At 38.6% G+C, this 65,710-nt stretch overlaps 7 protein-coding genes across 11 annotated transcripts in view; 3 read left to right on the forward strand and 4 right to left on the reverse strand.

The window, feature by feature from the left end:
- The first annotated feature begins 367 nt into the window (after nt 1-367).
- LOC132845622 (protein APCDD1-like) lies at nt 368-5,732 on the forward strand. The gene is made up of 5 exons (XM_060869760.1): nt 368-431; nt 1,187-1,364; nt 1,514-2,033; nt 4,710-5,031; nt 5,301-5,732. The coding sequence occupies exons 1-5, from the start codon at nt 368-370 to the stop codon at nt 5,729-5,731; spliced, it is 1,515 nt and encodes a 504-aa protein (XP_060725743.1). The 3' UTR covers nt 5,732.
- A 390-nt stretch (nt 5,733-6,122) lies between these two features.
- Nucleotides 6,123-13,909, reverse strand: LOC132845627 (vesicle-associated membrane protein-associated protein A-like). Its single transcript, XM_060869769.1, has 6 exons — nt 13,728-13,909; nt 10,376-10,528; nt 9,608-9,711; nt 9,203-9,283; nt 7,286-7,459; nt 6,123-7,096 (listed from the first exon to the last, which is right to left on the reverse strand). The coding sequence occupies exons 1-6, from the start codon at nt 13,783-13,785 to the stop codon at nt 6,935-6,937; spliced, it is 732 nt and encodes a 243-aa protein (XP_060725752.1). The 5' UTR covers nt 13,786-13,909; the 3' UTR covers nt 6,123-6,934.
- Nucleotides 13,910-16,617: 2,708 nt separating this feature from the next.
- ppp4r1 (protein phosphatase 4, regulatory subunit 1) lies at nt 16,618-30,015 on the forward strand. Of its 4 annotated transcripts, none has more exons than XM_060869751.1 (20): nt 16,618-16,818; nt 17,046-17,102; nt 18,170-18,305; nt 18,537-18,643; nt 19,305-19,447; nt 19,660-19,806; nt 19,893-20,000; nt 20,147-20,212; nt 20,986-21,144; nt 21,403-21,533; nt 22,202-22,896; nt 24,918-25,060; nt 25,225-25,317; nt 25,550-25,735; nt 26,225-26,386; nt 26,542-26,642; nt 26,731-26,851; nt 27,057-27,185; nt 27,764-27,905; nt 28,892-30,015. In XM_060869751.1, the coding sequence occupies exons 1-20, from the start codon at nt 16,812-16,814 to the stop codon at nt 29,053-29,055; spliced, it is 2,997 nt and encodes a 998-aa protein (XP_060725734.1). In that variant the 5' UTR covers nt 16,618-16,811; the 3' UTR covers nt 29,056-30,015. The 4 variants fall into 4 exon arrangements, with proteins under 4 accessions (XP_060725734.1, XP_060725736.1, XP_060725737.1 ...); XM_060869753.1 differs by having other exon boundaries at nt 18,221-18,305; XM_060869754.1 differs by having other exon boundaries at nt 17,046-17,090; nt 18,221-18,305.
- Nucleotides 30,016-30,930: 915 nt separating this feature from the next.
- Nucleotides 30,931-36,744, reverse strand: LOC132845628 (twisted gastrulation protein homolog 1-A-like). Its single transcript, XM_060869770.1, has 5 exons — nt 36,559-36,744; nt 35,657-35,805; nt 33,243-33,342; nt 32,708-32,971; nt 30,931-32,111 (listed from the first exon to the last, which is right to left on the reverse strand). The coding sequence occupies exons 2-5, from the start codon at nt 35,798-35,800 to the stop codon at nt 31,930-31,932; spliced, it is 690 nt and encodes a 229-aa protein (XP_060725753.1). The 5' UTR covers nt 35,801-35,805; nt 36,559-36,744; the 3' UTR covers nt 30,931-31,929.
- A 3,231-nt stretch (nt 36,745-39,975) lies between these two features.
- ssr1 (signal sequence receptor, alpha) lies at nt 39,976-45,733 on the reverse strand. Of its 2 annotated transcripts, XM_060869766.1 has the most exons (9): nt 45,579-45,733; nt 44,243-44,373; nt 44,047-44,146; nt 43,660-43,922; nt 42,958-43,034; nt 42,762-42,840; nt 41,874-41,967; nt 41,575-41,589; nt 39,976-41,161 (listed from the first exon to the last, which is right to left on the reverse strand). In XM_060869766.1, the coding sequence occupies exons 1-9, from the start codon at nt 45,646-45,648 to the stop codon at nt 41,094-41,096; spliced, it is 897 nt and encodes a 298-aa protein (XP_060725749.1). In that variant the 5' UTR covers nt 45,649-45,733; the 3' UTR covers nt 39,976-41,093. The 2 variants fall into 2 exon arrangements, with proteins under 2 accessions (XP_060725749.1, XP_060725750.1); XM_060869767.1 differs by lacking the exon at nt 41,575-41,589.
- A 2,811-nt stretch (nt 45,734-48,544) lies between these two features.
- On the forward strand, nt 48,545-53,508 carry LOC132845625 (zinc finger protein 701-like). Its single transcript, XM_060869765.1, has 6 exons — nt 48,545-49,215; nt 50,148-50,186; nt 50,314-50,358; nt 51,975-52,033; nt 52,316-52,397; nt 52,554-53,508. Exons 1-6 carry the CDS (start codon nt 48,942-48,944, stop codon nt 53,339-53,341), a joined length of 1,287 nt encoding a protein of 428 aa, XP_060725748.1. The 5' UTR covers nt 48,545-48,941; the 3' UTR covers nt 53,342-53,508.
- Nucleotides 53,509-55,409: 1,901 nt separating this feature from the next.
- prune (prune exopolyphosphatase) overlaps nt 55,410-65,710 on the reverse strand; it is a 10,505-nt gene continuing 204 nt past the window's right edge. The window contains exons 1-8 of the mRNA XM_060869761.1: nt 65,530-65,710; nt 62,793-62,900; nt 61,787-61,980; nt 60,408-60,592; nt 59,717-59,875; nt 59,449-59,543; nt 58,977-59,135; nt 55,410-58,325 (exon numbers count right to left, since the gene is read on the reverse strand). The exon at nt 65,530-65,710 is cut by the window's right edge and continues 204 nt beyond it. Of these exons, the coding sequence (XP_060725744.1) occupies nt 57,930-58,325; nt 58,977-59,135; nt 59,449-59,543; nt 59,717-59,875; nt 60,408-60,592; nt 61,787-61,980; nt 62,793-62,900; nt 65,530-65,568 (1,335 nt within the window). The 5' untranslated portion in view covers nt 65,569-65,710 and the 3' untranslated portion in view covers nt 55,410-57,929. The remainder of the gene's footprint in view (nt 58,326-58,976; nt 59,136-59,448; nt 59,544-59,716; nt 59,876-60,407; nt 60,593-61,786; nt 61,981-62,792; nt 62,901-65,529) is intronic.

Consider the following 65,710-nt stretch of genomic DNA (forward strand, 5'->3'; position numbering starts at 1 on the left):
CTGTGATACCACTTGCTCCGCGCGCGCGTTAGATTTAAATAGGCTGTAGATCCAAGGACGCATCCTCTGCTGCTGCTTCTGCGGGTTATAGCCACTCAAACCTGGAGATTTTATTTCTCCACAAGGACTAAACTACATTTCTGGAATGTGTATACGATGCACAGAACGTTTGTTGTCCCGTATGTGGACCCGGGGTTTAATTTAAGCTGTTTTCTTGGTCATTACGCTTGATGGAAGTGCGGATGCTTAGTTATAAGTTGCTTACACTGGAAAAAGATATTTTCATTCATTAGAAACTTTGGGAGCTTGTTTGTCTTTATTTATTTATTTATTTATTTATTTATTACTCGGAGAAGAAGTTGTAAGGATGTTTTTTTGCTACACGACGAGCACGACCATCCTCCTCCTCCTCCTCTTCCTCCTGAGTGCTGGTGAGTATATAACTATATAACCCAATAACTGTAGTTAAAGCAGCTCTCATTAAACTTATACATCTATAATTAGGTCACAATAATTCCAGTTCATTTGCATTAGATTTAACACGATAAGCGATTACAGACTGTGTGGAAAATCCATCGTGGTGTCACCGAGCTTTGTGTAATTTGTACCTTAATTATAGACCAGAAAATGAGTTTTGGTTAATTCATTAATTCACGCGCGTCAAGGTTTAATTCAGCCATGTAATTAAGGGCAAACTGCCAAGAATGCGTGTGTTATAGAGCTACATTGCATAGGGTTGGATGTAGTGGATGTTTTGCCCCATTGGTGCTGAGAGCTACCTTTGTGTCTGAAATGACACAAAATACACCATTCATATAAGCTGCAAAGTGTGTGATGTGTGTTTTGCATCCTCTGGGCTGCCTGACTTTGGATTTTGCAGCACATTGGAATTCAGGAGTGTGCTTGCGTGCTATTTTACATGATGCTTTCAGAAATGGTACAGTTTTTGTAAGTCGAACTTACACTCTTTATACTGGGCACAGTTTGGTTTCAGGATTAAAAGATAAAAATCCTTTCTGCAATCCAGTGCACATATATATAAGTACATGTATATGTATATTATCTCACTATATAATCATCTCAGCCAGAAATTTGGTGTTACCTAATCGATGGCACTTTGGTGTGAAATGTGTAGCTGAAATGATTTCCTGATGTTGCACATCACCACCCTATCTCATGGCTGCAGGTTGGTGTGAAAATTTGCCTCATAAGTTGGTGAAGTTCACACCAGTACAGCTGGACAAGACTTACGGGAAGCTCTACAAACATAATCAATGCCACTACATGCTCAAACACCTTCAAGACGGAGAGCAGATCAGTGTGCAAATGCCTCCTGATATTGCTGGACGCTGGGTATCTGAAAGGTATAATCTCTGCTTCCGTCAAATCACTATGTATTTTATAGAAATCTTGTCATGGTAATCTTATTTATAACTGCCCAGGACTCACTATGATGTTTGGGAATGTTTGATCTTGTGGTCTGACTAACACCTTTGCTTCATTTCTTTTAAAGCTGTGAAGTGAGATCCGGACCAGAGTTCCTCACTCGATCTTACCACTTCTTCTCAAACCACACCTTCCAGGCCCTTCAGTTCTATTACAGGGACAACCACTGCACAAAGCCAAGCTACACACTCCTCATCGAAGGCAGTCTGCACCCCCGTCAAGCATCGTGGCTTGTCCGTGGAGGCACAGAGTCAGAGTACCAGCTGAGGCGAGTACTACTGGTTAGCCACAGCCTGCCAGTGGCCAAAGATCTCCAGGTAAAACTGGAGATGTCCTGTGGTCTGACAGAGAACCTGGAGCCAGAACTGATCTATGAGTTGTGGGTAGAGGGCTCTGATCGTGACTGCACCCACGGCTTAGACTTCAGCATGCAGGAGCTGCAGCTGTTACGCGTAGAGAGGCGCTTTCGGCCCAGCGAGACAGATAGACAAGCGGAGGAGTTGTTTGTGGGTGATGTGCACACAGAGCACACACAGAGGCGAAACTACAGGCCCATAGGCTATCAGCCCCCCCTGCAGAACGTCAAGGTTAGTGCTTCACCTCAGCTTTAGTGCTTGTATAAGGGACCTAAAATATCACCTTGCTTTTTCCTGAAACTGGATCTTAGTCATTTATTTCACTCATTCCTACATCAACCATTGTGAAAACTGGACACTATAATAGATAAAAATGCGCACTCACCAAACACATTATTGGGAACACCAATACATCTAATCAGTTAATCATGCATCAGTGCCATTCAAGGAATCATGCAGATACAGGTCAAGAGATTCAGTTAATGTTCACATCAAACACAGGAATGGAGAAAAAGTGTGAGCGCTTTGATTTTGATTGTGACATGGATGTTGATTGAGGCATGGAGAGATCATGTGTCTTCTGATCTTTTGGGAATTTCACACATAACAGTCAACAATATCAATTACAAAGAATAAACTGAAAAACAAAAAAACACTGAGTGAGTAACAGCTCTGTGGGTGGACAAATATTGATGGTGAGGATGACCGGACAGGTTTGAGCTGCCAGGAAAGATATAGTAACTCGAATAATCATTTTTTACATCACCACGCATGCAAAGTGCTCTTCTGAATTACTATAGACTTCCTTGAAGCGCAGTCCAGTCTGATCATTCTCCTCTTATCTCTCTGAGTTTTTCTGATCAACAAGGTGTTTCAGCTTGCATACTCTCTTCTTACAGGATGCTTTTTTCCGACTATTCTGTGCAAATTCTAAAGACTGTCGTGTGTGTAGTTTTCAGATTAGCAGCCCACCTGGTAAAAACATCCATGCCACCATCAAAGTGTCAGATATCACAATTTTTCACCATTACAATGTTCTGTTTGAATAAAGAAAAACATACCCCCTTATTATGTAAAAATCAAAAGATTTGTTTTTGGGATAGGAGAGTCATTTTTGTGAATGTTTTCTACTGTGTGCCTTATCAATATGTGCCTTATCAATATGTGTAAAAAAGCTTAATTTTCTGTCCTGGAAATTGAAGTTAACTAAAAGCTCTTCCGAATTTAGCATTGCCAAATTCTTCACTTTTTTCTTCATACTTAATCCTATAAACCCCAAAAATATTTCCATAACAATATCATATAAAAACAAACATACAGATGATTAACATCACATAGCAGCAGGTTGGCATTGAGTCTTTTTTTTTTAACAACAAGAAACGGGTTGTGGAGTTGCATAGCAAAACAGACACTGATTCATTCTGACATTTTCACAACGCATGCTTTTTGTGTTCAACTAAGTATCACTACTAAGTAATAAATGGCTAAATGAAAATGAGTAACAGCATAATAAACCATATATTACAAAGGTCCCTTTGCCTATGAATATTAATAGGCTTCTTGGAGTAAGAAAGATGTTGGCAGTCATGGCATTGCCCTGTAGACCTCTGTCACATTGTGTGTGCAGTCGGAAGCAAAAGTACACACAAAACTTAAAAATAGATGAAATGTTTCACTAAAGCATGTTTAATTTATGAAGAACAGTGTATTTTAAGGTACAAGTCTACTATACACTTGCTGTCAAATTTGACATATTATGATTCATTCGTATCAGTAAGGTTGCCCTCATCTTCCTGTGTGTGCTTTAGGTAGTTGTTTTGCCCTTCCTTGTATACGCCGAGTGCATTATGTATTCATTGGTTTTCACTTTCTCCAGTCATGCAGTTTTGCTCTAGTATTACCATGATCTGACGTAAACCACTCCACTATTTCAAACAAGACTGATACAGAACAAATATCAGCATTTCCCCTGCCGTTTTAGTGTGATTTCAGCTGGTGTCAGAGCGTACCCAGGCTGCTGATCCACTTCTATCCCCTGTCTGCTTCAAAGGGAATGAGGAAATAGAGCTGCAAAGGGCATCATTCTGGATTCCAGCTCTGACTTGGTGCGTGCCTAAGGCACTGTGGCAGGGCTAAGGGAAAACTGCAGCCAGACTTAAGAGGTGGAACAGGAGCTTTCTACTGGATTAATGCATTTCATGTGGGCACTCTCACCCATATACTCATACACACTGCTCTTCGTTCTGACGGCACAAAAAGGCGTTATGAAAGATGCAGTGTAGATGTAGTTAATGAATTCTAGTTTGAATCTGAATAATTTATTAAGTACGTGTTGAGTCATGGCAGCCGAGCAGTAGGAACTGATCAGAAGGCAACGTCTTGTTCCAATAAATATTCTAGGTGTATTTTAGCCTTATCAAGTGAGGGGCAGATTTAACACAAGATGGTGGATTGTAGTTCCATAAATTATGCTTACTGTACTAATCACTTTAATGTATAATTGGACCATGAACAAGAATTCATCCATGGCATTGAAACCGGCAAACTGAAAAACACAGTTAATGTTAAGTATTTAGAAGGAGGACATGTATATGTCCTATACTAGACTCTAAATGATACTGATATAATAAAATCTCAATAGGCCAGAGCACATTATTTAACCCAGTCTCAGAAAGCATGATGAAAGACCTTTGTTTTATTCTGATTATTCTATTGTTGGTAAACCCATGACTTATAAAAACTAATTACCTTATTGCCTGAGAAATATGGCAGGGTTTCTTTTCCCCCATCAGTTGAAGTGATGTTCCAATGTGCCAGACTGGCAGATTCTGTAAGCCAAATAGGAGTTAGACCTCAAAACCTTTGTATTACCATTTTCCTACCTGGTGTTTTTTATTTCTTTTTCAGACTTATGACAACAGCTGTATCGCCTGCCAGATCATCTCTGTAGGAGATTTACATCATCCACCAGTTCTGCCATCTCGGACTGACCACCCCCTGCGTCTCTACGGAAACTGGGTCAGTAAACGGTGTGAGGTTCGCCCAGGGGTGCTCTTCCTCACACGTCATTTTGTCTTCCACAAGGATAGCAACATTTGGGAGGGCCATTATTACCACTACTCGGACCCAGTCTGCAGGCATCCCACATTCAGCATCTCTGCTAAAGGACACTACAGCCCAGGCATTCCCTCCACTAAAGTCATAGGAGGCACTGAATACACATTCACAGGTATACTAAGCCCATTTATAGCTCCCCAAACCATAATTATTAAGTAGTAGGGGGTGCTAATGAGCAAAAGTGACTCAAGTTATGGCTTTTTTACTGCTTAATTGTTCAATTCTTCTTCTTTTATGTGTAAAGCTGCCTAGTAATTGTCTGGAGTATTGAACATGGACATAAATGTATAACATGAACAAACATTTTGCCTGTATGCACATCACCATAGATTGCTGAATACATGGATTAATTCATTGATTTTAATTGTCGCTTCTTTTTAGTGACCCAGATGAAGGTTACGCCAATGGACGTGGCCACTACTTCTCTCCTGAATGTCTTCAGTGGTGATGAATGTGGAAAACACGGCTCCTGGAAGCTGGGAGTCCAACAGGATGTTACTCCAACATCAGGCTGTGCTGCCCTAGGCATACGTCTGCCTCACACTGAATATGAACTTTTCTACATGGGACAAGATTCAGCTGGACACCATCTCCTCTTTAATGGACAGAGACCTACAAATGGCTCAAGTCCTGACCAGCCTTCCAGACGTGCCACATCCTACCAGCCGCCATTGATCCACTGCAGCTCTGGACAGAAAGGTGTTGGAAAGGAGGGAAACCATCATTTCAGGCTTAGTAATAGATGGAACACACAGCCCCAGTACCTGGTATATACCCTCATTTGGGTCACACTTTTCTTTTCAGTTATATAAGATCAGCACACTCCATTTCTGCTTATCACAGGAAAAAACTGAAGTGTATAGAAACTGTTCTATATTCAGATCACAGCTTCTTTAAACCATGGGATTAATTGTTAACTAGATGTCAAATACGATGGTGGAACTGCTTCAGCAGCCTTTGTTTTTAGGTGTTGTGGAAAGAATATTTGTGTTACTTTTACCATCTCGTGGACTGTACATTTTTAAATAGCTAAAAATCACCATCAAATATTTATGAAGCTGATAAAGAAGAAAGCAAGCATGTTAATGACAAAGTTATAGTAAAAGATTGTCATCCACTGCATGCGTTGTATCAAAGTGATCGAGTTTCTGTTGCAGTAAAAATGTACAATAGTGTATAGAGAGACAAATAACACACTGAAACAAGAATGTTAGATATTTTTATTTAATTTTAATTTCTCTTATTTCCCAGTGGCTCAATGTTAAATACCATATACAGTCAGAGTGGTCATGTTTCAGTTAACAGTTGCCTCACAAACGAGTATATAATTTGCATAAAATAAATGCTAAGACTTAATGTAAGAGTAAGATGTGTCTGTCAGGTGACTGAGAGAAAATAACGTATATGGAAGGAGGCACAGTCTCTCAGCTGAATTCTTCACATTCAAGAAAATAAAATTGTTGTAAATCTGAAGCTCAGTTTCACTGTGAAGAGGCCAACCAGCAACATCGTTTTCTTTTTTTCCTTTTCAGTTTTAAATTTTCATAAAGGATTAGAATGACATGTACAAGACACTTAAAACATTCCAACACTTATTAAACCACATAAAGAAAGCAAGGACAATTAATTTTATTTATTCATCGATTTGTTTTCATTATCATAAAGGTCTCTACACAGTGCCAGCAATTTGACTGCAACTGATGGTTAATAAATGTATAGTTAAACCTGTCCCTTTGAAGGAAAAAGAAATACCCCTCACCACAAAAAAAAAAAAACAAACATGGGAGAAAAAAAAAGTTGAGACTTTGTTCTTCTCTTTTCTGAGAGTGTATGTGTACTAACCGTGTGAGATTGCAAAAAGGCAAGGCCTGTTTGAATGATTCTGTACACAGACGCATTTTCCCCGCCGCCTTAGGCCAGACTAGCACTGATGCGACGCTGAACGACAAGAACACACGCTTTGCCCCTCAGACCCAGAAGACACTGGAAGGAGCTGGGCAGAACAAGCATTTATCCTACAACACAAACTTCCCCAAGAAGAATCCAATGAAGATAGCTGCAATAACAACAAGCAGTGAGGGGAGCGATTTGGAACTGGTTTCCTTCCTCACCATGGCTGCCGTGTTTGAGACCATGTTTTCTGAGCGCTGGACCTTCCTCATCCGCAGACCTTCATCCTAATAAATAATAAAGGAGAGTCAACTTCTAAACCCAAAGGCTGGAGAGAAACAATTTCAGCTGCTGTTAACCACATGAATAGATGTTTGTGTAACAAGAGTCTGTTTGTAGTTTCCACTGTTCGTTTAATAAATGTTTTATTCTATATAGTGCATAACGTCTTTCTGTTCAGTTCTTCATTTCTGTACCTTAAGTTGTCGGTTCTCATCTCCCAGTTTGCTCACTTCTGATTGCAGCCTCTTGCACTCCTCCATCAGCTTTCTCATCTCTGTGTCATCCATGCTGCTGGGCTTGGCTGCTGATGTGCTGTCTGCCTTGGAGGAGTTAAGGACGGGGGCAGCTTTGGTTGGGTCTACGTCATTCTGTTTAGGACAGACACAAAGAGCTTTATACATACAAATAATTGTGAATAAAGAGCAAGTGTAACAGCTAATGAATAAAGCTAATATAACAAAAATGTCTGTTCCATGGCTGTTAATATGAGCAGATTATCCTTCACAACCTGATCTGTTGATGCTTTGGGAAAAACTGAAAAGGAGATTATTCTAACAATGATACACGTTACTTTGCATTACTTACCATAAGCAAAATGTATATATGCTTATTATATAGATTTGAACACGTTGTTTATAGATGGAAAACAAAACCCTTATTTATCTTTATACTACTACTGGCCTATGGTGCTTCTCTGTCATTTTTATTAATTTCAATGTATTGAAAATACATTCCATATAATTATCCATTTGTTACCAAGTATAGCACGGTTATATCAAACTTTTAAAGTCTAATCATTTGATGATTTGATTTGTTGTTTCAGCCTCAAAAATATTATACTTCACCAACTTGTGAACATTCTTTGTTTGCAATTTCTGCTCAGGAAATGTTGACTTGGCTCCCTTTCACAAACCTGACTGTCTCCCAACCTGATCTTTGGACTGGCCTGACAGTGGAAAAGTCAAACACTTCCTGATGATCATTTAGGTTACAGCTGCCTGCAGGTGTGCAGTAATCTCTGTGAGTTGGGGCTGTGAGGCTGCCTACACAGCTCTACTGGGGGTTCTGAGCCCAGCTACAAGGCCACATGTATTGGGGGTTCTGAGCCCAGCTACAAGGCCACACGTACCTGACTTTAAAGGACAGAGTACAGCAATACAGCTGCAACATGCAGAACAACTACAAACATGGTCTTGTCTCATAGGTGGTTTAACATTTTGCTCACTTCACATGAGTCAGATCTGTGTAACATTTTTGTTAATTGTGTATGATGAACTCAACTGCATAAAGAATATTATACTATTCTCCTAGTACAAAATTAGGCTATGCACAGAAACAGGTACCAGCAGAAGAGTCCTACAGGAATTTTTGCATTTAATAAGTGCAGGGACTTTTACAGGAACAGGATGGTCAGAGATGTGGTCTCAAACACAGACACTGAATATTCCAATACATCCCCATAGTAAAATCAAACGTAAAAAAAAAGTTTGAAGGCTAAAAAAAAATATTAGTGAAGTGGCATACGGCCCCCCGGTGACCCATACTCAGAATTGTTCTCTACGTTTAACCCATCCAAACTGCACACACACAGCAGTGAACACACACACACCATGAACACACACACACCCAAAGCAGTGGGCAGCCATTTATGCTGCAGCACCCGGGGAGCAGTTGGGGGAGATTCAGTCGTGGCCGGCCCGAGATTCGAACCTACTACCTTGGGGTTAGGAGTCAGACTCTCTAACCTTTAGGCCACGACGATATGAACCAACCATATATCAAAACTCTGACCCTTCATATAATATATTAAACTATGAAAATATTGTATGAACTAACTCTCATACAATATTTGTAACTTGTAAATATGTCCCAACCAGAGCTGTAGCATTTAACAGGCTTATACTGACATCTAGTATGTAATGTCAGATTTGAGACTGAGATTATAAATATATTTGTCTCACTTCCTTACTGGTTACAATATATTAGGGTTTAGCATTAAGTCAGGACAGCTGAAAGCTTCGCAATTCTCTCTGCTCATTCGGTATTCTAAATGTCATCTTTCTGCTGATTACTCAAGCTGTTAAAGAAAGACTGAGAATGGCACTACTAACCATTTTATCATTTTCTGAAGGAAGCTCAAAAACACATCTGAGCTTAGAGTCCATAAGATCGTCTGGCTTTGCATCCTTCCACTGTGAGACGGGAAAGAAAAGATGACACGTTAATCACGTTTGCTTAGTGTATCGTTATCTACAAATGTACTGATCCTTATAAAACATTTTTCTACACTATTTTAATATAACTGTTAGAAGCATATTAGTATTTAAAGCAGTGATCCTTTGTAATTGCAGGTTATTTCCTACAGGTCTGCAAGACTCCAGACCTAAAATAAATAGTGTAAGCTTATACTGCCCTCTTCTGGGGAACATTTTGAATGCATCAGTTTAGAAACGACAACAGAATTTTATAAAAAAAATAAAAAAAAACGCTGAAGGGGAAAAAAAAAAAATGCTTACCACTGCTTCCAGGTCGGTTATGTTGAGTGGTGCATAAACGCTCTGCACCATGAATTTATGTTTACTTTTTTCATTTGGGTCATAGTCAAAAGGCTGCAGCATTACTGGAGTAAAAAAAAAAAACATTCATGAACAAGACAGTCCAAATAATTTATTCATGATATAATCACACAACAACTGATTGGAACTGAAAAACAAAACCCTTGTTTATTAATAATGACACAAAAATCAAGACTGTTTTGTTATGCATCCATTCATCTTTTGGTATATCTGTACACATCAGTCTGAGGGACATAATTTAACCAGCATTATTTACATATCTGTAAAATCACAAACATCAGCTGAAATAATATGTTCTATGCCCCATTTAAGCCTGCTGAAAATATTATTCTGTAAACATTGATGCAATCAGTAAACACCTAAGAGTGGGCAGAAGAGAGGAGTTAAACTATAATACAGGTTAAATGATAAAAGATCATTAAAAACAAATATGTAAATTGATCAGTTTGACTCCTGCAAACATTCACACATGTCTTTACTAGAAGATAAAAAATGAAATCTTAAGAATAATTACTGGATTTGATCTATTTTCTCTGTTATATATACAATGATGTGCAATGAGACTTTTCTTTAAATTGTACCAAAGACTTGTGTGTTTCTAAAACATTGATTAATACCATGGTGGTTTTAGACTGTAGTTATACCTTGAAAACTCCAAACCATAACACCCTGTAGTGTCTAGAAGATGAGAGTCTGTACATGTCTCACCAGATATAATGACTGAGGAACCAGGATCAATGGAGCCACTGTTAGGCCGCACGCAGTAGCGACGTGGAGCAGTTGTCTTCACTTTGAAGCACACTTTCTTGTCAGATGGATTTCGGAGCTTGAGGTTGGTAGTCACGACATCTGTGAATGGGCCTGTGAGTGAAAACATTTTATGTAAAATATGAGTGACTTGAAAGTTCAAACTCTAAGGGTTTTATTGATTAAATAATACACAATACATATCACAATATATCGCAATGTTTATAAAGTTTCATCATTGTAAGCATACTATGATGTGTTCAGATGTCATTAAACAAATGAAATACATTAAGAAGGAAAACAACATATCCTTAATGTACTTGCTTCCCCCAATATCAAACTTTATTTTATTTCCAATACTTATTTTCTAAGCCTCACATAAAGCATTTAGGCATAATGGGTATTTCTCTCTAGCTCAATTTTCTTAGGTTCATTATCATTAGTGTCTTGGCCGACGATATTTCTAAAGCGCATCAGAGAGAATAGCAGGGACATGATTAGGACTTGATCTTAGGAGGCAACCAGGTTTAGAGAAATGTTTCTCAGAGCCAGTCCTGAGGACACGCTGCCCTACAATGTTTCAAATTTCCTCATGACACACCTACCCCAGATCATTTGTCAAGGATTTGTTAATTAGTTAATACACTGAATTAGGTATGTTAGGGGAAACTTGAAACCATACAGAACAGTGGGTTTAAAACCACACCCTATCACATGAATCACAAGTAGTTGTACACTATTCTAAGGTGCATATACTCCTGAGCTGCAGTTTTCAAACACATGCTTAAAGGAACTTTTGTTTTAAGAACTTTTATTCTTTCTGTTACCTACATGTACGCTACATCCTGTGGTCATTTAGCATGAAACTTGTATGCACATATTCATACGCAGTAATTGACGCAACACGTCCGTGTGATGCAATACCAGTGAACAAAGTGGAGGCAGTCTGTTATTACATAACCAAACAATTGTCTCAAATTGCATACACTGTACTATTTTACACTGTTATTGAGTATGTTCACAAACAGTTTTACTATTACTGTTTGTGAATTTTATACTATTCTGTTGTGAAAGTCATCTTAGGGTTTTCAGTTTGAGACTTAGACTATGACAAGAATAACTCTGAAGGAAAATGCACACAAACTAAAAATTACAGTTTGACGTGTAAACCAGGGAGACGGGGATTTCTGATGTGCCAAAAAATTAAGTGTAAGGATATGAGCGACCCTGACAAGGGCCGAACTGTGATGGCAAAATGACTGGATGAGATCATCTCCAAAACAGAAGGTCTTGAGTGGTGTTCCTGGTATGCAGTGGTTGGTTAAAAAACTATTTCAAAGTAAGGACAACCATTAAGCTGATGACAGGATCATGGTGCTCACTGATGTGCATGGAGAGCAAGGGCTCTGCATCTGGTCCAAACCCACAGAAGATCTACTGTAGCACAAATTGCTGTTAAAGTTAATGCTGGTTATCACAGAAAGGTGTCAGAACACACAGTGTAACTGAATAGTCACAGATCGATCAGACAGAACATAATGAGCCTTGTCCAAAACCAAAAACACCTACAACGAGAATGCGAGCCCATGGAGCAATAACCTGGTCTGAAGAATCATGGTTTCTTTTACATTGTGTGAAAAACCAAGTGTGCGTGGATCGCTTACTTGGGTAACAGATGGCACCACGATGCACTATGGCAAGAAGAAAATATTTTTGCAGGTACCACCTACCTAAATATTGTTGCAGACCAAGTTAACCCTGAGTCAGAGCTGTACTGGCAGCAGAAGAGGGAACTACACAATATTAGTCAGGTGGATTTTAATAGTACAGCTCACTGTTATAATAAAATGTGTTTTAAAGTGTTTCATTAACATGTCTGCTCTTTTATAACTCCTTTGGTATTCTACATTTAAAAACTAGGTTTGTACCAACTGATTATTTTCCCCTCCTTTTCTTAGTGGAAGTATTTAATTCTCATTATTGACCAGAGATCCCTAAACCTACAGTGGCCTTGTTTGTGTCCTGTTGACAAAACCTTACCAACATTATATACTGTAATAAATTGCTTATCGTGAAATACTGTGATATGATATTTTAGCCATATCACCCTAAATAAATTTGTGCTAATACAGGCATGTACTGGAACACTACAGCTAACTGTAATTCAGTCAGTCTAATTTATCCAGTCCATTTTAACATGTACACCAAATTGCAGCTACAGACACTAAGCTGTGGCCTGTGTACATCGGGACAACCACAAACCAGATATTATAATTTGTTGGAATTGAAAACAAAAACATGAAGAACGTACTGAGTGTTTACCTTTGAATTTCAGGTCAGACGGCGGTTCAAGAATACTTGCTCTAGTTATATAGGACTTATCTACATTGCTGTATATACTCAAAGACCTTGGCTACTTATTGTACACATTGTGTGTTAATGATCATCTAGTCCTGGACTGTTGTTGGTTAGTAGACTATTCTCCATGTACCCCAGCAACACACATCTCCATCCGACCACCAGGTCAGTCAGTGCAGTGAAGCGTCCATCATCTAAATTACATCTGGTGGCCAATATTCATACATGGACCTTGTGAAGGAGCAATGACACACTGTACATGGCTGCAGTTCACCTATATTGTAGGTGCAGCTGACAAACTGGGCAAAGTGTCACCTGGCACAGGCAAAGTGAATCAGCACTGTTGTACAGCTTGTGAATGAAAACTTTACAGCTAACTAGTGACTTTAGAGTCTCCTGGATTCCTTATTTATTTATTTGTTTTGCGATTTTGATCATATAGTTAGCCAGCTAGCGAATCTAGAGTAAAAATCCACGGAGATCAGTGCTAGCATAACGTTAGCTAGGAAATGAGCCACTAGGTTTAATGACATTTAGATGAGACTTAAATATAGCACAAGAGTTAACTTAGCTAGTCTAAATCCACCACAGGGCGGCAACTGAACGAACAGAAATCACTTTAAAAACAAACCGTTAAAGTTAAAACTATTATTATTATTATTATTATTATGATTATTATTATTATTATTATTATTATTTTAGAGGCCTAGAATCCTCGTCCCTTCATTCAAAATGGCGGCAGGAAAAACGAGGTATAAACGGGCTTTAGCTACATTTATCCGCTGGTTTGACGCTGGAAAGCTGTTAGTTAGCTTGTTAGCTAGCTAGCCGTCTTTAGCTAACGTCTCGTACCTGAATTAGCTTAGCTTAGCTAACTAGCTAGCTAGCTAGCTCCGTAATCTGCTGACAAGCTGCCTGACTCCATCTAGACAAGAAGAACGTACTGAGTGTTTACCTTTGAATTTCAGGTCAGACGGCGGTTCAAGAATTAATACTTGCTCTAGTTTAGACATGTTGTCTAAGCAGTGATGATTTCCCGCAGCTAAAAAAAAAAAGCCGGCGTGGCTATAGGTTAGCTAGTTTATCTGTATATTCACCACCACTGAATCTCACTGAGTCACACAGGAGCAGGGAGCGCGCACACGGCCACGGGCACGACACCGGCGGCGCGCCTTGCGATGCGGGTGCCCGTGACACATGAGAATCAGAATCAGAATCAGGTTTATTGGCCAAATGTGTTGACACACACAATGAATTTGGTTCCAGCTGTTTGTGACTCTGAAAAGTACAGACATAAATAACACTATACTATACAAACTATACAAGACAATGCAGATGATGAGATACAATATAGACAGAAGGAGTATTAAATATGAATATAGAATATGACTGATCAGTTATGTACATAAAGTGTGGGAGTGCAAATAACAATATTGTGCAATATTATGCTTTTTGTACAATATACATCAGCAGTAGTGTGTAATATACAGATGATTTGATGACTGATAATGCAGTACTTATGATAAGAAGCAGTGAATATAATTATGGTGAGTTGTTGATCAGGGTGATTGCCTGGGGTAATAAACTGTTCCTGTGTCTGGCAGTTTTAGTAAGCAAAGTTCTGTAGCACCTGCCAGAAGGGAGGAGCTGAAAGAGGTTGTGTCCAAGGTGCGAAGGGTCGGTGGTGATTTTTCCTGCCTGGTTTCAGGTTCTTCTGTCATACAAGTCCTGGAGAGTGGGCAGGGGGGTGCCAATTATTTTTTCTGCTGTTTTTACTGTGCATTGCAGTCTGTTTCTGTCCTGTTTTGTTGCTGCACCAAACCAGATGATGGATGTGCACAGATTCTATGACTGCAGTGTAGAACAGCATCAACAGCTCCGGTGGCAGACCTTACTTCCATAATTGACGTAGAAAGTACATTCTCTGCTGGGCCTTTTTGATGATGGCGTTTATGTTGCACTCCCATTTCAGGTCTTGGGAAATGGTAGTGCCCTGAAACTTGAAGGTCTCCTCAGATGACACCGGGCTATTGGATATTGTGAGGGGGGGTAGTGTTGAGGGGTCTTTCCTAAAGTCCATCTCCACAGTTTTGAGGGTGTTTAGCTCCAGACTGTTCTGACTGCGCCATAGCACCAGCCGCTTCACCTCCTGATGCAGACTCATCGCCATCTTGGATGAGACAGATGAGTGTAGTATCATCTGCAAATTTCAGGAGTTTAACAGTTTGGTCACTTGTAGTGCAGTCATTAGTGTAGAGGGAAAATAGAAGTGGGGAGAGGACACATCCCTGTGGAGCGCTAGTGCTGATTGTCCGAATGCTGTAGGTGACACCTCCCATATTTCACATATTTCTCTTAAAAGTTTTTTTTTTCTCTCTCTCTCTATTCTAGCAGGAGAATCTGTTTAATAGAAATCCTATTTGGACTTCTTCTTGAAAATTAAAAATGTAATAAATGACGGAGATTTTATTCATAGGTATTTTTCATGTGCACTAGAATAAACATTTCTGGAAATATATTTCTCCCAGCACACATTATATAGTTCAGGATATTACACATTTTCTTCAAGCAATTAAAGATTACAGTATGACGTATCAAACATGGCTAATGAATATAATTTTCTTACGATTTATTTGTTTTATTTATTTTATTTTATCTTATTTATTTATTTGTTTGTTTGTTTGTTTCCTCTTCATTATTAGTTCAATATTCATGCCTCCTTATTCCCAGGTGTTGGATATCAGACTTTATTCACCTTGTTCTTACTCTGTTTATCTAATAGTCTACGCTGGAACATTAATGATGGCATGTACATAACTTGCAAATTCATATTACATTTAATATATTCAACTACACTTTTCATATAACTTTTACAAATTATTTTTTACACATACACATGTTTGTATTTTTCATATTTCTTCATAAATGTTTCAGATTACTAATTCAAATGCAGAGTTTTTGATGCTGGATTTTCAGCTTGAATCTTACACATCATTGTAGTGGTCCACCTGCATTCCTTCATTTGGATTATTGATGGTACTTTTTGTATTTGTCAGTTAATATCTTTGATCAGTGGAATAGTCAAGCACTTTACACATTAACCAATGATTCCTAAATGTATTCTAAAAATCTTAAACGTATATGTATATATGAAAATATAAGTAACTTCATGCAAATATACACAAACAAACACAAATACAACAACAAAAAATAAGTCATTCATACAAATACTTAGTATTGTTTAATTTAACAATGTTTACTTTGGAAAAATGTCCAGGGTGTGGTCTTGTTCTCCATGTCCTTGGGGATAGGTTCTAGGTTCCCTGTGACCCTGTGTGGTATAAATGGTAGAGAAAATATATATTTTATATATAAAGAATTAAAGGAATATAATATAATATAAGCAATATTTTTGACATTTATATATAAATATATTTTAAAACAGCATTATAATATGTGTATATATATATATAAAGAAAAAAGAATAAATAATGAAAATAAATAAAAACAAACAAACAAACAAATAAATAAATGAATAAATGAATGAATGAATAAAGAAATAAATATACTTATTTATACGTGGTATATATAAAAATCTAGTAGTATAGGGTAAAATATTTCAAATTAAATACATGAATTTATTTATAGAATAATAAACAAATTCATGTGAAATAAGACACAGAAATTTTACATTTAATAATGCACTTTTTTTTTTAAAGATCTGGTCCTGCTCTCTGTTGAAAGTGCAAATTTGGAAAACACTGATACACACACACACACTCACACACGTTTCCGCACACGTGATCAAGCATGGGTGGACGTGTTTGCGCGTGCGTGAAGCACATCACGCGGGGCAGACAGATACGCGCATGCGTCGTGCAGCTCGGCGAAGTTACGGGTAGCGACAGGGCTCAGTTCGATCCCAGCGCCGTGCTCCGTTCCGTCCTGCTGCATAGTTTAGCTTTAGCTTAGCTTCCCCCCCTCCGGTTGTTGTCGCCTCTTCGGCACAGACCACTTTTAAATGTAGGACCAGGACAAGATGGCGGGTATGTTAGAAGTCCACTTGAGTTATAGCACAAAACTAAAAGGGTGTCGCTTTAAACCTAGTTTTTCCTCTTTTGTCTCAGATCACGTTAACGTTAGCGAGCTCATTGTCTGTTAATATATTTGAAAGAAAACACATGCTAGCCCGGCTAATCTGAGCTAGCTAGCCGAGTTTAGGTGTAGCTCGGTGCTAATCACGACTAAACTCGTTTTCATGTGTTTGTCACAGATATTTCGCTGCTTCAGGAAGATTCTCAAGAGGAAATAGACGGATGTAAGTATTATGGTGTGTACACACACACACACACACACACACACACACACACACACTGTCATTCGGCAGTATCCGAGCTGAACGTTACCCAATGCTAAGCTAAGCTAATTAACTATGCTAGTTAGCTAGTAGCTACACCGGGCAAACTTTGCTACAGTAACGTTTAGTTCTCAGCGACGCTGGATTTTAAGCCCAGTGTTTCACATACAGCTGAAGCACACGTTCAAACGAAAGTCTGGTCATTTTTTAAATAAATACATAAATATTTTGTTTTGTTACAAACGTTCAAGTCATTTCAGCTTCCTTGAAACAGAACCGGATGAATCTTTACTGTGTAAAGCAGTGTAGATGGTTTCAGTCATGTAGCTTGTTTTAGTAGCTAATCATGTTTTGTACTGGTTCTTATATTTATGTTTGTTGCTTTAAAGCCTGTTTTCTCTGATTTGGATTTCTTTTTAACACACTTAACACCAAGCCTGGTTATTTTGTTGGTGAGTTCATTCAGGTGTCTCTGAGTTAGGCTTTCCAGAACCAAAATCACTATAAACTGAGATCACAGGAACATTCCTGGTTTCTACATATAACCCAGTTAGATGTCAGTGAATAATATGCAGTCATATCTACATATCTGACAAACATCATGCTCGACCTGTCTGCTATATCAGATCTTTCTATCTAACAATTCATGTGGTGGTTACTGAGGAGGTATTCAGTTTGGTGTGTGTGTGAAAGCGTAGGTTAAAAATTGCTTTCATGAAAATTAACACTGCAGCTCGTTTCCTGTTGGGAAAAAAAAAGTTTAAAAATGTATGTACATGGAGCCCTGTCTCACGCCTGCACTGCTGACTTCGGTGCTTGTTGGTGATTTGCCTATTATCTGGACTGCTATCATATTTGCACAATGTACCCAAAAAAGAACTAAAAACAATCAAGAAACACATCTTGCCTTTCAGTATTTTTGCTAAACCTGTTGGTGTGCGCATTCTGGTTACTTTTCTTTAATGGGTAACGGTCTTCATTACTGCTAGTGTGCGCTTGGTGGTGGTTTCTGCTCATAATATTTCCAATGTCTCTAATAGTCGGTGTGGATGACTACAGCTCAGAGTCTGACGTCATTATTATACCTTCAGCCTTGGATTTTGTATCACAAGATGAGATGCTGACACCCCTGGGGAGGCTGGATAAATACGTCACAAGCGAAAACATATTTAACAGGTACTTAAATGTAGACTTTATTGGATTTTGAATTTTATTGGCTATCATCCAGTCTTTTGTTGTCTTTACAATAATGAGGGTCGTTTGAGTGACAACAGTTAGACGTATCTTTATTATTTTAATGTCTCGCATACCTAAGGAAATCTGTAATTTATGTCTGTGAATTTTGACATTTTATATTCCAGAGAATCTTGCTGTAACACACAGGTCTCATTAGTATTTTATTCACAGACAGATGGTGGCTCGCAGTTTGCTGGATACGCTAAAAGCGGTTAGCGAGGATGAGAGGGATTGTATTGCAGTCCTCGAGAGAGTCAGCAGACTTGCGGAGGACTCTGGTAAACCACAGTTTTGTGTCTCATCAATTTTTTGCATTTCAGCATTTACCATGAACTCTGATTCCTAAAAGTATGTGTTCTTTCCTGGAAATGTTGAATTTATTTTTAGCATATCTTATACCATTGCTATGTCTCAGGTTAAGTGTTACAAAGAAATCTGCTCCCTTTAGCACCCGTTAATGTTTGATGAGACTGGTGTGACTTAATGTTTGTGCCAGGCTGTTGCCTTACAAAGTAAAATCTAAAGGCTTATCATTATTGTGAATTTGCACACCTGACTAGGTTTCTAACCCTTACCTCTGATGTGCCTTAATGTCTTGTGTGCCCTTGCTATACAGTGCAGGGAAAGGTAATCAAGCTGCTAATTATTTCAAGGTTCCTGGTTAAGAAAAAAGACCCTCTGTGTAATGAATGTCATGCTCATGTTTTTTGTAAATATCCTTATTAAACACATCCAAAGCTGAATGAAGATGAAAATTATTTCACTGCAAAGTTATCATTTGCCAAATGGGAAGATGCCTCACTGGCATTCACCTTAGGCTGAATATTTTAACATTGTGTTTCTGAAACATGACGCACTTTATCGTTTTGGTCACTTGATTAGTGATCATGTTTTTAATCATGGTTGTTTTAATATAACAGGCTGTCGATGTCTTTTTAGAGCCTACAGTTCGAGCCGAGCTTATGGAACAAATTCCTCATATTGCCATTTTCTGCCAAGAAAACAGACCTTCCATTCCCTTCGCATTTTCAAAGTTTTTGCTGCCCATTGTAGTGAGATATTTAGCTGACCAGAACAACCTGGTAAGTGTTGGTTTTTAAACCCGCATCTTTTTTTATATTTGTTAATATGTACTTTTGTAGAGTTAGTCTGTAGTGTGTCTCATAAAACCAGGCTGAAAGGAACATTTGGACTTCAGAATGCTGGATGACACCATTGCAGCAGTAAATAAATGCTGAGCTCTATCTCATTGAGATCTCATTATCTGAGTTCCCTTTTGCTTCATTCGCAACAGGTTAGGAAGACAAGCCAGGCAGCCCTTCTGATGCTTCTGGAGCAGGAGCTGATCGAGCGGGCAGACATTGAAAATCTTGTCTGTCCTGTCCTTGTTGATCTCACCGCCCCAGACAGCAATGATGATGTCAAGACTGAGGCTATGGCAGTGAGTTTTTGAATGGACAACTTTGATATTCTGAACTGTTTAAGTGTATTTAGCATTTTCCTTTTAACACTAATCTTTAAAAACAGATCATTTGCAAAATGGCACCCATGGTGGGGAAGGATATTACAGAGCGTCTCTTCCTTCCCCGCTTCTGTGAGATGTGCTGTGACTGCAGGATGTTCCATGTACGCAAGGTGGGCAGCTCTGTTTGGACCTTTCATAAATATGACTGCAGAGAAGAACAGTCTTGAAGAGAGATGTCTTGATTTGCTGTATAATTCAGGTTGTGGTAATATAAGTACATCATGACTTGATATTTCACCTTTTCTTCACTTGATAGGTTTGTGCAGCAAATTTTGGAGATATATGTACTGTTGTTGGGGGAGAAACAACAGAAGAGTTACTGGTATGGATGTCTTATTTGTGTTCAAGTTTTTAAAATGATTACATTGCTAAGCTTTACTCAAAGCTGCCTGTAATCCAGGCTCACTTTGGCTAGAAAGGTGCAGCAATGAAACATGAAAAGTCTACAATACATATAAAAACCAGTTGCTTTCTCAGTGTAGATTTCCATGTTCTGCCTGCATGGATTTCCCCATAATATGCTGGTAGCTTTATTGGCTACTGTAAATTGCCCCTAGATGTGAATAAGTATGTGAGTCCCCTACAGTGTTTAAAATTGGCCTTGCACTCAGGACCAGGGTCTGGTTCCACTGTCACCCAGACCAGCTATTTCTTATGGCTGCACTTTTCTATTAAAGGGTGATTTTTACAGCATGTGTTACAGTACTATTACACTGTACTGTACACTGTTGCATATTGGTCAACAAAGATAAGGCTTACTCTTTTAACTCATTTTCTGTGACCATTGGCTGAATTATGAGGAAGTTTTTTTTTGTTCCCTGGTTTGTACTTGCCTGTACAGGCCAAACCTGTATGCTCTGCCCATCCCATGTTGTCTGTTTTACCTGTCTGGGTGTTAACTGTAATTGTAATAACTTTTTTCTCAGTCCATTCACTTGTAGTTTTGCAATTATACACTATAAATATAAACAGATGAGATTTTTAGATTTTAATTAAAATGCCTATGTTATGTTTAGCCTGTATAGGGAAAGATTTTCCTTTCCAGAAGTGGCCTAATTGTTTTTCCTTTCATTGCTGCATTGTCTTCCTGTGCAGCTGCCACGGTTTTTCCAGCTCTGCTCAGATAATGTATGGGGAGTTCGGAAGGCCTGTGCAGAGTGCTTCATGTCAGTGTCCTCGGCAACGTCTCAGGAAGTACGCAGGACCAAACTCTCATCTCTTTTCATCAACCTCATAAGTGACCCCTCCCGCTGGGTGCGTGACTTCCCTCTTCCCTGGGCAACTACTCTAAAGATGTTTGTTTGTGTAGATAAATGGGATTTATTTCTTCCCTGGAATCTGTTCCAGGATCAGTATTTAGAGACGTGAAATACAGGGTTATTTTCTGTGTTACATTTTCTATAAACATTTGATATCGGATATAACTTTCTATGATTTTGGAACTATTGAATTTTTTTTTGGTGTCTTCTGCTGTAGTAAGTAGCTGTTTGCTGCATGTTGTGTGTTCAACAGGTGCGCCAGGCAGCGTTCCAGTCTTTGGGGCAGTTCATCTCTACATTTGCCAGTCCAAGCACTAATGTGGGCCAGTACTTCAAAGAGGGCACAGAGGAGGCTGACTGGAGAGGGCAGCAGTTGAAAAATCCGTAAGAATTATGTTTATGACACGATTTTGCCCACGTTTTACTATTGATATATAAATGTTTTATTTTGCTCACAGAGTAACTTCTTCATGAAGTGCAAACACCTGAAGGTGCAAAAGTCCAGAGTATTTTCTAATCTGTATTGATTGATAATCTGAAAGACTATAATACTAGTTTGTACAAGTCACACCTTTAACTGGAACCTTTAAGTGCATACAAAAAAAAAAAAACAGAATGGAGGAAATGAATAAAGACTGACACTATATGGTAGAAGGTTTTTTAAATAATTTCCACCCTTTAGATCCCTATGGGAATTTGTGCACGTTTAGTGAAAAGCGCATTAGTGAGGTCAGACAATGATGATGCAGCGAGGTGGTCACCGGAGCTGACGTCAGGGCTCTGTGCAGGCTACTTGGGTTCTTCCACTCATTGGCAAAAACAAGCCGTCATGAACTACTTCATGGTTTTGTGCACAGGTGCAATCTGGAGCACGTTTTGCCCTTTAGCACAATTTAAAGGAAATCATAATACACCATACAAACTTTTCCTATGCTATCGTGTGCTTCCAACTTTGTAGCAATAGATTGTGGAAGGCCCAGTTTGGGCATGATGGTCAGGTGTATAAAGTCTGTTTTGTATTTTTAATTTTTTCCCCCAATACCATTATTCAGGGCTGGTGAGAGATCTGCAAGAACCAACACACCTGCTACAGGCGAAAGTGCTCAGAACCTCCCATGTGAAAAAAAAGCTGCCACCTCACAGCCTGAATGTATTTTCCAGAATCCACCATGCACTCAAGTGCATTGTGAGGGCCAGCTATGTCAGGCAGAACGGGAAAGTGTGGATATAGCTGTGGAGGGCGGAGGGGAGCAGGCAGCCGAAGCTTTACTTCTGGAGGAGTCCTTTTGCAATGTTGACGCAGATAGGCCCAATCCAAAGTGCCTTTCTGAGCTAGGCGATCTAGACCAAGATCAATCGGTCAGGGAACCTCTGTGCTCACCAATCACAAGTCTCACAGCACAGGACAGCCCCTCAAACACCTCAGAAGGCCTTGTGATGGAAAATCCTACACACCCAAACCCAAACACCTCCAGTTTAGAGTTTGCCTCCGGTGCACTACTAAGCCATGTGATAGAGAAACTGGAGATACCAGAGCAGGAGCTCTTTAACTCATTCCACTACTGGAGGACACCTATCCCACAGATAGACCTTGACCTGGAGCTGTTGGAGGAGAAGGGCAACTGTGACGACAAGGTTACTGCTTCCAGTTTCTCTACCCAGGTTTCAACAAATGTTCTGGACAGGAAGCAGCTGGAGGAACTCATTGAAAATCTGGAGCCCCACATTGATGACCCTGATGTCAAAGGTGAGGAGGGCTGCCTTTCTGTCTTTTTATTATTTTTTCTGAATGCAAAGACACCCCGATATTTTTTAGTATATTCCAAAAAATTATATTCAAATCAAGATTTACTCTGGTTTATCTTCAAGTTTTGGAACAGATATATCTGATTAACTTGATCCAGCAAACACCTTTAAATAACTTTTGTGTATTTTCTGATCTTTGATGGTTGTCTTTGTACAATAATGTAATAAAAATGTGTTTGGAAAAATGATGGACACATCAATTTATTAAAAAGTGGTAATAAGCTCAAGTATGTCCAAAAAATATTTTTTGTATTACATCATTTGCATTGAACATCTAAATGTATGAGTAAACCTACAAAGATGTATCTTGTATATTTACGGCTAGCCATGCTCACAGCAAGGTTGAAGTTTTTTTGGTGATTTTGGTGAAACTGATTACGGTATATCACAATTTGTTAAAGCTATGCTTGTATCACAGAATAAATGCAGAATTTCATTCATTAGAAAGGCCTTTAAATTTTCAATCAAGGGAAAACTCCTGGCATTCTTGGGCAGTTCTTTGTTTTTTGGCAGTTACATATTTCTCTGTCTTTAATTGTTTATCTTCTGACCTGTTGTATATTGTTAATATAATTATTTCTGATTGCTGTATTTGAGGTAATAAGATTCTTAATCGGTTTGACTGGTTAGATTGTTTTTAAAAGCTGCCTCAAGCACTGAAGTTGTAGAGGAGGCCAAACTTCTATTCTTGTGCTACTGCTGAAAGGAAATGAGCTTAGGGAAACTGAACAAACACTGAATAGAAACGGATGTGTTAACAAAAGCATGACGAAACACCACAATGCTTTAACTTTGAGCAATGTAATGTCGGTTTCTTCATCATAAAATCCAGTGTTATTTACAAGCTTGTTGGTTTGTGATGCCTGTCTTAATTACATTATTAATGTAACTAAGACACTGCTTAAACCCTGCTCCTAAACATTGTCATGTTTGTGTGTGGTGAATACATGCTGTTGCTGATGCTTAGACGCTTATAATGCTTCTATGTGATTTTGCTTAGTCCCAAAAATAGAGTAGGTCCTACTTTTCTGCTTTCTCATATATCAGTAGCGCACAGCTTGCGGCTGAGTCTTAACTATTGTTTAATTTATTGCAAATATTCATAGTCTATCCTGTGTGTGACATGTCTGAGATAAGTCTGTACAAACTGTGCTGTTACTGTAATATTACATACTTTGTTTGTCCTTAAATGTCTAACATGTACATTTCACGAGGGTATGATGGGTTTTGTTCACCATGTTTGCAAGTTAGCACAGTTCTAACAGAATTGTTATAAAAAAATTAATGCGCTTTATAATTTTTTAAAAATATACTTAAATTCTGATGGCAAGACTTGCTGCTTTAAACAGGATTCTTGGCTGACTAAAGGGTTGCTAGTGTCTAGAAAGGTTCTAATAGGAGCCATTAATGATGGGGAAAATGTTCGGACTAATATTTTATTAGAAATTTGGTTTCATTTTTCTAATGTACATTAATTTGGTATGACTTTGTACAGACCATTCTGATATGCTGACTTGTGCCACAGCTGCATTATTTTAGATATTTCTAAATATACAAGTATTTTATCACACTGTTGTGTAGATGTTTCCGTCAGAAGATGAAAAGGTAGTTTTGCACAGTACAAAGTGCATTGCATACCAAGTGTGTTAATAGTAGGTTACTGTGCGCTCACATAGCAAACTCATGTTCAGGCCTGCATTCACATTGTCGGCCAACAAGAGTGCATAACAGGCTGTTAGATTTATCTGCTTGACTTTCTGTAATCAGCCTAGTCCGCCTTGCTGTTTCATATAAAATTACTTTTTTACCTCTTTGGCAGATGAAAATGGAGTAACACTTCATAAGCACATGGTTCACATGAATTAACATGGTTTTGTGATTTTTTTTTTTTTTTCTTCAATGTATTTCAACAGATTATTTGTGTAAATAAAATTAAGCATCATTTTTGTTTGTGTATAACAGCACAAGTGGATGTGTTGACTGCTGCTCTGAAAGCCACTTCGTTGGACACTCATGTTGAGGAGGCATTCCTGGAACCACGGCAGGCTCATGATAACCCTTTCAGCTCTTGTCATGTCCCTCTCATTGACTCTTCTGATGTAGAGGTTCAAACATTTTTATTTGAAAATCAGTTTTCAAATCTTAAAATATTTAAACCAATTTAAGCTACTTGGATCACGTCTTTTGCATATATTTATACTCTGTTTGCAAGTACTCTCTGACGATTGCTAGGAGTAGTAAATCTCTAAACATGAAGTGTCTGTTTCAGAGTCGAGAATCCACCCTACCTGTGAGTCATGGAGATGATTCAGAGTTAAGTGATAGCAGCAGTCCAGAAGAGGAGAAAAAATCCAAGCAACAGGTAAAACCCATTTGCCCATTTTCTGTGACTTGCTGTGTTGAAAACCAATAAATCTGATTGTTAAGCATGTTTACAGTTAAATAATATTGTTCCAACTTTATTATGATAGTTACGTTGCACACTTTTGAGTGCAAATTTTTTAAACTCTACTGCTTATTATCCTGAATAGGAAAAAAATCACATGCAAGTTTAAACATGTTTTTTTCTCCTTTGTCTTTGTGTTATATCGTAGGATGTAGTCCCTCAGGCACTGTTGGATCAGTATCTCTCTATGACAGACCCATCCCGGGCCCAGACGGTGGATATGGAGATTGCTAAACATTGTGCGTACAGCCTACCTGGTGTGGCACTTACACTGGGTCGCCAGAATTGGCATTGCCTCAGAGACACCTTCGAGACCCTAGCCTCTGACATGCAGGTACTGTAAGACTGCACCTCAGAATATAATACTTCAACACCCTTACCACTAACTAATTCTTTTGCATTTCTTGCTGTCCCCTTTTCACTGAGACTGTGGTTATCTATGCTTATTACTGCATCCCACGCTAGATTTGGATATTAGGTCTCCAAAAAAATCAAATATAACAAAATCTAATGCTGAAATCAACAAAGACTTAAAGTTTTTATCACTTTGCTGGCATACTGTAGACTAGTATTGATCAATAATGTAAAGTTCAATAATGACTTGATGGGTTTTTAGTGCTATATTACTCTTATCTTTTTTTTTATATTTTTTATTGCTACATTATATTTTTAGTGCTGTATTACTCTTATCTAGTCTTATCCTTTCTTCCTCCACCTTGTTTTACTATACTCTTTTTCCTTATTCTCACCTCTGTTCACCTGCACTTATTTGTCAGTATCTTTATCTTTTGACAGTCTCTTTCTTTCTCTTGTCCTCTAATAGTGGAAGGTACGGCGGACACTGGCTTTCTCCATTCATGAATTAGCCCTGATTTTGGGTGATCAGCTAACTGCTGAAGATCTGGTGCCTATCTTTAATGGCTTTCTTAAGGACCTAGACGAAGTGCGTATAGGAGTCCTTCGACATCTCTACGATTTCCTTAAGGTCAGTCAAATTTTCTGATGTCCACATGTTTATCTTTGTGTCCTTACTGTTTCTGTAACTATCTCTGCATTTCACTCAATTTCTATTTTAAAGATGCTGTAATTTACAGAGGTGAAAGAGAAACTTGACCTGTTTCTGTCCTTTTCCTCTTTTAGTTGCTGCATCAAGATACAAGGAGGAAGTATCTCTACCAGTTGCAGGAGTTCCTGGTCACAGACAATAGTCGGAACTGGAGATTCAGATCAGAACTTGCAGAGTATGACCACCTAATGTGATGCTCATTAGAACCTGTTACCTATCTGCCATTTTACTATACATTTCTTTTTGTTTGTTTTCTCTAAAAGGCAGTTGGTCCTGCTTTTGGAGCTGTATAGTGGGCAGGATGTGTATGACTATCTAAGGCCTTTGGCATTCTGCCTCTGCATAGATAGAGTCTCCTCTGTCCGGTGGACTTCCTACAGACTGGTATGCATAGCTATATACACAAGCTGTTTCCTTTGTGAGGGCTCTTTGGGTTTTTAGCCCCTCTCTTATGTAGATAATGTAGCATTCTACACCGATGTCTCTCTTGGTTGTCCTGTCTTTGAGTGTGTGAGTCTGTGGCTGTTGCTTGCAAATTAACTTTTAGTATGTTTTAATATGAGGTGTGCTTTTGTTTTTCTCTGTTCAGGTTAGTGAGATTATCAGGAAACTCTCAACATGTCCAGCACTGTTGGTTGACTTCCTTGGCGAATTGGTGGATAAATTCTGCCACTCTCCAAAATGGTCTGGACGGCAAGCGTTTGCTTTTGTGTGTCAGGTAAGGACAAATCTTCCCATTGCCGCACAGTATTCTTAAATGGTCTTAGTGTTGAAGCCCCTGAATAGTTAATTCAGCCAGTTCAGTGTTTAAAGTGCTTTCTGCCTCATTGCATTGAAATCATTCAGTTCACTGGCTGATGCTGTTTTGGCAGTGCAACCGATGCAGCCGTGGACTTAGCCTAAGTGTTTTTAGGTTTGGATTATGATGTTTTTTGTGATTTAAAAGTAGAGTTGTTATTGTATATTTAATAGACATTAAGATGCACATTATTGTATGTGTACACTCTAAAATCAACTGCTTAAAGCCAGCGCCATGTTGCCATATGGTCAGTAGCCCTATTTTTTTTTACTATGGCCAGTGTAGTATAGGGAGTGTAGCGTTTCCTGGCTGCCACCTGCTTACTCTGCAGCATATTGGAGCTGATTGTTTAGAACCTTAATCTAGGCTATACTGCATCAAAATGTGTTCATTCTCTTATGGCTTCTTTCCCTTTCTGTTTGTTTTTGTGATGTTCCCATTAATTTCCATCTATTGTGTCACTTATTTTCTTTAATACACATGCTGTCTTTCCCTAGCTTGCTATAGAGGAAGACTGTGTGTCATTGGATCAGTTTTCAGAGCACCTGCTGGCTCCTTTGCTGCAGCTGGCATCTGACCCTGTGCCCAACGTTCGTGTGCTGCTGGCCAAAACTCTGCGCCAGAGCCTGATGGAGCGAGGTCAGTACCAGACTATTGACTTGCTTTTTAGGGGAGTGTATGTCAGAGTCAAAGAGTCAAGAAGCTTTTATTGTCATTTCAACCATATATAGCTGTTGCAGTACACAGTGAAATAAGACAACGTTTCTCCAGGATCAAGGTGCTATATAAAACAAAGACAGTGCTAAGGACTTAGTAAGTAGTCCTAGATACATAAAGTGCATCTGTGCAACCTGGTGCAAACAGTGAGAGACAAAAGACCGTGCAAACAAAAAATACAAGACAATATGTTCAGACAATATTGCATGTGCTGAAATACTGGAATGAACACATTATTATAGCAGCAGTTACATGAGATATTGTAAAGTATTGTGCAAAACAGCAATCGACTGAAATGTGTGAGAGCATGTGCAAAGAGCAAAAACAGTGTGCAAAACAGCAGGTAAACAGTTTGATGGATATATAATGGAAGTGTGTGTATTTGGTTTAGGTCTGTGCAGACCATACAGTTGATGTGCATGTATGTTGTGCTCAGTACAGTTCAGTTATTAAGGAGTCTGATGGCTTGTGAAAAGACACTATTACACAGTCTGCTCGTGAGGGCCCGAATGCTTCGGTACCTTTTTCCAGATGCCAGGAGGGTGAAGAGTGTGTGTGGGGTCATCCATAATGCTGTTGGCTTTGCGGATGCAGCATGTGGTGTAAATGTCCATGATAGAGGGAAGAGAGACTCCAATGATCCTCTCAGCTGTCCTTACTATCCACTGCAGGGTCTTTTGCGATCCGATCTGTGTTTTGGCTGTGTTGTACAGCTGAAATTAAACATACTAATGGTTGTTCTGGGTACAAATAAAAGTTTCTCTTGGTCTAACTTAAAAATGAATGTCTAGGAGTAGATGTAATGACGAAGTCCCCTTACTTGTATGCCAAGAAATCTGTTTAAATTTCACATTTTGTTATGAATGGTATGATAAGGGATGTTTTACTGTTTGTGTTGCATCCTATAGAATATTTCATACACTCCGCCAACTCCCACCAGGAGGCACTGGAGCAGACACTGGTAGCTCTGCAGATGGACTTGGACAAAGATGTCAAATACTTTGCCAGCGTACACCCAGGAAGCACACGCATTAACGAGGACGCCATGAGCACCACTTCCTCCACCTACTGAGCAGGCACATACTCCACCCCTAGCTTGGATAATGGTTTAGGGGCCTGGACTCTCCTCTACCATGGGCACAAGAACTACAATATTTGCTTGGGGGTCGCTTCAACCAACTGTCCTTCCCTTAGAGCAACTCACTACAACAAAGAGTTTTGGTGATTTATTATTTTAATTTTATTTTTTTTGCCACAGAAGCCTTACAAGTGTCTTCCTTACAACCAGAGAATACTTGAATTTCTGGAGTCAAAACATCAAGAAACTACAGTATCAAATCAGCATATCTCAGATCCAGGGAGTGGGTGATTGCTATTCTTTCACTCATCATCATCGTCGTCATCATCTCCTTTGCTCTCTTATTGATGGACCTTCATCATTTTTCTCTTCAGCATTACAGGAACGTTCAGCTTCAATCAACACATTAGCAGGACAGACTGTAGCGCCAATGTTTCCCTTATTTTATCTCATTTCTCCATTTTGATACTGTACTGTGTGAGTGACTCATATGCTGCAGATATATTCAACATGGAGTGAGTATAACCGCCTCAGCTTTTCCACACATCGTTGTCTGGGAGCCGTTTAAAGCCGGACACTCTTTTCTTCTCAAGGGCTTGAGCCAATATTGTTTTAAAGTTGAGTTGAGCACATTGTTGTGCCTGAGGACATGGGCTTCCCCTGGGACACAGGGATTCATGTCCTATTGGAAAAGGAACTATTGTATTTTTAAACCAAAATCACAGCGGTCCATTTTGCAGAGTATGTAGAAATTCAATATTGAAACAGTGTGGATGTTGCACATCACTCTGGGGTATTTTAACAAGAAAAAAGTGCTTCACTATGATCCATGCATCACATGTACTGTACATATCCTTATCAGTTGTTTTTTTTTCCATTTTGAACAGTGATCATGAATAGAATTGTTATATGTTCTCCTAACCTATCAAAAATAAAATTTCAGATGCAGTTGCACTTAGTCTGATTTCATTTTCACCTTTGTTGATATCATGCAGCATTTGGATTAGTGATCAAAAGTAAATAAAATTGTATAGATCATAGTGTCATTTGTTCATCTTTATGTGCACAATAGAATTCGTTTGGTAAAGAAAACCATTCAAAGAACATTAACGCTGAAACCGGATTTACATGGTTGCCAAGTGTAGTATGTGGACTGTAGAGGGCAGTAAAGATACCAGTCAGATTTAACCTTTACCTCCTGTTATATTTAAGTTATGCATTATGTAAGTTCTCATACTGTTTTAATGTGTGCACCATTTTGTTGACTTATTTCCCATTAGTAGTCTGAACGTTGTTGAAAACATTATTGGGTAAGCATAATTGATCATGGAGTTCTTTAACAGTCAACGTGTTTAAACAGTCTTCATTACAGCCCAAACAATGACTTGTAAGCGAAAGTGTTAACGTCTGCTGACCTAATGGTGATTAGCAGGTAGGTGATCATACTGACTCCTTAGTGCTTCTAAGCTGGCTGGCAAACAAAGCTTGAGGACGATGCCATGTGTAGCTCCTACCTAGTTTCAGTGCCAAGACTGAGTGGTCATGTGACTGCACTAGTTGCGTCTCGATCTCTTCCCAGGAGAGAAAGACTCCTTTGTACTGATCTAAATGTGATGCTGCTGCTCCTCCCTCTGCAACTCTATCACCCACCACACAGGCCCAACTGTCTGCTATCTGACCCAGAATCCATGATCAATCATACAAAGCTGATGTGAAAGTGCTCATATCCCCTCCTCTCCTCTATTCAGTGGAAGCCGGGGTAACAGATTAGTGCACCTGCCTACTGAATACACCCTTACATAGAAAAAAAAAACAAACAATGGCAAGAATGCAGGATTGAGATGAGTGCTCAAAATGTACTGAAAACAATTAGATTTAAATACTAATTTTATTATTGTATAGATTTTTTTTTATACAGATTACAAGCACATACAGTAATGTCAACTTAGGTTGTGAGCTTTGCAATTGGACCTATGGTACTATGACAATTAGTGTTAATAAAACAGATTTAAACCAACAATGTGTTGAGCATGTTTCGTGTTTCTCTCAAGAACACCATAACCAGAAGCAGGTTTCTCAGCTTTTAATGAGGATTACTGCAAAACAGAATATGAACATGCAGGTTTTGTAGGACTCTGAAGCAACACTACTGAAACACATAGAACATAACTATAATGAATACCAGATATATGACTTACACATACAAGCTCTGGTCCATTAAGGCCATAACCAGAGTGCTGATCTAAGGACACGTTTTCTCTTTGCTTTCTCATCATATCTGTGGTAAAAGCTTCTAAGAAATGTCACTCAGACATGGACGCTTTCTGTATATAGCTCCAGTCCCTTCATCTATGCTGAACAAGAATTATTCAAAGAATATATCAACAAACCTTCGCTATAAATGTCAATCTATCAGCAGTTTAAAAATACTATGTGATGCTGTATGACTGCCTACTATTATAGTCAATATTATATGGCTTTTTCTGACCCCCCCCTCCTCCTCCCATGTAGTACCTTAATATCAATCAGTTGCATCTAATTAATAAGCATGATTAAAGTTAGTAAAGGTTAATATGCTACATAAAGCAATAATGTGGCAGAGAACACACTTTTGAATACAATTTGATGAACAATTAATTATGCAATGATTTATATAAAAATACAAGACAAAATCCATATCTTTTTTTTCCTGGGAAACCTGGGGTAAAAAGTTTAAAAGGTTAATACAAAGAGACAAGGGCTTGTAATCTACATGATTGTCAGCTCGTTTTCCCAATCCCAGGTCAGTGTCTCCTGAGACTATGGTCCTGTTATTGTGCCCTCTGGTGGCAGGAGTATGAGCATCCGCAACGTTCAAAGGCTAGTGGTTCAGAAGAGACAATTCATGCACTTCACTGCTCTGCTGCCGTAGTCAATACACTCGGGCCCAATACACTCACAGCAGGCGTTGTGAAACCAACGGTACTTCGAGCCTCCCATCGACTCACAGTACTGCTTACACTGACGAATCGAAACACAGTCATCAAAGTACACTACCGTGCACATGTTTTCTAGAGAGATGGAGAGAAAGGTTATAAAAAGTAAGAACTTTTACAAGGTGCACAATTCCCAATTTATATATTTTTATAAAATGTAGCACACTGTATGATACATTTATTTGCAAGAACCACTGAATGTTCAATCCTTAAAAGGAAAATTATTTTCTAAAGCCTCAACATAAGCTGTAATATCCTCCTGAACATTAACAAATCCTCCCTGCTTGTGGTCTGATTAAGTAATCAGAAAACAAAGTTAGGGCTGAAAGTTCACTACAAAGCGATTTGATTCACAACAAATTAAAATCAGAAAAGCAGCATGCTGCAGAGTCGTTGGAGCATTTTTAACGTGAGCGACTTAATCAAGATGGCATTTCAAGCTGGGGTGAATTTCCAGTCTACACAATATGTAAAATAATTGTTAGATATGAAATCACAGGAAGGCCATTAGTTCCAACTATAAAAATACTTTTTTTTTTAAACATTATATGCATACAAAAGTTATTATAAGGTATTTGTTTTCTCAATCTGGGGGATGAGGCTAATATTTACACTGTTAACTTTTACAGAATGCATACAAACGCGTGTTACTGGGTGATACCATGCCTTACCTTGAGTGTTATCATAACTAGAATGAATACTGTTGCCAGGCAACGAAACATTTTGATGCTGATCTTCCATAGTCTCCAAGAAGGAGACCAAGCTCTCATGGTATGATAGCTCCTCTGCCACTGGAAAGGAGACCACCATCATGTTGATGGGGGCTTCACCCTCAGTGAGCGCTCTGAACAGAGAGGGAATGGGCCTGTAGAGATCCTCCACTGTGCTCTTTGAGGTGGCTGGTGTGTCACTGTAGTTCCTAGGGTTGCACATGCCTGAGAGGGAGTTTGTTAAATTAAACACAGCTGTTATCAAAACAGATCCTTAAACAGGAAAACAGAAGACTATGAACAGCATTCAGGAAAAATTCAAGCTGTATATATCAGGTTACAGCACACTACAGAAAGGACACAGCAAATCATGCATCCATCAAGTGCACTGAATACAAAGAGAAGCGTTGATTGACAGCAAGTTAAAAAATCTGCACATTGTTGTCTTTTTTGACTGCACTGTAACATGGACTAGAAGTCAAACGTTTACACTCACCCACACAGTCACAGCACTCCTCCCACAGCGTGCCCAGACACAGCATACACTCTTTACAGCATGAACAGTTCCCATCTGATGGTCTGCACTGGCACAGCTCCTGAAAAATATTATTAAATAAGTATAGCTGCTGAAAAGAAAGATAGAAAGAAAAACAGCATCAAGCTTGATTTCAAATCTCCGTTTACATTTCACAACATATATACAGTGATTAAACAGAGAGAAAGCTATTTCTTAAGCCTAATTTTAAGATAAACGAAAGTACAATTGACAGATGATTTATAAAAAGGTTCTGATATATGATTCACACCCTTTTGATAAATATGGAAACAAACACATTCAGGGAAGATTTTCAGTTCATGTATACCAGACTTTTGAATGTAAACATCTTTATTTTTTACAGAAACCTGCTTTTCAAAACAAACTTTAGTTCATTTCTACCTTTACATCATTATAGGTTTTGAAAACCAGTCAATATTTATTAAAACAAAAGATGTTTTAAAAAAAAGATTCTTTTTAAAAGTTTCGATCCTTGCAAGCATAAGTATTCTTTTCCTAGTGAAATGCATGTCTCTGAAGGAGTCTAAGTATATTGTGGTTTTCTGAAGCACACTGTGCAACCTCAGGATACCAAAACAGCAGGAGAGGCTGAGAGCAGAGGTCACATTCCAGATGTGCAAAAATAAGCAGCCTAATCTCCACCACAGGCAACTCAGAACCTGATCACGATAGCCGTGTTACCACCGTATCACGTCACACCATGATAATACGGCTATTTTACGTCTAAAACAAAATCACAAGTACAGATTCTTCACCTGCAAAGACTTCAAAACTGAAGAAGGGAATCAGGAAAAGAAAAAAAAGGAAATAGTTCCATTCTTGTAGCTCTGAGCCATGTCAATTAACACAAAAACTATTTGGGTTATACCATATTAAATGCCAAAGTCAAGAGGACAACTCTTAAATAGTTTTTATACATATGTATTTTGTAGGTTTATCTGTTCCGCTAACCTACACTTAGGACCATACAGCCTGCTCAACCACAACCTTAAATCCACAAACATGCAAACTGAATGTCAATGATTATGATAAAACTTTATTAATCCCTTAATGGGAAATCACTTGTACAGCATTAATATATCCAAGTAAGTAAAAATATTTGTGAGAGGGTTAAGTAGTAGAGTACAGACTTGCTGGAAAAACTGTACAAGATTGACAGGAGTATAAAATATGTTGAAAAATAATATCAGGAAGAATATAAACAAGTGTTTTTGTATTACAATTTATATCATTTTCTGGAAGGTTCTCTAGAAAAAAAAATGTGTGGTTGTAGTTACCAAATTGCTGCAGTAACCCGTGAATTTTTTTTGCTTGTCTCTTTTCTTATTCAATGTAACGTGGGTCCAGAAACAGAGACACAGTAAATGTGTGCTCACATTTGTTTTCTTGTCTTGTGACTTCTCTATCTCTTTGCATGTCTCTCTGTTAAACACCTGTGACTCATTTTCTGTCCATGAGAGTTGACGTTGACTCTCTCTGCCCAGTGATTTGTCTTTTTTTTTTACTTGAAGTCACTTTTTCTAGTTTGGGTAACTGTAGATCATGGAGTAAGTATAGGGAACAAGTCCAGGGATCCCCATCAGACCAAATCTGACTCTGGCTACAGCTATATACCCGTGTGCTATACACGATACAACCAAAAGTTTGTGGACACCTGAGAATCACACACACGTGACTAAAGAAGTGCTTCTTCCCTGAAATGTGGCCACAGTTAAAAGTTCATAATTGTAGAGGATGTCTTCGCACGCTGTAGTCTTACAATTTCCCTTCACCCCAAACCTGTTCCAGCAGGACAATGCCTGAGGTCCATGAAGAAATGGTTTGAATAAAAGTAATCAAGTGTCCTGCACAGAGCTTTGACCTCAATGCCAATGAATGACGATGACAACTTCTCATCTCACATCATTTCCTAGCCTCACTAATTAATGCTCTTTTAGCTGAATGTACTCAAATCTCCACAGCCACACTAAAATCTAGTGGAATGGCTTTCCAGAAGAGTAAAGCTACTTTAACAGCAAAGGGGGACTAACAAGCCACCCACATGGGTGTGATTGTCAGGTGCTCGCAGACTTTTGTACTACTACATTTACATTTCTGGCATTTAACAGACACCTTTATATCCAGAGTGACTTACAATTGTTTTCGATTTATTCAACTGAGCAATTGAGGGTTAAGGGCCTTGCTTAAGGGCCCAGCAGTGGCAGCTTGGTAGACGTGGGATTCGAACCCATGACCTTCTAGTCAGTAATCAGCACAAGGCTACCACATGCCACCCCTACTAGAGTAATACACATTATACAAATGGTGAATGAACGCACGTTTTAAGCCATAAATAAACAAAAAGACATGGTTACCTGTATTAGACACTTGCTGACGTCGCTGGCACACAAGGCTTTATTGCAAGCAGTAGAAAAAGAAATTCCAGACAAAAACACAAGAAGCGCAAACAGTGCAGTGTGTGTCCATGTGGACTGCATTCCGCCGCGAGCGAATCTCATCCCACCTGCATCCTCATAGGAACCACAACAAGGATACAGTCAGTTTCAGGAGGACACACACAAAAACAGCTAACAGCAAACATCTGAGATAAATAAATAAAACAAAACCATCAGGGAACAATCCACAAACATGCACAACAGGCTGCAGTTTCCACACTTTCCTCTCGCGCCATTGTTGTGTTAATATGGGCGGCAACATCAAAGCCGTAAGGCCAGGTAATTAAGGAGCGAGAGGACCAAACCTAAATGGCTTCCCATTGCACATGAAGTCCACTACATTGGGTGTGGAAGCCGTTATTACATAGTGCACATACAAAGGGAATGAGCAGATATTTGGGATTCAACCCTAGTTCTGTCGAGGAAGTTTTCACTCACAACAATAACGTTTACTGTGTAAAACAAAAAATAACACATTCAATTAAACAGATTAATAATCCATAGATTTTAGAGTCCGAAATTCCAAACCCAACATGCACACTAATTTAATTTCTATCATTCACGCCTCGCGCTTGACTCGGATTACTACAGACGCTTGATTTAGCAACAATGTAACAATGTTTCAGATCGTTTCCTTGAAAATCGCTTTGATCTCCCCTTTTGTAGTTTAATGCAAAACCGACAATGAACACAAACAGCCTGCCATCATCTGTAGCCCATAAAAAGAAGCAGAAAAGAAAAAAGAACCCTCCCTCTTTCTCGGTACAGAACAATATACAAAAAAAAAAACCCAACACAAAGAGTTAGTGACTCAAACTTACCGTGCCACAATAAAACCTGTATAGGAGTCTGTTAAGTTACAAACCGTTATCTATCCTGTCGTTTGTTTGAACTTTTTTCCCTCCAGGATAATTAAGGCATGGCGTGCTTTTCCTCTCACACAAAGCTAGACAGCAGCAGCAGACAGGCGCCTTAAAGAGACAGACACCTCTTAACATCTCGGACACAGGTGAGTTCCGAGGCCCAGCCCTCCTCCTGCTCATACACACCTAATGGAGGTCTCCACTCTACTGCACTGTTATTCATGAAGCAAATACATTCCATTCAAATATTAGATTTACAACACTTATTTTTTAATTCCTTCATTTATTTCCTGTAAGCACTTTATCCTTGTCAAGGTTGTGGTAAGTCTGGAGCCCACTGGAGTCTGGAGAACACTGAGTGAAGGTCACGAGCACCATACATACATGTTCACACACACAATTCAATTCATTCATTCATTCATTCATCTTCTACCGCTTATCCGAACTACCTCGGGTCACGGGGAGCCTGTGCCTATCTCAGGCGTCATTGGGCATCAAGGCAGGATACACCCTGGACGGAGTGCCAACCCATCGCAGCAATTCAATTCAACTAAATTCAAATGTATTTGTATGGCACTTTTTACAATTGACAATGTCTAAAAGCAGCTTTACAGAACATAAACATAGAACAAAAGGTTATTATAAAGAATAATATAAAGATTAATATAATACAAAAGTTCAAGATTAATATTAGATATATTTAAATGTGTTTGTATTTATCCCAAAGAGAAAGTCTGAGGTGACTCAGGTGACTGTGGGGAGGGAAAAAATTTTTGGATGGTAAAGGAAGAAACCTTTAGAGGAACCCATCCTCATTTGGGTGACACTGGAGGGTGTGATTATAAATATACAGTCTGATAAATGTTGTATTGATGAGGAGATTGTTGTCCTCAAAGACCACATGGAGTTGGTATCTCCTCCATAGTATAGCAGAGTCCAAGTGGAGCTGGTAAATCTCTAGATGCCTTAGGATCCTCACAGAGTCACCCTCATCCATGGGCAGTATATTATTACCAAGCCACCTACAGGCATGTTTATGAAGGAGAACATGCAAAATTCCACACATACCTGTGATCCTCTACTTGTGAGGCAGCAACACTACCTTCTGTGCAGCTGCCCCATCCTAGATTAGTAATATATTATTTAATATATTAGATAACTATACAAGTAGCCTAATAATAATATAATACACCGTTATCGTGCAAACACAGTGGCACAATGTGTAAAGTGTTGTGCTGCAGTCTCATAGCTCCAGGAGCCCCAGATTCAATTTTCCCAGTGACAATGTGGGACTGGACTGGCGTCCCAAATTGTATTCTCATCTCATGACCACTGTTTTTGGGATATGATCCAGATCCACTGTGACCTTTACCAAGATAAACCAGTTACTATATATACATGAACTGAAGTCTACATAGTGTCCAGAAATACTTTGTTCACTCTGTGCTAATCTGCATAATGCCTCAATTCAAGGAAGGCATTAAGACTCTCACACCCACCAGTGGTACAACACTTCTCCTGGCTGTCTTTAAAAGAGAAGTATGTAAAAAAATGTTGTTTTGCTTATTTTGCTAGCTTTTCTCTCTAACTTTATAGACGCTGACCTATTTGTACTAGAATAATGACATTTTTGAAGGGGACTACAAAGCACCACATGCTGCATCAGTGAATGGAAAGAAGACGAGTAAAGGAGGAGTTATGTTGTGTGCTATAATCAAGTTACAATACAAGTTTAATGGCAATATGAGAAAAGTATGAAATTACAATCCATTTCCATCCCTAGAACGAGAGACAAACAAATCTTTTTAAAATTTGACACATTTAAATGCTCCTTTTAGCAAAATTCAGCAAGTTATCTATAATTCCAAGGTAGTTGAAAAACAGTAAAGAATAAAAGACAGTAAAATGTTAATTGACCATATAAATGCCTGAATGATGGTCTTAGATCTGAATAACCAACAATAACTTGATGGACAAGTATGGTCGCAAGGCCCTGCAGAGGATTGTGAGGACAGCGGAGAAGATCATTGGGGTCTCTCTTCCCTCTATCACAGACACTTACACCACACGCTGCATCCGCAAAGCCAACAGCATTGTGGATGACCCCACACACCCCTCACACACACTCTTCACCCTCCTGCCATCTGGAAAAAGGTACCGAAACATCCGGGCCCTCACGACCAGACTGTGTAACAGTTTCTTCCCACAAGCCATCAGACTTCTCAATAACTGAACTGTACTGCACTGAGCACAACATACACACACATCATCTGTATGGACTGCATAGACCCTCACAAAACATACACACTGACACATCATACTGTTTACATGCTGCTTACAATCCAGCAAACTGTTTACATGCTGTTTTGCACACCTTTTCTGCTGTTTTTGCACAAACTGTCCCAACATTTCAGCCGTTTTTGCACATATTGTACAATATCTCAGCCATTTCGCACATACTATACAATATTTCAGACATTTGCTGTTTTTGCACAATTCTATATATTATCCCAAGGACCTGCTGCTAAGAAACTGTGTTCATTCTAATGTTACTGCACGAAATATTGTTTGAACATTCAGTATTCACATACAGTATATACACTGGTCGGTCGGCGCTGTTTCTGTTTACTGTTTATTGTCTTTTGTGTATTGCATTTTTTGTACTTTTTGTATTGTCTTGTAACTTTGTGTCTGCACTGTCTTTTGTCCTGCACTGTTTGCGCCAGGTTGCACAGTTGCACTTTATGTGGCAAAGACTACTTACAAGTCTTTAGCCCTGTCTTTGTTTTATGTAGCACCTTGATCCTGGAGAAACGTTGTCTCATTTCTCTATGTACTGCTACAGCTATATATGGTTGAAATGACAATAAAAGCTTCTTGACTTGACTTGGTCTAAAAATCTATATGGATTACATACAAGTCTTATAGTATCTTAATTGTAGTCTTGCAGATGATTGTAAACATTATAAAAGGAGCAATTTTAGCTTGTAAGTGACACAATTTGACCAATCTTACAGAATTTTGAAGGTTCTGGGTATGTTGTACTAGAAAATCGTTTATTTTCCTATTTGACTTATCATGGAGGTAACATGTTTTGCCAGTCATTTCTAACCGTGTCACAAACATCACAACTGTTGTTGCTGAATGTTTAGCCATTTCAAATGCTTAACGATTGATCTTGTTTAATCCAGCTATACAGCCACCTGGAAAGTTAACAAATTAACACACTCTGTAGGGTTAAAATGTCTTTCAAAAGGATGAAGGTCTAATAAGTCAAGAATACAAGGTAGTTTCCTCTTAAACAGACAAGAGTTTTTAACTTAACCAAATCTACAGTTACATTTATATATGTGAGGGAAATAACAAACAAGAACACACATTTATGTCCATCTTTATTTTTTCTGAACTTTTCCATGTGAACCCACAACCTCAGTGTTTTCTCTCCATCATTAATACTTGTCTCAAATTGCACAATTTGCTCAACAAAAAAAATGGGATTTATTTTTAAATATTGGAAAGGAAATCAGAGCTAAAAGTCCCAATAAGAGAAAGGCGTGACTAAGTAGATATTGCCAGGTTGCAGCTTATCAATTGGTTCACTTTGACATTTCTACGGGGAAATAATTCTCAAAAGGTATCCATCAACAAGCAAGTTCTCATGTACATGTTTAAAGTACTGACCGCTGCTATACCACAGGTTGGCAAAGCTGGCAAACTAGAAGGGTTCATTTGCATACAGTAGTGTACTATGCTTTCAAAGCACACAATATCAATTATGGGCATCCAAATTCATGCCAGAAGACAAATTATACATATAAAAATAATGAAATTAATGACTCCACAAACACGCTGTTCCCAAGCACTACAGAGTATATACTCCAGCAGTTCTCTTAGAAATCATAGGAAGAGTTTACAATCCCGAACACACATTTGTATACTACGCCTGGGAACGTTCTGAAAATCGAGAGACGAAAAGACAATGAAGAATCAGAAAAATAGGCACAATCAGGGAGATAGAACCTGTTATTACAATTGCCTGTCATACAGTCATACCAAAATGGCAGAATAAAACGGCCCAAAAAGAAACAGTGCATTTTAGAAATGTGGCAGACGCACACTCGTACTGCCCACAAAACAAGTGACCAAATTAGGGAAGAAGTCCCAGACCCAGCTATGCATATGTGTGCATGAAGACAATCAATGTCAAGAGGTGGATAGGGGGCATGGCTTTCTAGAAACAAAACTCATGTGATTAATTCACCCACAAATTTAAAGCAAACTTGCCAAGTCAAAGTAACTGTCAAAAAACAAACAAACAAAAATAAAAATACAGTGGCTGGAGCAGGTTGTTAAACTTTTTTTTTGGCTTATTTGTTATTTTTTAAAAATGTGACTGTATTGGTATGTGTGTAGTATCAACCAGTCCATTGGCATGCTGTACGATGGCCAAGCTGTTCTCAGTAGCATGCACCATACAGCGGTACACTCCGTCTTCACTCATCTGATCCAGCAGAGCGCTTCTGTGTCCTCTTACGTGGTGATCTTCTGGGGGAAGCCTTATCTGGAGGGAGGTAAAGTCAAATCAAATCAACTTACTGTGACTTTGTAGGCATCCTCTTTTAACAACTACTGCAAAATTCAACAAACAGTTCTGTGCCTACATTTATTCATTAAAAAAAATCAGCATTACTGATTTTGTAAATTTCAGGAAAATAAACCCCAATAACCATTTTTAATAGAATAAAGAAAATTGAGGTTTATAAAAAAATAATACATTTTTGTGACTTAAAAAACCCTTGAGATTGTGGGTACCCTGTAACCAAACACCACAAGCCTCTTTTTGCATTGGAGCCTTTTATTAAATCTTACTGTAAAAAAAAGAAATGGCAGCAAATGAGAGAGAACTAAAGTGACCTGAACTCTCTGTTACTTTGCTAGACTACCACATTTCTGAAAAGTAAAAGGAAATCTCACCTCGCCGACTCTGCACTGAAGATGCAAAAGGAAAGAAAGAGACAGAATGAGTGATTCAGAAAGTAAGCAAGCGCACCATCGGCCAATGCAAGATAAAAGATGCGGAAAAAACGAAGCAAAGCCAGTGTTTGTCTCAAACCGGTCAGGTCTCAAAAGATGGGTCAAAATGTGTGAATGAAAGACATTTTTACAGAATTAGAAAGAATGAGGAAAAAATAAAAATACAAACAGACTCTTTGAGCACATGTTTAAAAATCTATTAGGAAATTACATATATAAACCAAGAGGAGGAAACTCACTGATTTGATTGAGTGTCTCTTGTGGGATCCAGCTCATATCAACGTCATTATGGTTGGAGGTCCCCATCTCCACCTTGGCCACAGGTCTCCTCCTCTGCAGACACACAGAAGCAATCAAATGCTGTAAGACCTAGTTGACACACAGCCATTAACATTTGACTGTGCTAAAAACATGTGACGAGGAACTAATGCATCTCAAAGACTCAGTGAGGTCATGCTCTCATCCTCTATAGCCTTTTGTGAATGTACTGTCTTATACCTTTCCTTATGACTGCTTTGTTTCATATGAAAGACCAATGGCATTCATAGCCTGTTATCTTAATACAGAATACAAACTCACTCATACAATTGTATAACATTTTAGATCAATACTACAAATATTTAGAACAGTAAACTAAATCATTTGAGGGATAAAGAGTAATTCCTAGAGTGTAACTTTAATCTACCTTATGACAGCAAAAATGGTCAAAAATTAAACTGCAAAATCTCAGGGTTCTTGGGAGACAGAGGTTCCCTATAACTTTTCCACAATGTCAGTCATTTTTGGGGGGAAGGGGGGGGGCACACAGTTGGGGTATTTACACTTTACTGGCATCAAGTACTCACCCGCACTGTTTCCCCCTTCCCCTCCTTGCATGCTTCTTGTTTCCACAGCAGTTTATTTATCTCCTATCAACTCGGTGTACAATATACACAAATCTTGCACCTTGGGTCCAGGAGAAACCTTATCTGATTTCACTGGTTATTTGCACATTGTGTATGGCTGTGAAAGTAATGAAGATCTACTTGACTTGACCTGCTTTGCTCAGGGCTACAAGATCCGCACTGAGATCGAACCCAGGCCCATCCCTACACCTCATATTTAATGTTACATTACTGGACTTTTACCTTCCTAGATTCCAAAAGCTGATGCAATCCAACAACCACCAGAAGCCCAAGCCCAGAGAGGAACACATACATAAAGATCCTGTGGGAAGAAGACAACCTGTCAGTTTTTGGACATGCTTATGGAGGGGCAGAAAAGAAGGTACAAGAAACTTGATAGCCAGCCGAGATAAAATCAGGAATTCATTTAAACACTTACGTCTCTCCATCCAGACCATCCTCTCTCTCAGTGACGGTGACCGTCTGGTTAAACACTGCATCCTGGAAAACGTTGCCCTGTTATATATAAAAAAGAAAAAAGAAAAAGAAAGAAAGAAAGAAAAACAAAACTGAAATTAAACTGTCTTATTTCTCTTAACCAATATAGAACATTCTATGGTGCTCTGGTTTGTTTGTAAAAGTCTACATATCTTTATTATTGACATTGACTTGATAATATCTACTACACTTTGATTTAAAAATCAGTCTAGGTTAAATTCTGCCTCATTTAATATATGCATAAATCCCTCAAAAATAATCTGAATAACAACAAACTGATACGCTCCCAGGTGGTCCAGCAACAGAATCTTACGCTCTTATTGCCACGGCCTGGGTTCGATTTCCAGGCAAGGAGCTAACCCAGCCACTGAAGTGTTAACTGTGGTTAAAAATGGTAAGGTTGAGTCAGGAAGGGCTTCCGTAAAACCTTTGCAAATCTAAACGGAACACGTGATCCACTTTGGCGGCTTCGAACAGGGAGCAGCCGTAGGATTAAAAATTAAAAAAAAAAATACCCATGAACTAAACTTTCCCTGGCCATGAGCAGCACCGCATTTCCAAATTACCACAGTTTGTTATTTATACAATCTTTGCAGTTGGTCTGCATCTTGTTGTAGTGTCAAGTCTCTACAGTCACACTTACACTGCTATCCTTGTAGTTGAGGTTGATGACCAGGCCAAAGGGGCGACCACCCATGGGTTCAGCTGGAATGAACGAGTACTCAAATGTGGCCTGACGCTGTGGAGGCACCACCGTGCCCAGCTGCAGAGCAGTGAAGTTCTGGATGTAAAACTGGAAGTCCTGAGGGTAGCGGAAGGAAGCGTCCAGAGACTCGACTACAAAATCTTCACTGCCTTTATTGGTGAAGCCCAGCAGGAATTTTACAATGTTGTTGGCTGGAAAGTCTGGAATTAAATCAGGAGTAAACATTTTAGCAAATTATCTAAACTGTTGCATTCACATAAATGTGTAATCATAAACAGGGTTTGTAAACAAGTCACATTTGAAAGAAAAAGTTGTATGAGCTACCTTCTCCTTTGACAAACAGAATGGTTGTATCAGCATTCGGGGAAGGCTTTATCTCTCCTGCTAGAGCTTCTTCCTCTTCCTCTTCCTCCTTTTCTTCAGTCTGACCCAGATCATTCACAATAATTAGATTTATGTGATTCATGTAAATACAATTAAGAAGGCTACAAGTAAGCCATCATAAAACAAACACTCTTACCAGTTCTGTATTTTCATCATCTTCCACCTCTGCTTCGTCATCCTCGTCTTCAGCAATCACATCATCAGTAGTATCTTCATCAGCTGCCTCTTCTTCTTCTTCTGTAACATCTTGTGCTGCTACTAATGTGCCTTAAAGGTGGACAGAATATTCAACCCATTAACTTTCTCAATCTTTTTATAGCTTCGATAGGGTCATGGTGTCAGATTTGTTTGCACGGATAAAGAAAGAGTTGGGATCCACGACTGAAAACGTTTCTTGGTTCAGCTTCCACGTACCTCAAATCTCATCCCCAACAGAGACAGCATTATGTTGTCTATTCATAAGCTAATTGTCTATGAAACTAAAAAACAAGCCTATGCATTCCTTTTGTTTTGTTTTTTAAATAATGTAGGCATAACTCCACATGTTGCCCAATCACGACGAGATCTCCCTGAAGCACAGAGGATAGACAGAAGAGCTGAGCAATATCCTCCATGAACTTTGAGGAAGAAGAGGGAGATATACCTTTATTTGTCCCACAATGGGGAAATTTCTCTGTTACAGCGGCAAAGAGAAATAAATGCAAATATATAAAAGAATACAGACATAATATAATATACACAACACAATGTATTGTGGAACTTTAAATCTCATTAAATAGATAAATGAATAAATCCTGAACAAAATAGGCTGTATGGCACATGTAAAGCAGGACAGAACAGACAAACACACATTTTAGGTCATCATGACCATTGATTCTCGTCCTCAGAGAGGCTGCGTTCACTCACTACACTACAACCAACACAATAAATCAAGAAGCAGGTCTAAGAACAAACGACAACATTATTGTTTTGTTTTTTAACACAAAGGACACAATTTTAATCACGACTTCAATTTCAGGTATCAGCTTATTTCCCTGTTAGCTAAAACATCTCCCTGTTAAAGAGAATGTCAGGATCTTCTACTAAACTATTTCTACTGCACTTTTACTTCCCAGTACGTCCTTTTTTAACAGCTTCTGCAAACATGGCTAGAATGCTAATGCTAAGTTAGCACTAGCCTGTTAGCACTAGCCGTTAAGGACACGTCAGTCAAGACGAGCTCAAGTTGTATGTATCTTTTACTTGAAAAGATCTCTTTACCTTAACTGAGATAAAAGAGAATGTTATAACACGTACTAATTCAGTGAGAGTTCCTAACATTAAGCGTGTAAATAAAACCAAAAGCTCACTACAGCAGAAGCTCAACGTGCACGCGCAGGCCCACTGAGGTAAAGCTAACAGAGAAAGACAAGCAGGCTAAAGCTGAAAACGGCTGAAAACAACCGCTTTGCCTTTTTTTTTAAAAAGCTTACCTTTCATAAAGACAGTCGCCGGGAACGCTAGCAACAGCAACAGTAATAATCTTGGAAGGAATTTGAGCATTTTGCTGAGTTGAAACAGCGACACTAACAGCTAGTTGCTCTTTACCTGCTGCTAGCCCAGGAATCAGGCTTACTGCGCATGCGCACTGTAGGGATCACTGTAGGTATGACGTTGACCAAATAAAGAGGCCATATTTATCACAGAAGTAAGATAAATAAACCTGGATTTTAAATATAATCAGTTTTCTACTTATCGGTGTTGGTACAAAATGAATCAATGCTTGATTGCATTACATCTACAAAAGGAGAGACACACAAACTACTGCCCTTGGCTGGGAATATGATTGTTGGTGACAAATGATTAGGATATTTTTCATACATTACACTTTCTATGGATTACATAGAATTGTGGGGGGAAAATAAAATAAATAATGAATAAATTAAATAAAATATGCAGCCAGAAATGCTTGTGGATGAGAAATAATGGAGGATAAATGCCAGACATATTCTATGCCTGTTCAGGTGAACCACTTATTTTTTATTGTGTCCACTTATTTTTGTTGTACAGTTTGTTGTATTACGTTTGAAGTGGTCAATTCGGTGAACTTACGGTTTAGAATTGGGACTGTATCCCAGCTACTGCTTTCCACAAGCCATCAGACTCCTTAATAACTGAACTGAACTGTACTGAGCACAAAACACACGCACAACTGTATGGACTGCACAGACCTACACCAAATACACACTCTTCCAATATACAACTGTTTAAATGCTGTTTTGCACACTGTTTTATTCTGCACATGCTGTCTCACATTTCAGTTGATTGCTGTTTTGCACAATACTTTACAATATCTCAGGTAACTGCTGCTATAATACTAATGTGTTCATTCCAGTATTTCATTAGATGTAAAACTGATTGAACATACAGTATTTAGAGTATTATCATTTTGTCTTGTCCTGCACTGTCTTTTGTCCTGCACTGCCTTTTTTGTCTTTCATCCTGCCCTGTGTTTTTGTCCTGCACTATTTTGTCCTGTACTGTCTTTTGTCCTGCACTGTCTTTTTTTCCTGCACTGCCTTGTTGTCTTGTCCTGCACTGTCTTTTTCCTGCACTGTCTTTTTGTCTTGTCCTACACCGTCTTTTGTCCTGCACTGTCTTTTTCCCTGCACTGTCTTTTTGTCTGGTCCTGCACTGTCTTTTGTCCTGTACTACACTGTCTTTTGTCCTGTACTGTCTTTTTGCTTTGTCCTGCACTGTCTTTTTGTCTTGACCTGCACTGTCTTTTTGCCTTGTCCTGCACTGTCCTTTGTCCTGCACTGTCTTTTTGTCTTGTCCTGCACTGTCTTTTGTCCTGCACTGTCTTTTTGTCTTGTCTTGCACTGTCTTTTGTCCTGCACTGTCTTTTTGTCCTGTCCTGCACTGTGTACACCAGGTTGCACAGATGCACTTTATGTATCTAGGACTACTTCCTAAGTCCTAGCCCTGTCTTTGTTTTATGTAGCACTGTGGTCCTGGAGAAACGTTGTCTCATTTCACTGAGTACTGCAACAGCTATATATGGTTGAAATGACAATAAAAGCTTCTTGACTTGACTTCTTGACTACAGGTCCGCTCGGAGCAACAAGAAGAATGACTTTTTCTCAGACCTCCAGATTGAAATGGGAAGCTTCAGTTCATTTTGACACACAAAGGTCTGTAGCGTTTACACAGCGTGGTGAGGAAAAACAAAAAACATCCAGTGAACAGAAGTTCTGCAGATGGAAACCTCATTCATATGAGATATTAGAGGAGAATAGCCAGGCTGGTTTGAGCTGACATGAAGTAGTAGCAGCTGGGGGAGTGGTAGCTCAGGGGTTAAGGCATTGGGCTATTGATTGGAACTGTGTTCAGCAGAAAAGCATTTCAAAATTCATAACATCCCAAATCTTGAGGCAGATGAGTTACAACAGAACAAAACCACCACCAGCTTCCTAATATAGGTACACTACATTAAAGGTGTATGTTTCAGTGTTTTGCCTGCTCTAATGTGCCCAATTCAACGCAGGAAATGCTGTAAATTAGCTGATTATTTGAGTGTGTTGGGAGCTGTGAAGGACAAGTGGTACTTCAGGACAAGGGCTACCTACTGTGTTCCTCTGCCGCCTTTATATTATCTATACTATATGAGCAGATGTATGTGGACTCCTGACCATCACACCTGCCCACGTTTTTCCACAACGTTTGAAGTCGTCTAGAATGCCAGTGTATACAGTAGCATTTAGATTTCCCTTCACTGGAACTAAGAGACTCAGACCTGTTCCAGCATGATAATGTCCTGTGCACACAAAGACATGGTTTTCCAGGTTTGGTGTGGACGAATGTGTGTCCTGCACCTTAACCCCACTGAACACCTTTGGGATGAACTAGAACACAGACTCCACCCAAGTCTTCCTCACCCAACATCGAAGCCTGATCTCACAGATGATCAGGCACGGTGGCTTAGTGGTTAGCACGTTCGCCTCACACCTCCAGGGTCGGGGTTCGATTCCCGCCTCCACCTTGTGTGTGTGGCGTTTGCATGTTCTCCCCGTGCCTCGGGGGTTTCCTCCGGGTACTCCGGTTTCCTCCCCCGGTCCAAAGACATGCATGGTAGGTTGATTGGCATCTCTGGAAAATTGTCCCTAGTGTGTGTGTGTGCCCATCCTGCGATGGGTTGGCATTCCGTCCAGGGTTTATCCTGCCTTGATGCCTTGATGCCTTGATGCCTGGGTTTATCCTGCCCGATGACGCCTGAGATAGGCACCGGCTCCCCGTGACCCGAGGTAGTTCGGATAAGCGGTAGAAAATGAATGAATGAATGAAGAATCTGCGTCAGTACCATCTACGTACACAATAGAACACGACAGATTCACAGTAATCTTATTACCTCTAGCACCCTGTCCTGCAGAGGGCAGTAACTGCTTTAGAAATCAAAATAAACGAAGAACAGCGGAAGTTGTTGTCTGAGAACAACAAAAACAAAATATCTCCTAATACCCTAGATTAGTGCACTACTAAGGGCATGAAATGTAGCGCGCTAAGTAAATAGAATAGAGTCATTTCAGATTGATCCTAATGCGTGGTTCCCAAATCGCACACTAGTACTATGCTAGCATACTTTATTAGCATACTTTATTAGCATACTATGCTAGCATACTGTTAGCATACTATGCTAGCATACTTTGTTAGCATACTTTGTAGTGCTGGAGTATGTGATTGGGACGTAGCTGGATGCAACGCAAAAGGTCTCTAGCTATCAGGTATCTATAATTCGCGAGCTCTGAAAATAATAATTAATTCTACGTGTTTCTAGCCTTTTAGTCTACAAGATAAAGATGGTCGACTCTCATTTTCACGTTCAGCTGACAGCTGTGTTGGATGTGCTCATGAAAACAGCAGTATCAGACATTTGTGCTCTGGCTGAGAGCTGGTTTAAATCCTTTCACATGGAATTAGCGAGAAGCAAAAAGGAAAACGAAGATTTAAGGAAAAGGCTGCAGATCATAGAACAAGAAAAACACCATGAACCTGCAGCTGAAACTGCTCTGGAGAGTAAAATAACCAAAGAGGAGAAAGATGACACTGGCAGTGAAGTGAGAGATACAGACGGTTAGTGCACTGAACCTGTTCAAGTTACTATGTACAGTCAGTCCAGTTTATATAAATTACAGTTTTCAAAACCTGTATCTTAAATGTCTTCCCTGGAGTCTGTACAAGTGCACAGCATAGTGTGAAATGGACCACGACTTGTTTATGTGACCAATTTAAGGAATAGTGTCAACAGTATGAATAGTAACATTGCATCAATACATATATTATTGACAGTCAGTCAATAAACAAACATTAGTATTATACACTATTATTAGTATTATATATACACTATACTTTACTGCTTTGTACATTACTGCTAATTGGAACAGTTCTTTGCAACTACTTTAGCACTTTTTTTTGTAATTAAATGTAATTAACAATATAATTTTTTTATATAGATGTGATTATATCTAATGCAGCAGATTTCATGCAATGTTTTATTTATCTGAACTTATAGCACTATAACCTTATTGATTTCATTTATGGCTATTTGCACTACTGGCTGGATACTAACTGTATTTAACACTCTTTGTACTTGACAATGACAAAAAAGCTGAACCGAAAGTAATCTAATTTTATTGTAGTATACTTTCTATATAAACAAAATGGCCAAAAGTTGTCCTGACCATCACACCCACACGTGGTTCTTCTTTAAACTGTTGCCACAAAGTTTGATGGCATTACCATTTCTGCGTACAATTGCCCACATTCTTTTGGCCATTTTGAGTATTACAGGCCCAAAAGGTGACATGCTTCAAGACAATTTGTGTTACATATATTTACAAGATCTTTGTTGGATTAGATGATATTATATCACATGGGTTTTTGGCATAAAGCATGAATGAAAAGATGATATGACACTGATCCAGCACATCATCTTCTATATTTTTTTTAGAAAAAAATATTTTCTTTTGAAAAACTAAATAACTGGCATTTACTTCCTTATGTAGATTCTGGCAGCACAGTGTATGCAGGAACCTCTACAGAAGGTAAACATTCAGTAACCAGTGTTCATTTTACCCACCAACACTTTTCTTTATACTTTGTTAAGTTCTAAAAATGCTAGTCAAGGCCATTTGTAGGAATACCCTCACACATTAACTTTTGTTATTCCAGATCTACCTGCCAGTGCACATCTATGGCCTTCTTCTTCTGAGGAAGGTAAACAATTATTTTCTCTTTCTGTATTCCAGCTTTATTTCTGCTGTTGTTTTTTTTTTCCAGAGCAATAACTCCTCCTGCTTTTTACAGAACAGAGAAAGAAGACCGCATTTTGTCACATTTGCGTTAAAGAAGTGGGATGCCTCAAAAGCCATCTGGAGTGGCATGGCCAAAATTTCCAATGCCATATTTGTCACAGGATGTTTCATAATAAAGTGGTCTTTTCAAGACACCTTAACATGCACACTGGCACTAAGCATGCTTGCGAGGTTTGCAGGAAGACCTTTGGAAGTAAAAGTGGTCTTTTAAAACACACAAGCCACCACAAAAGAGACTTGGAAAAGTGCAAGGACTGTGACCAGGAGTTTCCTACTAAACAAACCCTGTATTCACACAGAGAAAAGGCACATGCTGTGCCAAAACAGTGTCCTTTTTGTGAGCTCAGATTCTCCCGTAACAGCAACCTTAAGAAGCACCTACAGAGGCATAGTGTTGTCCATATTTAACCTAAATCTCCTATTCATGCTCTACAGACTGTTAAATAACATAATTTTCAATAAACAGACAGACACAATACACCGAGTTGTTGTTTGGCCTTGTGTTACAACCTAATTTGTATATAAGTTATAATGCTGGAAGCTGCTGTTGCATTGGATCTTGATGAGATCTGTTAAGGCTTCTGATCTGCTTTAAACATCATTTTCTGATGCTCTGTACCTCTGGGAATGATCAGAAATTGTCTGTTCTATATTAGGGGTAGGAAATATGTCTTTCTTTGTTCTATACCAAATTAGCCTAGAAAGAATTGTTCAGAGGAAAGATATTATGGATATACACACTTTGATTACATTACAGTGATTAGGTGTGTAGTTTTTTTATAGTGTTATTTGTATTGCAGAGGGATTAGACACATGGAGCATCAACGCCCTGTTTAAGTCTGGTTTCTTTGGCTGTTATTAGGTCTGCTTCACAAAGCTCATGTTCTATTCAGCTGTATAGGAGGAGGAAGATTATTACTGAGACCTAAACACTCTCTCTCTCTCTCTCTCTCTCTCTCTCTCTCTCTCTCTTTTTCAAATATGAATAAATATCATAACCCTATTTACATTACAAACAAAATTGATTGTTACCAACAATAGGTGACATTTTCCTTAAATTATAATCTATAAGTGGAAGGCAAAAAAAAAATAAAAAATCTGCTATGTTCTTCTGCCAACAAGCTACACAAACATGCACATTTATCCAAGCAATTATGATAACCTCCTGCAACGTTAATGTCACTAGAATACCATTCCTGAGGAAGCTACATGTATATCTGATCAACTTTGGACTTACAGTGAAAACACAGCATATACTTGTAAAAGAAATGCAAACAAAATACATTTCAAGATAGAAATCTAAAAGAGTTGCAGATTTCTGTGCTAGAGGTTGGCGTTACCCAAAAGAAGAGAGAATATCAGATTATAGTCAGTTCCATTATCCCAAAACACAAACAAAATATGACTGGATTCTGTTGATCTGATAATTACAAAAGTGTGTTGTGTCAACATTTACTATCCTTCTGGGGAGGTGTTGACATGACAGTCATTTATTAATCGATTGTGTTTGTCCTGCAGACTTTAAGAAAAGAAATTGTTCAGCAACTGAATCTGCGCCAGACAAAAGTACACACTCGGTAAGCATTTTCATATTCATGGAGAAAACAGTTTACTCCTTAAAAAAATGACAAGAAAATAAATGAACAGTACTCACACAATACAGTCCAGTTACATGACCAGATTTTGTGTTTGCTATACCTATATATTTATATATTTCCACATTTTGCAATGTGTATAACTATTTCTTATTTTTTAAAAGTAGTTATTTAAGTGTACAATCTAAGGAGTAGGAGGCCAGAGTTATAACTGTGTATGTCACAAATAAAATTGTGAATCTCTTGAATATTGGTGTGCTGCAGAGATGGAACCATACAGCAATGAGCTCGAAAACCAAAATTCTGGATAGACCTTTTATGGAAAGAGTAGAGCAAAGGCTAGATGGTAAGTGACTCAATCCGCTGTAAAGAAAATGAATATACAATGAATATTTCTTATCTTTTCATATAAAATAGTTGATTTTAATCACATCATTACATTAAGATTCTCTTCCCTTTAACATATTTGTATTTTTTTGTTTTCCATTTTTTTTCTGTCTAGATACAGAAGGAAACAGTCGATGTTATGCACGCAGTAATGAACTCAAAGCTGATTCAGAGAAGTCTCAGCCTGCTCGCCAAACCTCAGAGTGCAGCGTCAATGTTGGCTCACACCGTGAAGATGAGAGTGTAGTGTGTGTGGTGCTGGATGATCTGTCTGAGATGGCGTGTCCTCAGAACAGACGAGAAGATCAACAGCCTGACATCTCCTGCTTATGGACACCCGACTTCCAGCCGAATTCCACACATCTGCTAAGAGGAAATCAATCAGCTTTCACAAACTCAGACTGTAGAATGAATTTAAATTTGGACAAAGATTTTAATTTAGCAGTGGCAGACAAAAATGTCAAACATTTGGATTGTTCTGAAAGTTTCTCAGGTTTTCTGCCATGTGAGAAAAGCAGCATATTTGTTTGTGATGTCTGTGGGAAAAATCTTTCAACAAAAAATTCCCTTGCTTCCCACTACAGACTGCACACCGGAGAGAAACCGTTCATGTGTGCTCAGTGTGGCAAGAGTTTCGCCAAGAAATTTAACCTTGATATCCACTACAACATCCACACTGGAGCAAAACCCTACACATGCAAACTCTGCCCAAAGTCCTTTGCCGATCCAAGCGCTTTTAGGCGACACGAATGGATACACACACGCAAATCACAACAAAAAACCTTCAACGTTAAGTACAGATTCAATTGTAATATATGTGGCAAATGTTTTCTGTCAAAACCATCACTTGCTGCACATTCTCAGTTGCACAATGCAGAGAAGCAACAAAAGGTTTTGTTCTAATGTTAAAGAGACTCAGAAAAATTCCTCAAAACCTGCTTTTTTTATAAGCCTATACTCTGATTCTACAGAAAGCTGTTTATTTCACTTTTTTTTATGCACTTGACATTTCCTGGAGTTTTCTTTACATCAACATATTTAAACCTGAAATTACTGTTGCATCAATATTGGACATAAGCTACTTTTTCTATTGATAACATTAAATAAATTCAAAATACAAAAAAATAGTCTGATTATCTATTTATTATAAAAGGTATATGCATCCAGTAGATGTGAATAAAGGTTATCGTAATGTGAGGTTATGAAAGGGGAATTTACAAAGTATGATTTCTCCTGCATGAGGTCTCATTCTTCTCAGCACTCACTTTTCTGTCCAGACATTTATGGCATTTGGCAGACCTTCTTATCCAGAGAGACATACAAAAGTGCACTGGAGTCTCTATCAGTGAACACAACACTGGTATACTAGGTTGCAGACTTAGGATACCATCAGAGTTTTTTTTATTGTCATCATAACATTCATTCATTCATTCATCTTCTACCGCTTATCCGAACTACCTTGGGTCACGGGGAGCCTGTGCCTATCTCAGGCGTCATCAGGCATCAAGGCAGGATACACCCTGGACGGAGTGCCAACCCATCGCAGGGCACACACACACACACACACACACACACACTCTCATTCACTCACGCAATCACACACTACAGACAATTTTCCAGAGATGCCAATCAACCTACCATGCATGTCTTTGGACCAGGGGAGGAAACCGGAGTACCTGGAGGAAACCCCCGAGGCACGGGGAGAACATGCAAACTCCACACACACAAGGTGGAGGCGGGAATCGAACCCCGACCCTGGAGGTGTGAGGCGAACGTGCTAACCACTAAGCCACCGTGCCCCCGTCATCATAACAAACAGGGAAAAATAAGCACTAGTTTAAGTGTTTCATGAAGAGGGAGATCTTCACACATCTTTTGAAGACTCAGCCAGTGACTCAGCTGTTCGGACATCTAGAGGAATTTCATTCCACCACCTCGGTACCAGAACAGAAGAGTCTTGATGCATCCCCTTTTGTCTGTTTTTCACTGTTGACTCACATCTAGTTGAACTCTCACCTTGCCTTTATTTTGGAGTTTTTCCACTGTTTTTTTTCTGCAAATAGGGCAGACAGGTCTTTGTGACTGACATAAATTTAGTTGATGTGGCAGACTCTATGGCAGCTTTTAACTGTTATGATCTAGGTAATGTCTTTCACCTCAGTTTGTCTGTGCACAAGTTTGGCTTTTGCAGTATTCCATATCTACTTTTGCTCATTGGATACAAGGCAGCATATCCATTTATAAATATAGCTGCAATTAGCCACTGTATTGATGAAATCAAGCAGGTTTCTCAGTCAAATGATGACAGCCTGCCAAACTGATCGCCTTACCTCTTACAACTGTGGTAACATCAGTTTTTACAGCCCATCAGCCCAGTGTGGTCTTAAACCCAAAACTAATGTCCATATGTCAAAGCACATCTACAGTAACCAGGTGGAGACAGATTAATATTCTGTCTCATCACCTGTATTGATGAATCATCACTCCATTGTATTTGTCTGCCATGTCATTAACAACAGACCTTCCCTATTCTCTCACTCACTCACTCATTTTCTACCGCTTATCTGAACTACCTCGGGTCACGGGGAGCCTGTGCCTATCTCAGGCGTCATCGGGCATCAAGGCAGGATACACCCTGGACGGAGTGCCAACCCATTGCAGGGCACACACACTCTCATTCACTCACGCACTCACACACTATGGACAATTTTCCAGAGATGCCAATCAACCTACCATGCATGTCTTTGGACAAGGTGGAGGCGGGAATCGAACCCCCAACACTGGAGGTGTGAGGCAAACGTGCTAATCACTAAGCCACCGTGCCCCCCCACCTTCCCTACTCATTCATTAATATTAATTCAAGTGTTAACAATAACAATTTATAGACAATTTTAGCTCAATTCTACTATAAATCTAACACCAGCCATCATCATAATCTATTCGCACCTCTTCACACCAAACTGCAATGAAGTTCATATGTGCAAAACACAATTGTTTTATTTATTTATTACACTAAAGAACCGTGAATTAAGAAAGGCATTAAAATTAATAGGCAGGTGAAACCTTAACACACTCGTGCATGATTGTCCAGCTTCCAGGAAAACATACACTCACTATCCACTTTATTAGGAACAACAGTACACGTGCTCATTCATGCAGCTATCAAATCATCAGCAGCACACTAAGTATTACATGCAGATGCATGTCAAAAGATTCAATTCTAATTCATAATAAAAATCTGAACTTAAAAAAAAAAAAGGATGTCATCTGATTTTAACTGTGGCACAGAATAATTTGGAAAATCATGGACAGAGACTCACCCAAACTGGACAGCTAAAGACTGGAAAAATAGATTTTTTTAAAATCTTCAAGTCTGGATGAGTCTGTTTTGTTTTGTAGCTCATCCACCTCAAGTTTAGATGTCTGAAAGCTACGATGCCTTTCTGCTCACAGCACAGAAAAGACTGCTTATTTGAGTTACTATATAATTTTTGCCATCCAGAAATTTTCCTTTTATCAACAGTGTGTTTCTCTCCACAGAACTGTCACTCCCTAAATGTTTTTCACACCATTTTTTTCCACTTCTAGAGACTGCTGATAGTTTGGGAAATGCCCAGGAGTTCAACGGATTCTGAAGTACTCAAACCATCTGGTCAATCACAATCACTTTTTTATGTGAACATTAACTGAAGGTCTCGATCTGTGTCTGCATGATTTTTTGTGCTGCTGCCACATGATTGGCTGACTGGATAACTGCATAAAAGTACAACTGTACGTGAAATTAAACTATAAGTGTATCTAATAACATGAATGCAACTATTCTTCCCCATTCATTTAAATAACAACCCCATAAATCACAGAATACATACAGAACCTGACACACACTCTGTAGAACAAAACATCTAACTGTAATTTACATGTTACCTTCTTTTATATAGTTCTTTACTTTTAAAAAAAAAAAAAAAAAAAAAAAAAAAAGAGAATTTTTCACAGTGATTGCATTATATTTATCCTGGTGATAGCGCCACTCCTACTTCTACAAAATGAAAAAACGGCTCTCAATAATGTGCCGTGTCAACATGTTCCTTGCAATTAAGGTTGGATCCTTCAAAATTCTAATGAAATATACAAATTAAATGTTGTTTATCCTAAAGCTGCCGGAATACCTGTGATGCATCATAAGCAATAAACAGCAGAATAATTGTCATTTAATTATACCAGAATAAATACATCACTTGGCATGCTGAAAATACTGGTTAATAATTAAACACTTAAATTTAACAATAAAAAAACAAAAACAAATGCTTTTCAATTAAACTGTAAAAGAAAACAACACAACACAACACACACAACACACACACACACACACACGCAAATCATTCCTGCACAGCGTACCTTATTTTTGCATTACCACTTAAATGAAATGTATAAAATCTAATTATTCAGATGACATATATGCACAAATTAACTTTGCTGAATTGAACACTGAACATGCTGAATCTTGCATTAATACTCTTTGGGCTTTAGCACAAATTTCTCTGCAGAGGTCTTTGCATGTGAGCAGTTGAGCTGCAATTCAGTTAGATCAAATTAAAATAGATAATGTCTCTTGATACACTATTATAGACGTGACTAACGCCTGACCTGAATCGGGGCATAGCTTAAGACACAAATGCTTCCTAATGATATTTTGTGGAGGCAGAATATCTAGTATTGATTTTCAACATATCTGAGTAAGCAATAAGCAATATAATTCATGCACTGAAATCTAAGTGCGAGTGTAACGCATAACAGCACTTCTCTAAGACTGATTTTAACCTCATTAAAAACAAATGTCATGTCCTTCTATAAAACCAAAACTGCAAATATAAGAAACACACTGAATGGTATTCAAGGATGTTTCTTTAAGATTAAAATTTTAACCTAATGTGCCCAATACGTCCCTTCAGGATTGTTTATTAATGCCAAGTCAGCAAATAATACTAAAAATAAAAAAAATAATAGAACGAATAATAGCCAAATTCTTTTAAAACCAAGTTATTTTTGAAGGTATATATGTAGGCAGCCTTTAGATAAACTTTACATGATGAAATACCATCAGTAATAATGAAACTATTACCTGAGTAAAATGCTTTTTAATCAATCTGCTGAACAGATTGTGCTGAAGAACCCATGGCATGAGCAGCTGGACTAAAATAATATAAACAAAAATGATTACAGAAACAATATCATTTAAATAATTATCCATGATAATTATGTCCAAATGCTGAACGTCACTTCTTCATTTAAACTTATTAAACTGAGTACCACAATTTAAGACACCAGGAACGTGTGCTTTTCCAATGAACCTCGGACAGAAAAGAGCAGTTTCATGTTTCCTGCCCTGTGCTAGCTGTATACTTGTGCACATTTGAACAAGAAGAACCAGTTTTCTCCAACAGCCAACTTCTGACCTCAGAAGCTGAGATTCAACAACAAAACTACTGTAGCATCATGGCCCATCATCGTCCTCCTCACTGATTATCTTGCTGACTTTTTCCACCAGCACGTCTGCGTTGATTTTGGGTAGACCATTGTCTAAAGGACAGCCTTCGACCAGACTGTTCATGGGAGTTGGAGGGACACCAGAGTCCTCTTCCATCATATTGTCCTCACAGCACTGCTGAGAGTCCCCCTGCTCTTGTGTGGCCTCATCCTCCAGCTCCAGCTCCTCCAGGTGTTCCATTTTCCTCTCTTTTTCTTTAAGGAAGTCTGAAACGATGGGTAACACCTTCTTGCGTGAGGCCAAAGTGTTGCCCTGAACGTAGGCCTTCATGTCTGTATATGGACTGCTCATGGGACTGAGATTCAGATGGGGGTTCCTGGCTTTTTCAAGTGCTTTGATTACCTATTGAGAAAGGCAAACGTTGCATCCCATTATTTTCACATGCAAAAATTACATTTTTGACAATATCTTTTTCATACAGGATTTCTATGAATGAAATAGGTTCCTTTTTTCTGTGTATATCTTGATTAGGTGTGGGTCTGTTTTATTGTAATATGTAGTTATCCAACAAGTTGATCTGGGTATGACATAAAGCATCTTTTAGCAGGTTGTTTTCTCCAGTGTTAAACTCGCTCCCTACCAGTTTCTATGCAGGAAAATACTGTAGTAAAAAGTTTATTTTACATTAAACAATCTATATTTATGGACTTGTTTTGGTGCATAGCATAATTCAGTTGAATTATAACACTAGATAACAGCCAATTAACATCCAGGTTTTTGTAACAGTCGTCACACAGCATTCTCTAGATTTCCTCACTGAGGAGAAAGTTTAAAAGTGCAGCCTTCGTTGTGGTGCTACAGAAAATTTCTAGCTGCTGACAAGCATCATAATTAGAGAATATATAAGGATTTTTTCATAAATAAATTACAACATATTTTTCTGTGGAAATAAAGATTCTGAAACAGTGTTTATATATTTCAAATGCATGTATGAGAAACACCATATAAAACAGCGTCCTGTTATGGGGTCTAAGCTGAATGTGCTCTGGGTACCTCATCCCTGTTGCGTGTGTTGGAGCTGTAAACAGCAATCTGCCTGAAAGGCTCCTTATTGTCGATGAAAGAGATGGTCATGGCCACAACCAGATTGTAGTTATGCTTATGACAGAATTCACAAAGCTCCTGCTGTAGGCTCTTACGTTGCAGGAAATCCTAAATAAACAACAGATTTTTTAAATACAACTGAAAACTTCTTTGGGGATTAAATATACGCCATCAATTGTCACTGAATCACACATTATCACAGCAGTTTATTTACACATTTACTCACAACTAAATGCAGGTTGTATAAGACAAGCTTGTGAACCGTTCAGAAATGTCTTGCATTTTTGCATCAATAGTTAATATGTGAACTGTTAGCTGTAGCCCTATTCATTGTGAGAATTTCATTGTGCTAAACACATTCTTCTTTGGCATTCAGTACAACTAAATAGCAAAGGCAGATATTCAGGGTAAAATCACTTACCTCGAGGGTCATGTAGATAACACTGACAGCCAGTCTTAGATCTCCACCTGATACAGTCTTCATATCTTTTAACAACATCTGCTCAGTGGTAAGGCCTGATCCACATGACACAAATGTTTACATTTCTTATTCAACAGTCATGGTACAACAGGCAATTTTAATTCAATTGTGTCATGCAAAGAAGTTTAAAACAGGCGCGTTTTACTTCTAAATACTGATTCTTGATTGTTTCATGTTTAACAAATATGTTTCATGATTGTCCACAAACCTGAAACATCAAACTTGGCATTCTGTAGAGACTGAAAGAGGATGCTGCGAGGTGGGAGTTTAGGAAAACGGCTCTCTAGAAGGATGACATACTGGCTGTCTTTGGGTGTGACTTTTCCTGCTTCAGGTGCCATATTAACACAGTCAGTGATAATCGTTCCTGACAAAACACAGCAAAAAGTATAACGCATTTAATACAAATAATATAAATACTATTTGGAAATAATATTTAGAGTCTGTATTATCAGTAGCATAAAACATTGGAAATTGTGGTTATAGAGGTTCACAAAATTGTGGAGATTTTGAGATGAAATCTTGTGCTTGGATGTTAGTTGGAGCGTCTGTTTGGAGCTGATCTGTGTTTAAGATAAGCAGTCTAAACTCATGCAGTTGATTTCAGACTAAGTAAACAGAAGCATCCATGTTGAAAATTGCTGCCATAGAGCCTGCTAATCAGCCATACTGTTTAATGACTGTACTGAGTCTCACATGTTTCAAACAATCTGGCTATTTGCACTGAAGCCAGTGAAGCATCTAGTATGTTTTAACCAGCACTCATTTGTTTTGTGCTATTTTCAGCAGGCAGATTCCCTGCACTGTTCAGCAGGATTGGTTTTACTGATTCATGTCTGATGCATTTAGGTATCATGTATTATTATGTTTAATACCTATGTAATAATAACAACATTTACCATATAGGAGCTGTGCCACCTGTTGGTCTAGCAGCTCAGGCGCCTTCTGGACAATGCGCTCTGTAACCAGGGTGGCACAGGAGCCCACAGTCTCTGCGGTGATGGGACAAAAAGGAGATGGGGTTCTTTCTAAACGATGATGATCAATGACTTCTACTACAGCATCTTCCAGTGTCCTGTCAGCCCTTAACACAGGAGATTTTATATGTACACATAGTTCTATTGCATGCTTATACTGTATTGTTATTCACAGCAGTATTATGAACACACCATAGCTGATGTAGCCAATAATTGATTATATGAAACCTGAAATTTATCTATACATTTTCAGGCAGCCAGTAAAGCAGAACCAAAAAGTGTTGTTATATGAAAACGATCACTTAAGGTGCGGGTGCTCCCAGTCTGACATCTTAGTATAGACAAATATATATATTTCTGTGAAATGTCTATCGTCCATTGGTAAAAGCAGTTTACGATTATTTTTTGCTTTATTAATTAAATTAAACACAAGGTTTTATTTGTTTAGTTCCCACGTCGTGTAGCACTTCGTGTTGTAGAACATCAGGGACAAATGTTGCTGGTCCTGTTATCACATTATCTCATGTTAACAGCTATAATAAACAGTGGCTCCATCAACAGTCTCTCCCTTTTCTTTCTCTTAAAGATAAGGAAATTTAAAATGCAGTCTTTGCAGTGTCTAAAGTTATAATACACCTCTGACTCTTTAGATATGCTAAATATCATCTCATCATATTTAAACTTATTTATATCAACCATTATGAGGTTTTAACCTGCTTTTGTGAAACAGTCACCTTAAGAAGTCCCTGTTTAAGTTGTTATTGCAGACTCTATAACATGGTAGATCCATTTGTATGATTTATTTAACTACTAACAGCTATTTATACAATTTGCTTTTCTTTTTCATCTCTGGCACTCGCTTTTGAGCAACTGTGGAAAATTGATCTTTAGACACTACATTAATGTGAGTTTCTTCAAGATCGTCCTCAACAGTTGTTTGCCTTACTGTCGGAAAAAGTCAACAAGCAGATACGTATAATTTGATCAGAATTAAAAAAAAAAATTTAAATGTGTCCTCAAAAGATACAGCAGCTATCATTAATGATCTAAAACGTAACACTGCAAACACAACAAAATAAATACTACACACTATCAGTTAGTAGTTTCTAATAATATAATACTAACAATAATATGTTCACATCGAATACGTTTTTGTTTAAAGACATTAATAAAGATTTGCCCTTAAGGGTACCCTAAAACCCAATTTTAGTCCCTTTTTTGAGAATGTTATATGAAAACATATTCAAAAATACATGGAAATGGAAACGTGACCATTTTAATTCTGTAGTGAAGAAACATACTCGGGTAGAATGTTGTGGTCGACTAATGTGATGGCCAGATTTTGCAGGCTGTGCAAATCCAGTTCATCCCTGAACAGCAGGTAGTCCTGAGACAGTCCGCTCTCTCTCAGCAGGAAAGCACAGTCAGAGCGCAAGGGAAATTCTGCTCGTGGGATATTCAGCACAGGCACTGCTGTTTTCCTAGAGTCGAAAGTCTAGGCACCAAACAATGAGTTTCAAAGTTACATCTGACCACAGGGGTGTCCGATCTTATCTTGAAAGGGACGGTGTGAGTGCAGGTTTTCATTTAAAATCAAGCAGGAATCACACCTGATTCCACCTGTTTAACCAGTTGATTTAGCTTTCACGAGTTTGACCTCTGCTTGGAGGCAATGACAGCCTGCACCCACACCAGCCCTTTCTGGATAAAGACTGGACATTCCAATTACTCTAAACCAAGACTGGTAAAACTCCTATGTTAAACTAAAACAGACCACACTCACTAATAACTTTATTAGAAACACTATAGTAATACTGGGTAAGGCCTCCCTTTGCGCTTAAAATAGCCTCAATTCTTTCCGGCACAGATTCCACAAGTGTTGAATGACTTTCTCTTGGCACAACCTAACAAAATAAATGCTAACATATTAGCACACGTTTATGACATTGCTATATGTCAACGTATATATAAATCTATATGTCATTAGCCTTTCATTAGCCTTTGACCTCTCTGAACCCCAAGGTGTTTCCTCTGCAAACTGCTGCTCACATGACACCTTTTCTTTGTTGCACAATTCTGCATAAACTCTACAGACTGTCATGCATGAAAATCCCAGGATATCATCAAGCCAGTCTGCCTTTTACTAACAAACATGCCATAGTACAAATCACAAAGATCACATTTTCCCCTATTCTGATGGTTGAGCAGAAATTAACCAAAGCACGATTGTATGTGATTTGCTTGAACTGCATGAAAGTGTATGTGTACAGTACTTCCTAATACAGCTCAAATTACTAAACGTCTTACCTTTGAAAGGAAATAGGCAAAAGTGAGGGCTGACACCATGGAGTCAAGATCACATGCCTCATTCCCCAGCACAACATTGAGTTGCCCAGAGCTGTTCTTCATGTGAGCCTAAAACAAGAACAGACAAATGAATCAACTTTAAACTTTACACCACAAACCTGCAGATTACAAAAAAAATGTCCAGAAAAAGCATCACTTAGAAATTATACATTTAAATATTCAGTAAAAAGGGTTAAGGTCAGGCATAACAATGTAATACTGAGATGGATTAAAAATGCATTTTTGCTGATGGAAATACGCTCATGCTCACTGCCTTACATTCATCTCACTGTCACTCTAATTGTAGGCTAGAAGGAATGAATTCAGGTCAGTTTTTCCTGCTACAAACTGAGCCTAACCATTAACCTCAAGGTTGTGTGTACGTGTTCCTTTACTTGGAACTCATTCCTTACAGACACACTGGCCTTGTTCTGCATGTTGGTGTGACTCCTGCTAATAAATCTGGTGATATTCAGTTACACCTGAGCAAACTGGATTTTATACTGACGATGTAATATCCATTACTGGTGGCTGGACAAATCTGAAAACAATACAGTATAGCTATTGGGATTGGGAAAATGATTTATATGATTTATTTCAAATCTCTCTTGAAACAGTAAATTGCACAAAATTATCTTTTTATTTTATTTTAATAACAGATGATGAAAAACTAATGATGAAAATGTTATAAAAACAAAAATGATTCTAAAAAGCATAATACAGAAATAAAAATAATGAATAATGAATACAGTAGAATTACTTATTTGCACTTTAAATCAAAATCAGAATCAAAGACTCCAAATTAAATTACAAAAAGTCTAGACAGTTCCACTTTTAGTAGCCACCATGTACAAGATGCAACCAACCAACCAGATGAAGAATAAGAAGAAACATCATATAGATTACAACACAGTGAAATTCTTTCCCTCATCCCCATTTGTTAGGGCATTTGGGTAAGAGTGCATGGTCACCATAAACATGACACATATTATGAAAACAGTAATATGACCAAAGGTTTATTGTTACCTGAACATCACACTCATTGGTTCTTCCCCAAACTGAACAAAAGCAACTGTCAATTGCCGCAATTATCTTTGTAAGCTGCAGCGTTGTACCCAAACCTATTCCAGCATGACAGTTCTGCTGTACACAAAGCAAGTTCCACAAATACATGGTTTGCCAAGTTTGATGTGGATGATCTCGGGTAGCCAGCACCGAGCCCTGACCTCAAACTCATTGAACACCTTTGTGATAAACATCCACCTGCCGGATCTCACTAATGCTCTTGTGGCTGAATGGACATGAGCCTTCCCAAAAAGTTATTATAACATCAATCTGGCACTAAATCTATAATAGGATGTTCAATAAGCACATGTGTGTTGTGATCAGGTCTCCACAAGGTTTTTGCCATGTTGTGCCTTTTCTATAGCACAGAAATCATCCAGCTGTCCAAAAAAAACAAAACAAAAAACATTTAAATAAGAACTACAGACAAGATATCTGTCTCCACTGACATCTGGCTTACTGTTTGCTTTACTCACCACTGATTTCACAATATGAATGCTTTCTGTTCAGCCTGTGTAAATAATCACCAGCGGGTGCAGCTTTGACATGCATGGGAAATGAGCACTATTCATTTACTGTTTCTGCATAAAACTTGGTGTTAATTCTAAATTCAACTAAGCCGCACAGTACATATTTGTTAATGAACACAATCCACCTATTGGCATGTTAAGCTCATTATTTGAATGTACACAATAGGCTACTTATTAGAGCCAATTAGTAGACATTAGGTTCAAGTCAACATTATTTACATTTGTCATTTAGCAGACAAACTTATCCAGAGTGTCTTACAATTTATTTAAATGCATACAACTGAGCAACTGAGGGTTAAGGGCCTTGCTCAGGGGCCCAGCAGCGGCAGCTTGGTGTACCTGGAATTCAAACTCATGACCTTCTGATCAGTAATCCAGCACCTTAATCACGAGGCTACCACATCCCTAGTTATTGTTAATAATATTATTATTTATTATTATTATTATAATAAGGCCTACATTTGACCAAACAACAGGCTAATAAGAACTCAATAACACAATTTGTTCGTTCAATTGTGATTTTCCACTAGTGTAACAAACTAAAAATCTCAGTAACCCCTTTGGGAACCCTCTATGAGAACCACTGCTTTAGAACTTTGCTCTTACACAAGTGTGTGTGTTTGTGTGGGGTTGGGGGTGGGTGTGTCTACTCACAGATATGTTTATTTACAAAACCAGACAGAGGGAGAGCGAGAGAGATAAACAGACAGAGACAGACAGAGAGACAGACAGACAGACAGGGAGACAGACAGACAGACAGACAGGGAGGGAGACAGACAGACAGAGAGAGAGACACAGACAGACAAAGACAGACAGGCAGGCAGACAGAGAGACACAGACAGACAGACCATCTCACTCACTCACACACACTCTCTCACTCACACACACACACACACACACACACACACACACACACACACCTCGACGCTCTTGGTTCTCCAGTTCCACTGTTCTGCTGGTTTAAATCAGGCCACAGCTGTCTAACATTAACTCCAGCCTGTTCACCGTGAGATTAAACATGCGGTGTGTGTGGACCACAAACTGACATGAAGAAGTCAACAACTATAACGTGAGAGAATAGCGTCATTAACACGTGTCCTTACCTTCAGCACGTCCCGACAGCTCCTTAAATAAGTGTCCATTTTCACACAAAGGCTCGGGACAACTGTGAACCGAAACGTCCTTACTTATGAAAGTGTGTTTGGGGAGTTGACTAACCCACTGCACTAGATTGTGCCGTTTCACTGCTTTAGTTCGGCAAACATACTGACATCATCAATGTGC

This window comes from Tachysurus vachellii, chromosome 5 (assembly GCF_030014155.1).
Source record: "Tachysurus vachellii isolate PV-2020 chromosome 5, HZAU_Pvac_v1, whole genome shotgun sequence".
NCBI lineage: Eukaryota > Metazoa > Chordata > Actinopteri > Siluriformes > Bagridae > Tachysurus > Tachysurus vachellii.

What these genes read in the sequence shown, in the direction of transcription:
- LOC132845622 (XM_060869760.1), top strand. Translation starts at nt 368, where the DNA reads ATGTTTTTTTGCTACACGACGAGCACGACCATCCTCCTCCTCCTCCTC. An exon ending in GGACGCTGGGTATCTGAAAG is followed by an intron (nt 1,365 to 1,513) that starts GTATAATCTCTG and finishes TTTCTTTTAAAG; the next exon opens with CTGTGAAGTGAGATCCGGAC. An exon ending in CCCCCCTGCAGAACGTCAAG is followed by an intron (nt 2,034 to 4,709) that starts GTTAGTGCTTCA and finishes TTTCTTTTTCAG; the next exon opens with ACTTATGACAACAGCTGTAT.
- LOC132845628 (XM_060869770.1), bottom strand. Translation starts at nt 35,800, where the DNA reads ATGAGATTCGCTCGCGGCGGAATGCAGTCCACATGGACACACACTGCA. An exon ending in TCAGCAAGTGTCTAATACAG is followed by an intron (nt 33,343 to 35,656) that starts GTAACCATGTCT and finishes AATATTTTTCAG; the next exon opens with GAGCTGTGCCAGTGCAGACC. An exon ending in TAGTTATGATAACACTCAAG is followed by an intron (nt 32,112 to 32,707) that starts GTAAGGCATGGT and finishes CCATCTCTCTAG; the next exon opens with AAAACATGTGCACGGTAGTG.
- ssr1 (XM_060869766.1), bottom strand. Translation starts at nt 45,648, where the DNA reads ATGCTCAAATTCCTTCCAAGATTATTACTGTTGCTGTTGCTAGCGTTC. An exon ending in ATGATGAAAATACAGAACTG is followed by an intron (nt 44,147 to 44,242) that starts GTAAGAGTGTTT and finishes GATCTGGGTCAG; the next exon opens with ACTGAAGAAAAGGAGGAAGA. An exon ending in AGCTTTTGGAATCTAGGAAG is followed by an intron (nt 41,968 to 42,761) that starts GTAAAAGTCCAG and finishes GTGTGTCTGCAG; the next exon opens with AGGAGGAGACCTGTGGCCAA.
- LOC132845625 (XM_060869765.1), top strand. Translation starts at nt 48,942, where the DNA reads ATGGTCGACTCTCATTTTCACGTTCAGCTGACAGCTGTGTTGGATGTG. An exon ending in CAGACAAAAGTACACACTCG is followed by an intron (nt 52,034 to 52,315) that starts GTAAGCATTTTC and finishes GGTGTGCTGCAG; the next exon opens with AGATGGAACCATACAGCAAT. An exon ending in AGTAGAGCAAAGGCTAGATG is followed by an intron (nt 52,398 to 52,553) that starts GTAAGTGACTCA and finishes TTTTCTGTCTAG; the next exon opens with ATACAGAAGGAAACAGTCGA.
- ppp4r1 (XM_060869751.1), top strand. An exon ending in TTGACTCTTCTGATGTAGAG is followed by an intron (nt 25,061 to 25,224) that starts GTTCAAACATTT and finishes TGTCTGTTTCAG; the next exon opens with AGTCGAGAATCCACCCTACC. An exon ending in GGTGGACTTCCTACAGACTG is followed by an intron (nt 26,852 to 27,056) that starts GTATGCATAGCT and finishes TTCTCTGTTCAG; the next exon opens with GTTAGTGAGATTATCAGGAA.
- LOC132845627 (XM_060869769.1), bottom strand. Translation starts at nt 13,785, where the DNA reads ATGTCTAAACTAGAGCAAGTATTAATTCTTGAACCGCCGTCTGACCTG. An exon ending in GTCTGACCTGAAATTCAAAG is followed by an intron (nt 10,529 to 13,727) that starts GTAAACACTCAG and finishes TTTCACTCACAG; the next exon opens with GCCCATTCACAGATGTCGTG. An exon ending in ATGAGAACCGACAACTTAAG is followed by an intron (nt 7,097 to 7,285) that starts GTACAGAAATGA and finishes ATTATTTATTAG; the next exon opens with GATGAAGGTCTGCGGATGAG.